At 42.9% G+C, this 72,089-nt stretch overlaps 1 protein-coding gene across 1 annotated transcript; it reads left to right on the forward strand.

The window, feature by feature from the left end:
* The first annotated feature begins 8,737 nt into the window (after positions 1–8,737).
* ncapd3 (non-SMC condensin II complex, subunit D3) lies at positions 8,738–55,626 on the forward strand. The gene is made up of 35 exons (XM_070978031.1): positions 8,738–8,810; positions 10,229–10,398; positions 11,990–12,152; positions 13,021–13,187; positions 13,616–13,786; positions 13,881–13,942; positions 14,025–14,112; positions 14,722–14,855; positions 16,331–16,403; positions 16,631–16,756; positions 19,117–19,369; positions 19,662–19,700; positions 25,399–25,491; positions 33,345–33,418; positions 33,582–33,716; positions 33,942–34,162; positions 34,387–34,578; positions 34,660–34,757; positions 34,902–35,011; positions 35,442–35,549; positions 38,839–38,953; positions 42,395–42,490; positions 42,655–42,893; positions 48,902–48,981; positions 49,299–49,436; positions 49,685–49,818; positions 50,091–50,299; positions 50,752–50,862; positions 52,237–52,404; positions 53,011–53,126; positions 53,392–53,456; positions 53,833–53,880; positions 54,580–54,642; positions 54,799–54,847; positions 55,563–55,626. Exons 1-35 carry the CDS (start codon positions 8,744–8,746, stop codon positions 55,624–55,626), a joined length of 4,239 nt encoding a protein of 1,412 aa, XP_070834132.1. The 5' UTR covers positions 8,738–8,743.
* The last annotated feature ends 16,463 nt before the right edge of the window (positions 55,627–72,089 follow it).

The raw sequence follows: 72,089 nt of genomic DNA on the forward strand, positions 1-72,089 counted from the left end.
TCCCTCAAGTCATTTCTTACGAGTGAAAAGTGATTCCACGGGCTCTTGTTTTGAAGGAACGTTCGTTTGAGCATCCATATGCTGCACAAAAGTGTGGCATCTTGTACTGTAGGGGGGTATTTCTGCAAACACAAAGCCAGCCAGTTACTGTATCACAATAAATCTAAATCGAGGATATATTTCACTAATGAAACAGCTTGGAAATCATGTTAAAGCGAAGGAGTAATTATGCCTTTCCCACCTGTATAGAATTAAGTCCAGGTTACTTTGTAATAGTCCAAGTGGCTCACATGTCTCATTCACAACCTCTTGTTTCTTTGCTAGCTAATACCCAACTGCATCCACACAAATTGTCATTTAGACAAAATATGTTGTTGTCATACAATTATTATTGGTCTCACGGAAACCTATATAATAATTGAAACTCCCAGATTGCAGCCTTGGAAATGGCTGTAACAAACACACAACTATGCAGCGATTTTCGAAAAGAAAAGCTGCAATTTCAACAGGTCTACACGGCCTGAATCATAGCCACGTTAATAAGGTTTTTAGTAAACCAAACTGTTTGTAAATCCGTCAAGAATTCAGCAAGTTAAGGGTATTTTTGTTTGTGTAAGTCGCTCACCTTCCATCGACTAGAGCGCTCCGGAAAAGTCCCCCCAGGTAAGATGGCCGACCGGTGACGACGCCGGCGAAAGTCCCATCAGCCATCTAGCCTTTCTATGTATATCTATGCTTCCAATTGCTTAAATGCACCTGAAGGAGACGAGGAGCGAGGAGAGAGGAGGCTTCTGAAGGAGATCAGAGTGAGGATACACCGGTGTATCCTACGCGGAAGTCTTTTATTATTTAAGGGGCGTGTCGTATGTGGCGCACGTTTGAATCATGGCGGGAACAGGTCTTCACAAATGTAATCTTGATTCTTGTTTCAACTGTGTCCTTTTAACAATTGTATCTGTCACCAAGAAATTAATGAAAATTCTTGGTATACTACGGTTTTTTTAAAGCAAGCTACAAGGCTGTTGGTTTAATCTACCACACACCCGTCCTCTGTTATGCCTCTAACGGCATATAATTGAAACCTCATCAATAGCAATCAGGAGTAGAACAGTCTGACTGCAGATCTGACCATAATATCACGTTTTACAGCTTTTACAGCTGTGCAAACGTCATCAGTAATTGACGTCGCTTCGGACTGACGCTGTGGAGCGAGGATTTTTCATTTCCGAGGGTGCTTTTCATTACATCGAGGCCCAATCCCAAACTAGTCCCTATCACCTAACCCTATCCACTACCCCTCCGTTTGCGCGTTCACGCGCAGTTCTGCCATATTAAGGGGCGTGTCGTATGTGGCACACGTTTGAATCATGGCGGGAGCAGGTCTTCACAAATGTAATCTTGATTCTTGTTTCAACTGTGTCCTTTTAACAATTGTATCTGTCACCAAGAAATTAATGAAAATTCTTGGTATATATTTATTTTAAAGCAATGCTACAAGGCTGTCGGTTTAATCTACCACACACCCGTCCTCTGTTATGCCTCTAACGGCATATAATTGAAAACCTCATCAATAGCAATCAGGAGTAGAACAGTCTGACTGCAGATCTGACCATAATATCACGTTTTACAGCTTTTACAGCTGTGCAAACGTCGTCAGTAATTGACGTCGCTTCGGACTGACGCTGTGGAGCGAGGATTTTTCATTTCGGAGTTTCGTCTCCTCCGTCCTCACGTCCCTTCCTCGCATCCCTCTTTCATGTCCTCGCTGGGCGGAGCTAAGACGCGAGGAGAGGAAGCGAGTGGAGGAGACGAGGAGACCAATTTATGTAATGAAAAGCACCCAATGAAAAGCACCCCCTGACGTCACTCATGTCTCATGACATCCGTTTGTATTACTTTGCCCACCCATTTGTATATACTGTTTTTTTTTTTTCAGTATATATATACATATATTGTTTTATATTGTGTTCTATATTTTGTGGTATATTTTGTTTCTATATATATTCTTGATATAAATATTTTGTTTTTATATTTGCTTTTTATATATATAGTTCTCTCTCTTTTCTTTCTTTTCTAATTTTATTCTAATTCTATTCTTGTAAGGAGCACTGCAACAAAAACAATTTCCCCTTGGGGATAAAAGGATTTCTGATTCTGATTCTGATTCTGATTCTGATTCTGATGTCTAAATATGAGTGAAAAAACCAACAAAGAAATGCAATACTTGGACCGCCAGATTAGGAAGGCAGATTTAGAAATTGAAATACTGGAACACAAATTAGAGGTGGGTGAATGGTCACAGGTGAATTATGTTAATTATGTTAACTATTGGAACATTAACTAATCTAGCTCTTTTATTTGTAGGAAATAAAGAAGACCAAATCAAGTGTGTATTGTGTCTTTATTTGACTGCTGTGGTTATGGTGATGGTGATGGTGATGATGGTGACTCAATCTCTGAAATGACTATGGCATATGGTGTCTCTGACTGCTCTGCGGTCCCGCATAGCTGGCAGGTGGATGGGGTCATCATCAGGGTCTTCAATTTGTAGGGCAGGGTGTCGCTCTCCTCTAATAGTGGCAATATTACTAGGATATTTAGGATTTAGGATTATTAGGACTTCGTGAACTGGTGTCAGCAGAACCACGGAGTTGGTTGTGGACTTCCGTCGGCGTCCACATTCTCCCCCATCACCAGTGAACATCCAGGGAAGGGACATTGAGATGATGACATCTTATAAGTACCTGGGTGTTCATCTGAACAACAAACTGGACTGGACTCATAACACCACTGCACTTTACAAAAAAGGACAGAGCAGACTCTATCTGCTCAGGAGGCTGAGGTCTTTTGGGGTGCAGGGGCACTCCTGAAGACCTTCTATGACTCTGTTGTGGCCTCTGCCTTGTTCTATGGTGTAGTCTGCTGGGGGAGCAGCATCACAGCAGCTGACAGGAAGAGGCTGGACAAACTCATCAGAAAGGCCAGCTCTGTTCTGGGATGTCCTCTGGAACAGGTGGAGGAGGTGGGGGAGAGGAGGATGACAGCCAAGCTGTCCTCCATGACAGACCATGACTCCCACCCCCTCCAACACACACTCACTGCACTGAGGAGCTCCATCAGTGACAGGATGATACATCCAAAGTGTGTGAAGGAGCGGTATCGCAGGTCTTTCCTTCCTGCAGCCGTCAGACTGTACAATAAGAACTGCTCAAAGTAATCTGACAATTCATCTGGAAATCATCTGTGAATAACATGTGCAATAATCTGGGCAACAACTGGTGAAGTAATCTGTGCATTTATCTGAAATTTATTTGTAAATTATCTGTTCAAGAACCTGAGCAAAATTTTACTGGGGCAATAATCTGTACAATACATCCTGTATATAACAGTCTGCAAACACAATTTATAATTTTCATCTTGATAATTTATCTGTATCTGTATATAACAGTCTGCAAACACAATTTCTAATTTAGAGACACTTATTTCTACCATACTTTTTTATTTATACTTGTATATACTTACTGATTGTCTACCTCGTCTATTTTTTCTTACTGATGCTGCTGTAGTTTGGAATTTCCCCTTGTGGGACTAATAAAGGTATATTGAATTGAATTGAATTGAATTGAATTGAATTATGAACACATGAACACATTCCACAATAATATCACAGGCCCTCTCAGGGGTCACCCTGAGGTGATGTAGGCACTCGAAACGGGCTTTCAGCAGGCCTATGGTCATCTCCACCCGGGCTCTTGTCCTGCAGTGAGCCCGGTTGAAGCTCTGTTGGGGGCCTGGTTCAGGGTCAGGGTAAGGAGATAGCAGCCTGGGTTGGCATGGGTAACCTCTGTCACCCAGCAGAAGGCCATCAAACTCTCCTGTAATGTGTAGGGGACACATCAGAGTATATTAAAGGAGGGAGACAGGTGAATTATATTGTGCAAATCTTTAGGCTGCTTACCACGTTGCAGTCTGTTGCTCAGGTTAGACTCGTGATAAATCCTTGAGTCATGAACAGACCTAGGCCACTTGGCCTTCACATTGGAAATTAAGTATGCAGCATCACATATGATCTTGACAGTGCAGAGAATGACAGATGTTGAATTATGATGCAGTCTTTAACATTTTGAAACAGTAGTCAATCTACATGTACCTGCACATTTATGCTGTGAATGGACTTCCTATTCACATAATCTGCTTCATTATGTGAGGGAGCCGTGATGGGGATGTGTGTGCCATCTATGCAGCCAATCACACTGGGGAATCCTAAAGGAAATTAAAATTACTAATCCCAGTCTGAGGTTGCAGCACAATGTCATTAATGGAATATAATTTAAAATTCATTTGGATCTCTATATCATTCACCTGCAATCCTGTGGAACTCCTCCTTGATGACTCTGACAGGTTTATGTCCAGGGAAAACCACAAAGATGGGTAATAGCCGTTTCAAGGCGAGGCGAACTTTTCTGACCACCCTGCATACAGTTGCCTTGCTTAAGTGCTCTGCATCTTCGATATTATACAAAAAACTCCCATTTGCAAAGAAACGCAGCGCAACACACAATATCTGCTGGGATGTGAGAGCATGACTACGGCTGGTAATGTTGCAAATGTAAGGACGGATTATGTTGTGTATGTAGATGATGGACTGTGACGTGAAACGGTACCGTTCAAAAAGATAATGCGCGGTCTGAGAACCATCTCCCGACGAATATTTAGCTGCGCAGTAATGCTGCACCTTCATCCACGGGATCGTTGTCAAAAGGACATGCCATGTTAGTGGAAAAAAAGTGGACTTCTCATATAGACCGACTGACTGATTTTTTTAAATAACAGACGGCAGAACTATGTTATACCAAAACTCGCCTGCTGACTGAATGAATGAGGAAATCAAAAAACGTGTGGCTGACAGGGGGCGGAGACAGAGAGAAACTCGAGGTTCATTGAGGAAAACCTGGTCCCGACCAGGTTAGGTTCAGAGTCTGTTACCATGGTAACTGACCGAGAGTTTAAGTTACCTCTCTCTGTGAAACAGGCTAGAGTTACCCCTCCTCCTCTGGTTTGAGTTACCTTCCTTTGTGAAACGGAAAACTCTGAGTTTCCTTCATTTCAGGCTTAACAAACTCAGAGTTTTCACTAAACCTGCTTTGTGAAACGGGCCCCAGGTCTGGGGTGGCGAGCTTTTAGCACACTTTTGCGCCGCCGGCGCAGACCGAAATGGACGAAAATATAAATGCGCCTGCTCATTATGCCGACACCTCCCCCTACTTCGCCGCAAAGCCCATCCCGGTGCACCTCTGTACGCCTGGGTTTACCAAAATACCAACTGCGCCGTGCCTGCCTGCGCTGCTCGAAAATATCACTGCGCCGTGCCAGCGGTGGAGTCGAAAATAGAGCCCTTGGTCTTTCTTTATTCTCATCTGAAAACTTATATTTTTTGCATTGGCCTTCAGAGGTTTTTCACTATCTTGCACAATATTAGTAATCAACTCTGTGATGGTTCCTTGACACAAACTGACACTTTGAAAGAATTTTGCTTTTTCTGGTGCCAGCAGTTCTGCAGTGGCAACAAGGCACTACTTCACAAATTATCCCTCTGAATGAGATTTCAGCTTTTTAGCTATTCGTTTGCTTATCACAAAACTTGTCTGTATAACATTGTCTCTGTCAGAATGTGTGTTTTTTTTTTTTAAGCTTGTTTGTTAGGCCAACCTGTTATCATTCCCAGAACTTCAAATTTTGCCACTTTGTGCCCTTGGTGTCTCATACAGACACACAAGGTAGGGGAGACCGGGGACAATTGTAACACTTTTTGTTTGAGCAAGTGTAACTCAGTTGTTGTTTGTGTTGGAGATCTCAGATTTTGACATGTAGTACCCATATTTGTCTGCTATAAAATACATTCACTTGTACTTATAATACACCATCACAGTTTAAGTAAATTATTGTCAAATACAAGTGGTATGTTTTTACAACTGGGGTAAGTTGTAACACTACTAGGGGATGGTTGTAACACTTAAATTGTTATACTTAAAAAAGATTCACACTAATAATTATATGCAAGAACTTTAATGAATTATAAAGAAGGAACAATATAAATCTAAGAATACAAAAATAATGATAAAAAATAACTAAAAAGTGCAAGTTAAATACAAAAAAACTTTTGAACCTATTAACCATGTAAACTGCCGTTTCGTTTAATCAGACAGGCTATTGTGGCAAATGTACCTGTCCTTGCCTGGGGTGCAGGCTTCATGTGCCCAAGTCTACATTGCTGACATCTGATCCACACTTCCTTTGGCCGTGAATTATCAAAGTGCTCCAAGCACACGATGCAGATGTTTTCATCATCTGAGGAGTCAGCATCATCTGTGTCATCATGCCTGGACCTTTCTTTTGCTGCTTTCTTCTTGCTTGCAATATTCTTCTTTTGCCCATGATTTTCTTTGTTGCACCGCTTCTCTTCTTTTCTTCCTCTTTCTGGTTGTTTTTTTTTTTGCACTGATTCTCTTCTTTTCTTCCTCTTCTCGTGCCTGTTTTACTGGTGTGTCTGTGAGGACTTCTGACTATAATTTCTTTCTTTTTCCACAAGGATTAATCTTGGCTCCTGCTTTAGGAAATGGACGGAGAGCAGGTGGACTGAAAACTTGGGCTTCCAGGTTAGCTGAGGTTGAAGCTTCAGCTGCTAGGGTAGTTGAGGTGGAGGCATGGCCTGGTTGGTGAGCTGAGGTGGAGGGTATGGTAGATGGATCAGGCCTGTCTGTGACCTGTGAAGGTGCAAATTTCTGGGTTAAAAGGCCATATTCCTGTACATCGAAATCCAGCTTGTATGTTGTTTCGCAGCAAGTGGGAATGCAGTGTAATGTTGTAGATGGTCATGGTTTTAGCAGGATTCATCCTCATCCATGCATCGCTGGCTGTGTTGATCATTTTTTCTGTTACAACCATCCCCGACCCAGGCAGCCATTAAAAAGCTAACCATTTTTAGCATTTAGCTTCAAAGCTAGCACTAATGCAACACATCAAATTAAACTAGAGAAACTACTAATTGCACTTATGTAAGTGAAACAACTGTATCTGCAACAATACTTTCTTACCTGAAAAATAGTTTTTCTTTTCCAAAACAGAGAGCTTTTACCCTAGGGACATGCGGCTTCACCTGTGAGCTCAGTTTGGAAGTGGGCATGGGTTATATTGATGACATCACCACAGCTCCTCCCTGATTGGTCAAACTGAGAGTGTTACAACTATCCCTGTGTTACAGCTGTCCCTGGTCTCCCCTACCCTTCAGCATCTGTATGGGATACACTAGACTTTCAACTAACTTCATTCATACATCTACTGGGTAGCATCCGGATAACAATTAGGACAGGTACAACACGCTTCACATATAGTAATTTTATTTCCAGAGTTATTTATTCTACAAGGAGCAGGCTTGGCTGTGTTGGCCAATGCTCAGGAGCATATTGTGGGAGATGTCACACTAAGTGTGTCAAGACAAAAAGAAATTCTAACATGCTAGACTTTGCGTTGTAGTGTCCTGAGGTGTCCCAGACGCTGCACAGCAGGTTGTTCAGCATGTCACACTACATGAGTACAGATGACCGATCGTTGTTCATTATATCAATGTTATTAATTTCTTCTGTTTAATGATGAATGTCGTATTTTCAGATTTTGTGAGGCTGATTTTGAATCACGAGAACACCTTAACATCTGTAGATTTTCATCAGCTTTTATCCCACGCTGCACTTGTGGCTGTCTAAGCAAAACTGAATGCCATGTTCTTTGTGAATTGTCATGAAGGACAAACAGGTTGAATGACAAAACAACAAAACAATTTGATTCTGTTGGTAAAATGTTATTTACACACATGATTTATAGAATCTTGTCTTTGAAGCATTTAGTGTTAGGATCTGCCCTTGTGTCTATCCCTAGTGGTTACCTTTTCCCCCTTTACCTTCATGTTATTTGTCTGTCTGTTTGTTCCCCTGTCTGTCTGAGGCTGGGTGTGGTTTTCTCCTCTCCCCGCTCTCACTTGTGGATGTGTTGTGCATCAGACTAATTAGACCAACAGTATTAAGCCTGGCTTTCTCTTCCAGTGGTTTGCAGATCATCCTGATCCTTCCCATGTGTAATAGTTTTTTTTCATGTGAGTATTGTTAAAATGACTTCTTCAGAATTCCTTTTGTGATTCCTAAAATAGTGCCAATATGTTGGATTATGTTTGGTTTTTTTGGAGTTCCACTAAATGTTTTCTCTTCAGTGCCCTCCGGCCATGTCCAGTGTCTCTGTCATTCATTCTGCCTACTGCAGCTGCATTGTGTCCAGAAAACATTCCAAGGTTAAAATCTTAACATTTAGAAACAAATTGGCTGTCCAATTAAAAATAATTGCGACATTAATAGTAAAAACTATTTAAAGCCACTTGACTCCCCAGAACTGTATTTTAACCCCTCTCCATCATGTGATTTTAATCGAATTTATTTTACCTCTCAGTTTAACTTAATTATGCAATGGTATTCATATCTGAGGCAGTTCCCAGTTGTGCTGTAGTGAACGAAAGTCGTGTTCTACACTGACCCGTTTGAACTGTCGTTTTCCATAAAGAGAGAAAACATTTGTCTTTTTGGTGAAGCAAACTCATCGGCGCTGCTCCACACCAGAAGATGGCGGTAATGAAACACAGGCCGAAGTGACGAAGAAATGTTTCTCTGCGCATGTGTAAAAGTCTGCAGTTTCGGGCGGGATGATTCAAAACAACATGGATTTTGTGTCAGCGCTGCGTTTTCTGAAGTTAAAAGAAATTCCAGACGGTAAGTTTGTGTGTTGTGTCTATGATGTAAACGACATTTCTATTACATGGACTGATGGGGATTAAATGAAGTCTGATATTTTAAAATCAATGAAAGTTGGCTTCTAACGTAACGTTAGCTTTTTTCCGGGTTTTGTGTCCTGTCGTGTTACAAGGACTAACAACGGTGGCCATCACAGTCACATATCTTTCGAAAGAAAGAAAAAAAACAAAAAACAAAACCCAGTGACGCTTGGTTTGAAAACAAATCACATTTTAAGCAAAGTTTCAATTTGTAAAAAAATTGTTAGGAGACAGTGGCGAGTTCAGCAACCAAACAAGTGGCCACACACACTGCGACTTCAGATGTCAGCTCATCTTCTGTCAGTAAGCCTAGCTTTTAGAGCCATGTTGTAACGTTATCAAGATTCTCCAGACAACGTTACTCATCAATATAGTTACTACTGTAGAAAATGGAACGTATACGTACACACACACACACACACACACACACACACACACACACACACACACACACGTATGCAAAATTGGTCGGATAAATCCTCCGTATTAAAGCCCTACAACTCTTGTTACTTGAACATTAATTTCTTCTGTAAATATAGCGTCAATTACGTGTCTGATAGACACGTAAGGTGATCGTTTTTTTTTTGTTTGTTTTTTTTTTGTTAACAGGGTCCAGGGATTAATGGTCAATCAATCATAACAAAATTAATTGGTAGCTATTATGATGATTGATTAACATTAATCGTTGCAGTCATTCAAGCAAAAATGCTTCTCAGACTCAGATTTGATGGTTTTCTTTATTATGAATGGTATTAAATTGAATATCTTTGGACTTCTGGCCTTTTTTCTACTGTGAGAAGCAATTTGAAGATGTCACTTTGGGCTTTGTGAAGCTGTGATGAGCATTTTGACAATTTTTTGACATTCTATAGACTAACTGATTTATTGTGAAAATAATCTGCAGATTAATTGATTATGAAAATAATCCTTAGTTGCATCCCTACTTCAGCGGACAAAACAGGACTGTCACTGTGGGCTTTGAGAAACTGCAATGGGCTTATCTGACATTTGACAGCCTAACATTATATTGAGAAATCTCAAAAATGATAGATCAATAAATAATCACTAGTTGCAGACCTATTTAAATGCCTCCCAAACTGCATTCAGACAGACATTCAGTCATCACCAGCCTGCTGATGGTGTTCGTTATGTGTTAGCATCTGTTTCCACATTTAAGTTAAAATAGCAAATGTCATTTTTCCAAGTGAAAAAGACAATGAGGATTCCAAATTTTCACCCTCAAACCTTTGCCAGCTTTTAACTTCCGACAGAAAACAGAGTTCTCCAAGTTGTGACATACTGTCTCTGGTGGTCCGGTATCTCCTCATTTAATGTAACAACTGATGTGATTTGCAGCCTGGGTGGACGAGGTGTGGGACTTAGAGTTCACAGAAAGGAAACCACTGGATGACACCACAGAGGAAGAACTTGCAGCCTGTGGAGACAAGACCTTCAGAACCCTGTACCAGTGTTTACTTGCCCATGCCATTGACCAACAGCAGTCTGCAGGCAGAGATGGGGCACAGGTATATAAAGCCACTCCCGCTCCAGGGAACACAAATAGAAGGATTATTGGAGTTTTGCTCGATTGATTTGAAATCATGTATACTTTACATTTCTGTTCTTCATTTTTCAAATTCTTCTGCAAATTTCTAGAATGATTTCACACTTTACAGACTGTCCTTGGTTTCTCTTTCTCTGTTTCGCGCTTTCTTTCTTTTGTAAAGAGTTTTTATGAGTGATCAATATATAAGACCAAACTGCAGCAGGTCAGTGCAATAGATTTGGATAAGATAAGATACGATAAGATAAGGTATGATAAGACTTTATTGATCCCATGCTGGGGGAAATTTATTCGTTGCAGCCAGCAAGTATTACAGAGAGCAAACACAGTGGCATAGAGAGGTCAAAATAAAAAAGTATATATGGTACAGAATAGAAAACAACTATGTATATGTATATTTTTACAGATAATAAAAAATAGTAAATGCCATAAAAATCTTATTGCCATAAAAAAGTACTATTGCTAATATTGTTATGAGAAAACTAACTAATGCCTGGAAAGTGTCCTGAGACAACTTCTGTTGTGATTTGGTGCTATACAAATAAAATTGAATTGAATTGAATTAATGACATGTGTTGTATTGCACTTGAGAAATACTAGGTTTATATATATGTACCATACAGTTTATAAATGTACTGTTGCCAATATGGTTATTGTACAGTTGAGAGAAATATACAACTTAGAAATTGCACCAGATGAAATGGATAATGTGAGCAGATATTAGCATTGATATAAGTTAGCATAGTATATGTTACTAAGGTGTTACTGGCAGTGACATGCTAGAAAAAGAAGCAGCAAGCCCTGCAGGACAGACATTCTACAATGACAGTACTTCCTGTCTTAAATTAATTGCTGCTCTGGTATCATGTTCAAAAATAAATTCAAGCACCTCTAAAACAAGATTTTTACACAAACTCTGGAATGGGACAAGTTTTGACCCCTGCTTTGGCTCTGTAAGTTGGTAACTTCAGCCTTTAGCTTAGCATTGTCTTTGCACAGGGCAGATCCACAACTCGTTGACTGAGGTTCTGTGCAGCAAGTTCCAGGAATGACGGACGTTGGCCATGGTCCTCCACTGTGAGCTAGTTTTGAGTCAAGCAGGCTGTGTTGCTCTAGAGGCATCGTGATAGGTATATTTTTTCATGTCTGGTAGCAACAGTAAGTGCAAACTGTTCCGCTGTGGGCGCTGGTCCACCATGCCTTCGGTGCCTGCAGCTTGAGGAAAAAGGGGCCTTTCTCTGTGGAGTTTGCATGTTCTCCCCGTGTTCACCTGGGGTATCCTCCTTTAAAAAAAAACCCATTAAAAACATGCAAGAAGATCACCACCTGACCAATGATGACAAACGAGAACTGGTTCCCCGGGCGCCGCTGTCGAATGGCAGCCCACCACTCCTGGTCTGCCGCAGAGGAAGGACGTGACGGGATGGGTTAAATGTGGAGAAATGAATTTCACAAAAATGCATGGCATGTGTGGTTTCCCCCCTCTGTAACTCTGTGTGTATGTGACTAATAAAGGGATGTCTTTCTTTTCTTTCTTTCATGTTGAACTGCAGACTATCTGGGCGACACTGGGAGAGAACGGGCTGTCAGTCAAGTCTCTGGTGGCTGTGCTGTCTGTCTTTGTCTTGGCGGGAAAAGCTAAAGGGGCCAATGTCCAGCAGAGAGTGAACAGTCTGCACGCTGCCTCAGTCTACCTGCTGCTGCTGGGAATCCCAGGTGAGGAAGTCTGAGAAGTATACACATAAAATAGTCCACATTGGATTAATGAAGCCACAAACTCACATTCTTGAAGACTGTAGCAATTAAGTCTAGATTATTGTTTTGTCTTTGGACTGTTGAAGCAGGGAGCACATACTGTATAGCTTGTTTTCTTCACTGAACTGCTTGTGTGTGAATCAGTATACATTGTACTGTATATTTACAGTTGATTAATGAAAAATACTTGAACAAAAAACATCAATTTTAAAGAATGTAAGTGTACCAGTGGCTCCTATAATGTATTCCTATGAAGCAGGTTGGATTTGACACAACAGGTAATTCTATTTCATGACATTTTGTGTCTTATTTCTTAGACTTTGCTGTCATTTCTGTCAGATTTCATGACATTTTATTCAAGTTAGCTGATGAGGTGTGGGAACAGGGTGATATCACGACTGCAAAGTCTGACAGGTCAAGAAACGCAACCTGTTCTAAATCTAACATTGTTTACATTCACATTTACAAGCTAGCAGTCTTCTTCACTGCCTTTTATTGATGCATTGCTGTGCTTCCTGCTGCATTACTGCCACCTGTATATTAGTGGAATAGTGTGAAACCAATGGCAGGAATGTGTATCTGCATACACATGCACAAGACAAAGAAAACCAGAACCCATTCAGGAGTAAACAGCTCCATAGAACTACGAGAGGTCAAAAACTCCACAGGCAACCTGAAGCTCACAAGCTGTTCCCTTCATGAATAACTTAAGGGTTGCCCATGTCTGTGTCTGTCTGTGTCTGTCTGTGCCTGCGTCTGTGCCTGTGCCTGCGTCTGTGCCTGCGCGCGCATGTGTGTGTGTGTGTGTGTGTTTGTTTGTTCATTCTAGGGAGCATTGCCAACAAGGTTTTTCATGAGGTCTTATTGGACACATGTGCAGACTTGGCCTCTCAATGCTGGCCTCAGGACTCTGGAAAGAAGCGCAAGAAAGATGGTCCTAAGAGTTCTCAGGCAGAGGGCAAACGTTCCAAACCACAGTGGAAAGACCCTCATGAGGTACACTCTTCTATCAGAAATCACTTAAACCCTCGGGACAATTAAAAGATGTGATGGCATAAGATTAGCTGTCTAGCAGGATTATTACTATTTATTTATTTATTTATTTATTTATTTATTTATTTATTTATTTATTTATTTATTTATTTTCAGTTCTGTGAAATGGTTGAAACATTTCTGGATGTGTCGTGATGAAGTGAGAGATACCATGATTATGCCACCAAGGATACATTTTCAAGATAGTCCTATCTTGAAACTTTTTGTTGATGCAATGATAATAATAATCTTTCAGTTTCCCGTCTGGAGGATTATCTTATCTGCCACAGGTGGATATGTACAGAATGTGTTATTCATATGAGCTTTGGTGGAATGAGAGAGGATGTGTCGAGGGTGTGTGGAAATAACGGTGCCTGTCACTGTTACCTCAGATGGAAATGGATGAGGCAGAGGAAGAGGAGGAGGAGGAGGAACTTCATTTCAATGGTCAGGACTTGATGAAGATCAGAGATAGTGTGGTTCTCTTGGTTCAAAGCCTCCTCGGACTCCTGCAGTCATTTCCACTCAAAGACCAACCACAGAGTGCCAGCAACTGCATGCATGTAACGAACGACTTCACCATCACACCTGTTTCATATACCATACTGCTGTATCTTCATGTTTGAGGAGCTAACATGTTTACTTTTTTCTCTGCAGATCTTCAGTAAGCTGCTGTACTTTGAGCCAGTCATCGGAGAGCTAAACTTTGCTGCTGTGCAGTGAGTTTTCTTCCGTCTCTGTCTTGTTGAAGAGCATTGTCCAGGACGTGAAAGAGCTGACACTTATGTTATTTCTGCATAGACATATCACCAGGCTGAGGAGTGTTCCTGAGATGGCTTTCTATGGCCTGCAGCTGCTATGCTTGCCAAAACACGGAGACCAGAAAGAGGTAAGACCCAAAAATCATGGTCCACGGTGGGGCAATAGTGCGCAGACTTGTTGGTTTACTATGTACTGTAAACATGTAAACTAATCTCCCTAAATACCACCATCAGGAAGCAAAGATTCTAAACATTTTCTATGATTGCCCCAGTGTGGCTGGAACCGCTTCCTTCCCTCACTTTGTGTCTTTGTAGTGACATGTAGAGACCCATTTGCCCTTCCATTGAGAGTACACAACACATTGTACACTGTGTAATGGCCAATCATACTGACACAGCTTGCAGCAAAAGATATAGAAACTCAAGATCTGAACAGACCCTTTTTCAGCCTGCCTACAATGCTGCTCCGCCGGTTTCTCTCAAGCCTGAATTGACCCAGTGTGATGGTGATCCAGACAGCAGAGGAGAGTTTGGGCCAGCTGCAGCTAAAAACACTGATGTGTGCTTTGAATGCCTTTAAGACTACACTTGCCATATACTGAATATGACAAAATGCTTCACTCTTGCTTGAAGAGTTATTTGCACGGGCTGTTGCTAAATTCCAGATGTGATGGTAAATAACATATTTTGTGCCTAAATACTAAGATAAATAATAATCTAAGCTGATGTCTGTTCAGTCCCTGCGGAGAGTTTTCCACCAGCTTCTCTATGTCATCCTGATGATGAAGAAAGGCAACAGAGGGAAGCCCTCCCTCCTTGTACCCAGCCAGGCCATCCTCTCGACCCGTGACCAGGCCATCCATTTTGTTTGGTAAACATCTGTGTTTTGGTTTACAGCAGTTTTGTTGAAATTTGAATCAAGTGAGGATTGTTTTATTTAGTCTCAGAGTCTTTGAAATAATGTGCTGAACATCATCTTCACAAGCCTGCAGTGAATGAAAAGTGTGAAGGTCGGCCCACACATTTCAGCATGAGATGCTTGTTGTGTCATTGGTAGAAAATCATCAGCCTTTTTTCACAAATTGGAGCCGGGACGGTCAAAAAACATACTGAAAGAGATTCTGAGTGATTCAGTGCTTAACTTTAAAATGTAATGCTTAACGGTAGGGATGTCCCTCTTGGATCTTAAATTACTGATGATATGAAATTGTAATTGATGTGGGCAGAAAGCACTGCCACTAAATCACAGTCGTAAATCACAGGATACAGGGATGCATAGAACAACAGTATCATCGTGATTAGTTCAGTAACAACTATTTGACGATTCATAAAAGGGGCTACAACAGCACAATACCGAAAAGCTCCCACTGTGAAGTCCTCTTAGCACGGTTCAACACAGGGCTGGACTCCAAGCTTAAGGCACAATACTGAAAAGTCACTGTTGGAGTTGAGGGAACTGAAGGAACACTGTTGGAAATGCAGAGCAGAGCTTCTTCCCCCACAAATGGGTTTATTTTGTTCTGTCTACTGTTTAACATGAATAAGCATCAGCTGATAAACCCGCCACTGGTGATGTTTGCCACTTTAACCGGTGAATGCTTCAGTGTTGGACTATATCCTGTAACCACAGTGAAGTGCTGTTACACAGATGTTATATTGTACCAGAGGTTTGCTACAAACATTATTCAGCCTGAAAGGCCAAGTGCCAACACAATGTTTAGATGCTGCATTTCTGTTCCCAGTTTTGACACTGAGGTTCCAATTTCTGATGACCTTTTATCCGAAATTGTGACCTTTGTTCTGCTTCTATTGATCTGACAATTGAATACTTGGCCCCAGCCTCTCTGACAGAACTCACATTCACTCATTGGTCTGCCCTTATCATGTTAACATTCTCACTGTGATTGCCTCCACATGGTGGAATAGACTGAGGAGACTCAGATCCTTCAGTGTGTGCAACAGGCTGCTGCGAATCTTCTACAAGTCTGTAGTAGCCAGTGGTCTGTTCTTTGCTACAGTGTGCTAGGGTGGTGGCACAAAAACTGGTGAGGCCAGCAAGCTGAGGAAGCAGACTCTGTGGCTGGGCTGGAACTGGACAGCGCATACAGTACATCTGTATTAATTAGGTCAATTACATCATACATTGTAACTGTCAAAAGCATAATGTAAAAATGGTGACAACAAGCACCTCTAGCTTCTAATCATTCCTTTATTTTTGTAGATGGATAGAATGCAAAGATTGGAACACTTCACTTGATAAATTTGCCAGATTATGAGCTGTTTAATTGCAGATATGTTACAAACCATATATAACTTCATATACAATGTATGTGTTTGTGATTACAGTCATCTTGTGAATGAGCTGAAGGAGTTGGTGCTGCCTTTTCTACAGATCCTCCTGCAGCATATCTGCTTCCAGGTGAATTGCCTAGCAAACACTCAGCATGATACAGTTCATACAAAATTCAAATGACTCTTAGTGTAAAGGTCATGTAGCCAATGACCACTTATGCCTTAAAGTTTTATGAACACAGTCACATTCAAGAATATTTACAGATTGCATTGGTAGGTAGATAGTTGGATGTGACATTATTAGGTGATGCATTAGTATAACTTTGATATAATGTCTCTGCTGTGGATGTTTAGATGGTGGAGAAGAGTGAGTTTCGAAGCCACGGCGCCCAGGCTGTGGGTATGCTGACGTCTCAGATGGAAAGTACAGACTATGCTAGTTTCATCAAGTGGCTGTTTAACTTCTCCAGGAGCTCAAAGGTAATGTCCCAGTGGTGTGAGAAATGAATTTCAAATGCTAGATGTTGATGTATACTCTCTATATATTCTTGTCATGATTCAGACAATATATGAGGATTTGAACAAGCTCAACTTATACAGCGTGACTTCCTTCTTAAATTTAGAACGCAAACATGAAAAACAATAATGCATCACTGAGATCAAACAACTGAATTTCAGAACGTTTTAACTCTGTTTTATAATACACTACAGGATATTTACTAAATATGACCTGATGCTGTGCTGTTGACACAATTTTTCAGGAAAGAATGGAGCAGAAACAGTGTTTTCTGCAGCTGACCTTGAAATATTGGCCTAAGAGAGGACATTTTTAAGAAAATGAAAGCATTTCCCAGCCGCATAATCCTATCAACAATAGCCAACTAAAACAAAAGAGAAACGGGAAGCACAGGTTCCTGATTTTGTCATTAAAATATTGCTATAACATCCATGTCAGGACTTGGCCAGGATGCGCCTGGTAGGTTTAGTGATTTTACAGTGACCTTAACATGCCTTAAATGCTTGTTTGTAGTTTCTTTTGTCAGTATTATGTTACATCTCATGAATTTAGATGACATTTTTTTTTATTAAAGATCATTAAGTCATTACTATTGGAGGCTAAAAAAAGACAGACAGACTCAGAGATTTAAATAAAGGTTGGATAAATGAATGGATGAGGAAGTGACTTGGTGTAGAGAGAAAAGCAGGCGGATGATATGGCTTAAAGTTCTTCTAATTACATGTCTGTGCAAAATATTCTTGCATTTTTTTATATTTTGGCAAAACACGGAGACCAGAAAGAGCTAAGCTCCAATAATCATGGCCTACAGTTTGCATTTTGTTTTGTTTAGATTTATCTATAGTCATTAAATCGTGTATGAAGAAAGTATACCTACTTTATTAATAAAAACGTTTGTTTATACTTTAGCTCGGCAAAGTGTCAGCTCACAATGTACATGACGGCTTTGAAAAAGCACTTCAATGAATAGACTGTTTGTTTTCATATCATTATGATGATCATTTGAACTCCTTTACCAGTCCTTTGACAACAGTAAGTTGATTATGCTGCATATGCATAAGCATTGAAGCATGTCGTTTTTAGGGCAAAGCCATTTTGGCCTTTGACAAACACAAATTATTGGAGCATTGCAGCCTGAATGTGGGGCACCAAGGCCAAAACCAAAGGTACAATAACAAGTGATAATTACGTATTATGAAGGTAAAATGGTATCCAATCAACAGTTAGGAGTCAGTGTATTGAAACAGTACTGAGTTCATTAAAACTGTAACTGAATGTTTGGCCTTCCCAAAAAATGCTGTCTGATTTGTTAAATTTTGAACAACTTATATTAATTGTTAATATATTTTATTGATAAAGTCTATAGACAGGCCGTTACGCACGCTTTTCGTGGGGGTTATTTTAAGGAGGAAACCCCGGGTGAACATGCAAACTCCACACAGAAAGGCCCATTTTTCCTCGACAGTGGAAGACATGCCACCAGCGCCCACAGCGGGATTCGAACCGGGGACCTTCTAGCTGTGAGGCGACAGTGTTACCACTTGTGCCACCGTGCTACCAATATGTGAAAGTTTATTCTAATTAATTCAACACATTTAACACATTCAACAATATGGGAAAATGCGCCTGTCTCTGAGCAGCTCTGAAGTAAGACAGACATAGTCTCCTGAAGAATCTATCTGAAATCTCACAGTGAGAGCTTTATTAGGCTTTATTTGTAGGTGTTCAGTTGTGGTGTTGTCTTGTTTAAAAATTCATTTTTCTAACACACTTACTGCTTGTATCTTCTTGCCCAAGTTTTTTGAACCATGGACCACATATCAAGAAAATAAGTGTCCTGGGCAATGAGAAAGATTAGTTTCATGAAACAGAACTTTTGGCCAAGAACTTAACAATTGCTGCTATACCGTTTCCTGCCACAAGGTGGCTACAGTCGACTTAAACTGCATTTTCCATTTGTTACACTAGCATTTTTAACATATTTGTGCGTATTTTGCGTTTACTTTCATGTGAAGCACTTGTCATTGCATGTCATCACTTTCATAGCATCTTCAACTACATACATAGTGGTGCTAGACAGATGCTATTAATTATTACCACTCAGCCCTACTGTGCAGTCAATACCATGTAGAAGGCCAAAAATATTAGAAAATGATAATGAACACATCCAACCTCATGAAAAATTTGTATCCTTATGCACTGAGTTTTGACTATTATAGAAGTCATCTTCAGCGATGTCATCATGAATGTTCAGTGACGGCATTGTGGAAAAAGTGTAGAAATTTACATTTCTGAGACAAACCTATTGTGCCGGCCTCTGTAGATGGTGCACCGGCTGTTCTCCATAGACGTGGTGATGGTTTTGCTGGAGCAGCCAGAGAGGGTGCCGGAGGAGTGTCAGGACCCTGAGCTCACCTGTTTCCTGCCACACAAGTTCCTGATCCAGAGCCTGCTGTTCGCTCGGCGGATGGACAACTCACCTACTGTCCAAAGCCATGCCTTGGCATGCCTGGCCCATTGTTTAGAGCTGTCATCCCTCAATGTCACCCAGGCTGTCCACAACCTCTTCTCTGCCAGTGAGAAAACGCACACGCGCACATACGCGCACACACGCGCACACACGCGCACACACGCGCACACACACACACTCACACACACACACACACACACACACTGAACCTGACAAACAGAGACACCTGAGTTGAAAATAACAATTTTTCCTTTTGTAGAGCTGAAGTATGAGAACATTTTGGCGAAAATCACGTCTTTGAATTATTAGATAAACTAACAAAACATTTAATGTATTTTGAGAGCTGCTGTTGTTTGTAGACTGCTAGTAAATGTGACCGTTATATTCTCTTTGTTTAGCTGGAACCCAGACAGTGTTGGAAAGTGAAATCACAGAAGGTATGCTCTTTTGTTTCATTATTATTGGTGGGAAAAAAATGCAGTGTTTCTTGGAATAAAGAAGAGTTTGGTTTGAGACCTACCACAGGAAAGATTGTCACCAGACAGATTTTAGCCGTTATTGCTGTAAGCCTTGTAAACATTGCTTTTAAAGGATTTATTTATTTCTTTATTTATTTATTTTATTGCAACTTGAGTTATATTTCTGGGGTTTTGGCCATCATTCCTATTAGTAATAATCACTTTGTACTCACCAAGTTAAAATCTGAGGTCTGCAAACATAGAGAGATCACTAAAAAGAAGTCTGACAGGAAACAAGAAGAAGAAACCAGAGCTGTCAGATGATTAGACAGATTAGAAACAAGCCTCTAGGTTAGTATTAACGTCTTTGGAGAGTATTACCCATTGTAAAATCCATCACAGTTTATTGACCACTGCCTGCATTGACTTTGACCTACTGTACTTACTGTAGTTTAGCACACAGTTTTTTCAGTTCATTGAGGGATAATTAATTATATGCTCACTTTCAGTACAAGGACAAATAAAGAAGCCAAGTGCTGAACACACGCAGTAGGTCCAGAAAACCTTAAGATGCTCTTGAAGATAAAAAAATATATATATGACAGAAAAGAGAACATTCTTCGGGCACTCTTACACAGAGCAAGGAATGAAGTTATATTTAAAGCGTCATTGTACTTGGGCACATTCAGGGTCCCCACGTGTCCTTGAATACCGGGAAAACAGTTGACCAATACATAATGTGTAAATGTTGTTAATATACCTGGCAAATCACAAAAATGTTGATACTGAATGTACTGACGTATTTCATGTAATAGACAATCTTGTGATGCACATCACTCATAGGAATTCCAGCATTATTTTTGTTTTTTATGGTAATGTTTGCACTTTTTGATCATGGTCTATTTTAATAGCGACAGAAAAATTAATCACTGAGACATAAGATTTTTTTTTAACATTTAACTGAAATCAGGATCTTTCCTTAACCCTAGCCAAAGTGCTTTTGTAACCTAAGCCCAACCTCAGTAAATACTGGCTAACAGTACTTTGTTACTTTGCTAGCACTGTGTCTTCAAATGCAGTTCTGCATTGTTAAGGTGAAATGGACCATAACATAAGATGAAATGTTTAACTTTTGTCGCAGTTGCTGACAGTGGGTGTGATTAGCCTCCACTTAATATCACGAGTAAAGGGGCTAACGTATTATGTAGTAAGCTAATCGGAGTCAGTGGCAGTTAACTATGCTTTTGTAGTAGCATCAGAAGGTGGGGAGAAACAGAAAGTGCTTTATTGATGTCAAGGATGTATTGTTCAAAGCTCAGTTTATTGTCCAGGGATATGCAGAGATATTTGTAGCTAGTTGACTGTATCGTCTACAGACCTGTTGGCTCTGTAGGCAAACTGCAGGGAGTCCAGGAGAGGGTCGGTGATGTCCTTGAGGTGTGAGAGCGCAAGGCGCTCGAAGGACTTCATGACCACAGAGGTCAGGGCGATGGGTCTGAAGTCGTTAAGTCCTGTGGTCCTTGGCTTCTTGGGAACAGGGATGATGGTTGAAGACTTGAAGCAGACTGGCACATGACATGTCTCCAGTGAGGTGTTAAAAATGTCTGTGAACACTGGAGACTGCTGATCAGCGCAGTGCTTCAAGGCGGATTGGGAGACAGAATCCGGTCCAGCTGCTTTCCGGGGTTCTGTCTCCAGAAGAATTTGTTGACATCCCTCTCATGGATGAAAAGAGTCGTCACTGAGGTGGGTGGGGAGGGGGAGGGGGGACCTTTAAGGTGGGCATTGGTGGAGGTGACTGGAGCTGGAGCTGTTGGGAGGTGTCGTGGGGGATCATTGCTGGACTGTCCCTTTGTCTTTCAAAGCGGCAGTAGATCTCATTCAGGTCGTTGGCGAGGCGTCAGTCGTTGATGGAGTGGGGGGCTTTAGGCTTGTAGTTGGTCATGTGCCTGAGCCCTTTCCAGACAGATGCAGAGTCGTTAGCTGAGCACTGGTGTTTGAGCTTCTCAGAGTACAGTCGTTTAGACTCTTTGGTCGTTTTCACACCTGACCAATCGGACTCACTTCAATTGGGGAGCTGAAAGTCACAACATTGTTGCATTTATCACTTGTTTTGGTTCTGCTTTCACACTGATTTCTAAAGCGCACCGAACTTCCTGAGCAGCATCATGTGGTTGAAAGGGGCGCTCGTCGATTGGACAAAGTAGGAGGGGAAATCCCTCCCTCCCGGCCGGAAAAACAACAGTGAACACAACTGTTCGTATAATGCTATCGTAGCTTGACGATCTAACATGTGGCAAGATATGAGCTCAGAGTTTAAGGACTGTGACTGTTGGTAGTTGTGATTTGCTTTTGTTTAAATATGCCAAATTGTGAATTTATGGCTTATTGCTGTTCAGACAATAGAGCTAAACTAGCTAGCAACTGCTAATGTCAGCGGTCACTTGTTGCCATAACAACAGTAAGCATTCACGTAAGGACTATTGAGCTGTAAAGAGAGATGCAGAATCAAGCTATATTATAAATACAGATGAGATACGTTGTATTTTAGCATGCATATGCACTGCGTATAGCGTCACTACGTACATTTGATCCTGTGTTTGGTCCAGTGAGCTTTCACACTGCATACAAACCGAATCAGAGTTCACTTGCAAGTGAACCGAGACCCACATTTTCAGGCGAACCGGAGTTCACTTGTTTGGTCCGCACCAGAGTTCGGATGAGCTTTCACATCTGTCCAAACGAAGCGGACTATCCGAGGACACGAACTCTGGTCCGTTTAAAACGGATCAAACAGCTCTGGTGTGAAAGTGACCTTTCACTGCCTTGCTAAACTTGTACTTGGCCTCTTTGAATCTGTCTTTTGTCCCCTTTGCCAACCTTAGCTGTCTGAGTTTGGCTGTGAACCAGGGTTTGTCATTGTTGTAACTCACCCTGGTTTGTGATGGAACACAGCAGTCCTCATAGAAGCTGATGTAGGATGTCACAGCCTCTGTGTACTCATCTAGACTGTTGGTAGCAGTCCTGAACACATCCCAGTCAGTAGAGTCCAAACACGCCTGGAGATCCTCCACAGCTTCACTGGTCCACTTCCTTGATGTGCTCACTGCAGGTTTGCAGTGCTTTAGCTTCTGTCTGTACGCAGGAATCAGGTGGACCATGATGTGGTCAGAGTGGCCCAGTGCGGCGCAGGTGACGGCGTGATCAGCATCACTGACAGTGGTGTAGCAGTGATCCAGAATATTCTCCTCTCTGGTCGGGCATTTACTAAACTGTGTGTATTTAGGGAGTTCGTGAGTGAGGTTACTTTTGTTAAAGTCACTAAGGACAATAACTAAAGAGTCCGGGTTGGTTCGCTCCACACACAGTATCTGGTCGGCGATCACGCACTGTGCGTCCTGCATGTTGACCTGCGGCGGGATGTAGACACCAACAAGAATGAATGAAGTAAACTCACGGGGTGAATAAAAAGGCTTACAGTTAATGGTAAAAGATTTCAGGTCAGGAGAACAGTGCTGCTGGATCAGTGTCACGTCGTTGCGCCAACCACTGTTGATGCAGAAACAGATTCCTCCACCTTTAATTTTGTTGAAAGTTCCGCATCTCTGTCCACACGGTAGAGTTGGAAGTCTGCCAGCTGCAGCGCAGAGTCCAGTATTAATCCACGTCTCCAAGAAGCACAAAACTGCAGATGAAGAAAAGTCTCTGTTTTTACCCAACAGCAGTTACAATTCCTCCAGTTTGTTGGGCAGTGAATGCACGTTAGAGAGAAATATTCCCGGTAACGCTCTGCGTAGTCCACGCTGGCGAAGACACACGAGTGCACCGGTCCGTTTTCCTCTCCTCCGGCGTTTCGCTGCATGAGCAAAGGTGAGCGCACCTTTGACCAGGGTGTCCACAATTTCCAGTGTTGGGAGCAGAAAATTAGGAAATAAATGCTCTGATGTTGTTACCCTGATGTTCATGAGCTCTTCTCTGGTGAAAGAGCTCCAGGTACCATCACAAAAAACAGAATTAAAACAAAGAACAAAACAAAACAACGTGCCATCTTGATCTCTAGGTAAGGTGAGGCACTGGGACACTTTGGAAAGGCGGGGAACAGACAAACCACGGTTCGATGGTTGGGGAGTTGGAAGCAGGACACAGGCAGAGTGAAGTCAGAAGTGAATAGCCACAAACGGGCATTTATTGATAATTTTCTTTTCCTTTCAAGTTTCTTTTCTTTAATATTCAGTTTACAGGAAATAAGTTTGCATGTGCTGTAACAACAAAAGGACCAAAAATATCCATCAGAAATAATCACTTAACTACCATGGCAGCATTAACATAAAATTAATTTACCAAGAATAAGTCAATATATTACAAATTAAATATTTACATGTTTAAATTTTAACTAGTTCTGGTTACCGGCATAGTGCCCATGTTATTGCTACTTGCAACACAAACAATACTCATGATAATGCCATGCTCGCAGCTACTTCAAATTGCACACAGATGTCAGAGCCCATCATCAAAGGCAGGAGGAAAGGGAAACACTCATGTCAAAGGCGCACACAGGATTATTTTCATGGGCCAGGAGATAGGAGAAGTGTTGGGATCTCGGCCAAACAATCCGGATGCAAATGGTAGCACATTGCACCCAGGTATGTTATATTGTGTTCCTAATCAGCTGATCCTCATCAGGTGTGTGCATTACTCTGCGTGAGTGGTAGCCTGGTTGCATGAGTGCATTTGGGGCAGGGAATGTGAAAGCAGCACAATGGCATGGGCTGGTCAACCAGGAAGTGAGTGAGGATTTTGTACAGTAGGCAAAATTGTAGTTAAGCTTAATCAGTTATTGTTGTTCAGGCAGAAATTCTTAATATAATTTACGAGAAAAGGGATTCAGATTATAAATTAACAATAATGCAAACAGTTATTTACATAGCACTTGCCAAGTGCAAAATAAAATTCAATGATTGAAAACTATTATTATTAATATTATTAATAATAATAATAATAATAATAATAATAATAATAATAATAAAAAGGTAAGAAATAAAAAAACTGTTAGAGGAGATAGTAGGCAAAGTGGTGGCATTAAAACATCTAAATGTTATGCCTGTATACTCTTAACTCAGACTTCCACAGAGAAGAACATGTTTGTATGCTATGATACCTGTCATACCAGGTAGATCGTCAATGAAATTGCTCTGGAATGCTTCTGGAAAATGATCTCTTGCAAAGAGAGGGAACCCTCACCATCTGAGCTTCATCAGGGCAGAAACAGTAAAAACTGATTCTTGATGACTGAAATTATGAAAATTAAACCAAAGTTGTAACATACCAGTGTTAGTCAGTACAATTGTTATTATTGTTGTTATCCTAAGTAACAGGGACACTGTTTATGGAAAGAGATGTTGCTGAGTACCAAAAACTAAATGCCATTCATGTCCTCCAGGACCAGCAGCAAAACCTTACAAAATGAAACTAAAGCTATCTTCATAGATAATGGATATTTCACTAGCTGGTTAAATGTGTTTCTAATGGAAGTAAACAGGGCTTACAGTCTGATCAAGCATTCAGTGCTAGCTCTTGGCACTTTTAACAGTGTGCTACAGATACAATTCAGTGAGATGATGTGCGATACCCAGACCTGTTTCACAGTAGTTTGTTATGTTGTAACTTTGTGTTCCAGGAAGTCTCAGTTCTCAGCAGACTCAGAAAACCTTCCGTACTCTACCGTTCAGGACTGTGGAGATCAGCACCACTGACAGCTCCAGCTGTGACGGTGAGACAAACAAACCTCAATGTGTCAATCAAATGATTTTCATAATGTGCATTGGGTATTGTGCAGCATTTTGTAAACAGATGTGCAAGTACAAGTACTATACCAGTGGTTCTCAGTATGTGGACTGTGGTCTGGGTCTGTACCCAGACACAATCCTATCTGGACCTGGACCTATAACTGGTAAATGGCTGAGAATTATTATATTTTGCTGGAGTATTTTTGTTTTAAAGGGGACATGAAAAACTTAACAAAGTTTCCAAAAATTAATGCAAGGTTTTCCACACTAAAGCATTAGCCAATGCCTAACATTATTAATAAGTTGTAAGATAAGAAATTAACTCCCAAACTTTATGTTGTCAAACAAGGCCACAGCTATATTGTCTTGGCATAGAGCGTGATGTCACGAGGTTGGTTGGATCGAGGTCTTTCAATGCTCCACTGGTGACAACAGTGACAAAATGGAACCACAAAGAAAGAAGAACTGCAGAGGAGGTCATTTTTGTATCGCTCCAGGCTGTAGCAGTGAATTCTACAGAGTAAAAAAACAAGGCAAGACTGTACATTTTCATGTTTTGCCACTAAAGCGGAAATCGGTTCTCCATCGGTGGCTAGCTGCTCTCAAACGCCGAGTCCCCCTCTCAGTCCCGCAGCTAGGGTTTGCAGCGAGCACTTTGTAAATGAGGACTACATTGAAGGGAAGGCTTTTGAATCAGGTGTCCTAGTGACTCGTAAAACAAAGCCAGAAGCTGCTCCATCTGTGTTTGGTTTTTCATCTTACAGTGTAGGGTCCACAGACTGCCCGACACAATCTGGCACAGCAAACAGGCGGCTGTGCGCCGTAAGCCAAGAGCACAACACCGTGCCGTTGTGGCAGAGCAGAGAGGGATAGGTTAGCTGGTGGAGATCGCTAGTACCATGCACAACTGATCAATCTCTAGTCATACATTTAGGTCAAACCGAAACTGGCTGCAGTGGCTAGAGCATGCACTGTCTTGTGTGCGTGTGGTTTGTGCGCGGACGACACCATCTATTAGTCAGAACCATTACATCGTTAGCTGTAGAGCCGGTGCGTTTACGGCACAGCTAAAAATAAAAAAGCTTGCTATCTACAATATAATTTGCCTTTTTATGATTTGTCTTTTATTCCTGCTAACACTGAGTAATTTAAATGGACCACGGATACAAGCAACACATTTTTCCACTGATGGCAGGCTTAAAAAAAATTACTGTGGCATAGTATTTACATAATAACTACAATGATAATTTTCGCTTCATTTTCCAAAATAATAAACATCAAACAATCAATTCATATAATTAATAAAACACTCATTCAAGATTCTAGATTACTTTATTTTTCCCATACATATAAAACAACAGTTAAAAACTATTTTCAATTCATGTTAAATTTCTTGTGAAATTTGCAAATAGTTAGAGACCCACTCAGTCTGCGATCAGTGTACATTGCCTCATCTCCTCAACCATCACGTCATCTGCAGCCACAGGATGCACATTTCAAATCTGCCATCCACGTAGTTGATTCCACACCATTCCTCAGTGTCGGGGTGACAGGACGCTGCCAAGAACACAAAGTACCTGTAGTATCATGTGAAAAAAACCACAGGTGCGCTTCCTTTGCATCCTAGAGGGATGAGAAAGTAAGCTATGGTTAGCTAGCTTACGCTCTTTTTAGCTAGTAAGTTAGCTAAGTTAGCTTTACTAGCAAGCAAGCAAAGTTTAGTTATATAGCACTTCTCAAAGACAATGGTCACAAAGTGCTTTTCATTTACACAACATTAAAATCAAATATGTATACGTACAACAGTCATGTATACATACAATCATATATAGCACCACAAAATAAATAAATCAATAAAATAAAATAAAATACATATATACATAAAATACACATAAAATATACAGACATACAAGAAGAATTAAGAAAGATGCCTGTCTGAATAAGAGGGATTTTAAGTGTTTTTTAAAGCTCTCCACAGAGTCAATACATCTCAACATAGCTGGAAGGCTGTTCCAGAGTTTTGGAGCGGCACACTCAAAAGTACGATCACCACGAGTTTTGAAATTAGTTCGAAATTAGGAACACTTAGCAGACCCGTGTTAGATGATCTTAATGCTCGGCCCGTGGTGTAAGGGTGCAGGTAGTTACTGATATATTTTGGAGCCTGGCCGTGTAGGGCTCTGTAAGTAAGCACTGTGATTTTAAATTGATTTCTAAATTTGACTGGTAGCCAATGCAGTTCTGCTAAAATAGTGGTGATGTGACACCATTTACTAGACCGGGTTAAAAGCCTAGCAGTCAGCAGTGAAATGAGGATCTGTTGAGGCAGGTAAAAAGGGAGTTACAGTAGTCTAAACGTGAGGAAATAAAGGCATGAATTAACTTCTCCAAATCATTTATTGAGACAACGGACCTTAATTTAGCTATGTTTCTTAAATGAAAGAAACTAGATTTAGTCAGTGCCTTAATATGAGCATCAAAGCTCATTGACTGGTCAAAAATTCTACCAAGGTTTTGCATGTTTCACAAGTAGAAAGGGATAGGGCACCAAGTTTCTCTTAAATAGGGACTTGACATTTATCAGGGGCAAAGATCATGACCTCAGTCTTATCATTCAGCTGAAGAAAGTTATTTGCCATCCACTGCCTAATTTCCCATAAACATACATTTAACATAGATAGGTTGTCAATCTCAGCAGGTTTAAATGAGAAGTATAGTTGAATGTCATCAGCATACAGATGGTAGGAGATGTTAGGGAAAGAACTAATAATTAGACTGAGTGGAAGCATATAAATAGAGAATAAAATTCGTCCCAAGACTGACCCTTCAGGAACACCACATGCCAGCACAGCAGCGTCTGAAGTAAAACCATTAGCAGAGACAGCGAGTGTTCTATCAGCCAAGTACAATTTAAACCACTCTAATGCAATACCTGAAATGCCCACTAGGTGTTTTAGCCTATGAATTAAAATTTGGTGATCCACAGTATCAAATGCTGCGCTAGATCTAATTAAATCAAAACAGAACAGTGACCAGTATCAGCAGCCGTTAAAATGTCATTAGAGACCTTAAGAAGAGCTGTTTCAGTGGAGTGGAGTTTGCGGAATCCTGATTGGAAATTGTCAGCTATATTGTGCAAATCAAGAACCCGAAGTAGCTGTTTTTCAATAACCTTTTCTAAGACTTTGGAGATGAAAGGAAGTTTTGATATAGGTCTATAGTTCTCTGGCAAGGATGGGTCTAGGTTTGTTTTTTTAAGCAGGGGGTGAACTATAGCCTGTTTAAAATAACTGGTAGTTTAGGAGGACTTGGAGAGACAAGAGAGTTTATGGTGTCGAATAAAATTTTGGATTCCTTTTGCTTGTTGAGATGAGTTTGGAAAAGTATGAAGATCTGGCTTCCATCACCATATTGTTAAAAGTATTTATGAGGTCTTTGAGGTATAGCCTGTGCCCTTATAATTTAGTGGCCTTCCACAGGCGTTCTATCTTCCGACATTTGCACATAAAACTCCTGATATCTTCATTAATCCAGGGAGATGGGTTTATATAGTTACTCTTACTGGACCTGAGAGGGGCCACTTTATCTAATATTGCAGAGCAATGACTGTTAAAAGAATTGAGCAAAACCTCCACATTACCATCCATTAAAATGTTGCTTTTGGACAGCTGAGAAAAGTTAAGAATCACAGCCTCATTAATAAATCGAGTATGCTTTGTGTGCAAGGAGGGTTGAGACTCCAATTTAAAACATAGATTAAATAAAATACACTTATGGTCACTGACAAATATGTCTTTTGGACAGTCCAGCTGAATGCCAACACCATGTGTGAGAACAGGGTCCAAGGTTACAAATGTGGCGCTAGCAAGGTAATGCCACAATAAACCTAACGTTACCACACTGGTACACTTACTGGTGTGACATTAGCCAGCCAGTCCACTAGCTAGTTAGGGTGTGGCGTTACGCTACATGAGTTCGCTGTGGCATTACGGCTACACAAGTAAGCTAACTAGCCAGTGAGCTGGTTGACTAATGACATGCTAGCAGGTTTACAATTGTGGCACACAAGTAAGTTAGCATCATTAACCTGCAATTTCGATGAGGACATTAGCCAGTGAACTATAATGCTGGCTAGGGCAGACTGTATTCTGGACATAATGATCTTTCAATCAGTCAAACCTTTCCAGCTCAGCAACTAATGTTACCGTTAAATTACCTGTTGTTAATGGGGTGTACCACGGTCGCGGCACGGACGTCTTTCAATAAAAGCATGGCCACTTCCAACACTTCCCTCTCGCAGCAGAGCATCTGGTAGGTGCGGAATAAAATGATGCAGGGACATTATAGATGTGACTTCTTCACATCCATGCTGTGAAGCGCCCTTCACAGCATGGATGCACGGAATGCTGCTTTAGATTAATGACAAAATAAATTAGTAATAAAATCAAAATAAACAATTAATGTCGATTAATGTACACTGTCCCTATATACATACACACACACACACACACACGCACACACACATATAAAATAAATAAATTGAAAAGTAACCACGCACAAACCTGGTCTGCCGTGGAGGAAAGACTGACCATGGATGGGTCAAAAAGCGGGAAAGAATTTCACAATTGCATGGCATGTGCAGTTTCCGCCCCTCAACTATGCATGTTGTGTGTAATGTGACGAATAAAGGAATTCTTAACTTAACCACGTCCATCATCAGCTTGTGTCCTGGTAGTCATAGAAGCCTCTGCTTCTCTTTCAGCATATGGTTGGCTGTGGTGCTTCATCTGAAGAAGTTCACAATGCGTCTCACTCTTCCCAACAGGCGTGCGACTGCTGTGATTCTGAGGGCACATTGTGCATCCAGATTAAGGGTGTGTGCGTAATGTTTTACATGAAGTGTGAACGCTGCGTCCTCAGCTGCTACTGTCATATTGCCGGGTTGTCAGTTACAATTACTGGATGCTTCTCTGTGATTCCCCACTCAGCGAGGGCCTTTCACAGAAATTCTGTCAGGTTGTGTCCGATGTGGCTCTCGGGCATGTCCCTGGTTTGTAAGACATAGCTAACAAGCTCCCATTCCTCGTTCATAAAGTGGGCCATGACGGTGACATATGCTTCCGTTGTTCACGAGGTCCACCCGTCGCACGTCGGGGCAACTCTCTCCACGCTGGCCAGGGAGGCTTTGATGTGTGCCTTTGTCTCAGCGTATAACCTGGGAACGCAAACCTTAGTGAGGTGTTCGCAAGTTACAATAGGATAGTGGGGCTCCATCGCGTTCACCATGCGCCTAAAGCCGGCGTTTTCCACCACTGAATAATGTCTCAAATCCTGACAAATAAAGTAGGCAATGGACTCTGTAATTTTCTGCGACTTCGGTGAAGTAGATGGGAACTTATGACAACAACTGCCTTCACTGTCCAGCGTGTTGTTTCAGGTCGTGCCGCAGCTTCTTGGGATCGGTCTCAGTTAGCATTACCTTGTCCGGGTGCTGACGTTTTAGGTGGGCTTGCAGGTTGGTGGTATTTCCAGAGTACTTCACGTTTGTGTGACACAGCTTGCAAGCCGCCATACTTTTGTCTAAATTGTTGCTTCCCTTTTTGTTTTTAAAACCAAAATGCTCTCACACATCTGCTTTAAAGCATGCAGGCGCTGGATTTATACTCGCCGTCTAACTGGAAGAGAAAGACATCGGCATCTGGGTAACTTGCTAGAAATGCTCTACAGTGACACTAGCAGCTGGCAGACCTAATTGCTCTTCCTGCAAAGTGCGGGACACGGGGGATTTGAATGGGGCTTAATGTATCGATACTCGTGGCTGAAAAATCGATACTCTCTGGAGAAACAAAATATCGATATAAATCGCAGAATTGATAGAATTGCTCAGCTCTACTCCCAGCCCCTCATCTACATCCCAAGACACTCAGCCCCCCTGCTCCAACTTGTCTCTCACACCTCTCCAGGTGAGAAATCAGCTCAGGAGGTTAAAGGCCTCAGTCCCAGGCTCCTCAGATCCTGCTCTGATCAGCTGAGCGGGATCATTGGACATCTGTTCAACCTGAGTCTGAGACTGGGAAGGGTGCCACGCCTCTGGAAGACGTCCTGCCTGGTACCTGTGCCAAAGACCCCACATCCCAAGGACCCTAGCTGCTACAGGCCGTTGGCACTAACATCACACCTCATGAAGGCCCTGGAGCGGCTGGTCCTTGCCCCCCCCCCGTAGAGCTTGTCCATGGACCCACTGCAGTTCGCATACCAGCCTGGCATTGGAGTGGACGATGCCCTCATCCTCCTCCTCCATCGAGCCCTGTCTCACCTGGAGTCACCTGGGAGCTCTGTTCGGGTCCTTTTCCTGGACCTCGGCAGTGTTTTCAACACCATCAGGCCAGCCATCCTAAAAGACAAGCTGGTGTGTTCGGGGGTGGACCAACACCTCACATGCTGGATAGTGGACTACCTCTCCAACCACCCACAGTATGTGAGGACACGGGACTGTGTGTCAGGGACTGTCCTCTGCAGTGTAGGGGCCCCCCAGGGAATGGTACCGGCACCGTTCCTTTTCACCCTCTATACGGCTGACTTTTCCCACCTGTCACCCAGCTGCCACCTGCAGAAGTTCTCTGATGACTCTGCCATTGTCCGCCTCATCACAGATGGGGACGACAGGACATATCCAGGATTTTGTGGACTGGTGCCAGCAGAACCACCTCCTGATTAATGCTGGAAAAACCAAGGAGCTGATTGTGGACTTCTGTCGGCGCCCGTATTCTCCCCCATCTCCAGTGAACATCCAGGGAAGCGACATTGAGATGGTGATATCTTATAAGTACCTGGGTGTTCATCTGAACAACAAACTGGACTGGACTCATAACACCACTGCACTTTACAAAAAAGGACAGAGCAGACTCTATCCGCTCAGGAGGCTGAGGTCTTTTGGGGTGCGTGGGGCACTCCTGAAGACCTTCTATGACTCTGTTGTGGCCTCTGCCATTTTCTACGGTGTAGTCTGCTGGGTGAGCAGCATCACAACAGCTGACAGGAAGAGGCTGGACAAACTCATTAGGAAGGCCAGCTCTGTCCTGGGTTGCCCTTTGGAACTGGTGGAGGAGGTGGGGGAGAGGAAGATGACAGTCAAGCTGTCCTCCATGACAGTCAATGACTCCCACCCCCTCCAACATACACTCACCGCACTGAGGAGCTCCATCAGTGACAGGATGCTATGACCAAAGTGTGTGAAGGAGTGGTATCACATGTCATTCCTTCCTGCAGCTGTCAGACTATACAACAAAAACTGCTTAAAAAAAAAAAAGTAATCTGCAAATTATCTGTAAATCATCTGTAAATTATCTGGGCAATAATCTGGGCAATAATTGGTGCAATCTATCCTGTACATGACAGTCTGCAAATACAATTTAAGATAATGTTTATTTTTATTACACTCTTTTGCATATACTTATTGTTTTTATTTATCTATCTAACTAATGTATCTTTTACTGATGCTGCTGTAAATTGGAATTTCCCCTTGCGGGACTAATAAAGGTATATTGAATTGAATTGAATTGAATTGAATTGAATTGAATAAACAAAACTAAGAGGCCAATATGATCGGTCCACCAGAATCCTAACACATTCATTCACTGTCCATCAACGTGCTAACAACTTTTACCATTGATTTTGGTCAACATAAAAAACCATTCACTGATGAAGAGGTTGTCAGGGAGTGCATGAGTGCAGTAGCCAAAACCTTACAATATTTTGTGGAATCAACATTTCCTCAACAGTACACTCAAGATCTGAGATTGACTCAGAGAGACATGTTATTGTTTTTTCAATGCAGCAAAAGAGAACCTGGCTCTTCTTCTGCGCCGTGTAGAAGACTCGAAGAGTAACGTGAGGAAATCAGCACTGCAGGTATCAGACTACGACATTTTTCTAAGCCAAATAATTACACTTAGAGTACACTAACTGATAAGTCATCAGTGGGCATTTTTACCCTGGCTTTCTGTCCTGTATGTGGTAAACCAAATTTGGCACAGATGACCTTTAACCTCCATGCTCTGCCATCTCTACACAGGCTCTGGTCAGCCTCCTGAGACATAACGTGATCCCCATGAGCATGGAGAACTTAGCTACACTGTCTGAGCGCTGCAGAGACCCGGCTGTATCTGTGAAAAAGAAGGCCCTGCAGTGTGTGGGAGAACTGCTCAATGTGCGTCTTGCTGCTGCTCGTAAAAAACTGACAGGGAACGTAGAAAAAGACAAGCAGTGTGAAATAGACAAGTAACATTTGATTTTTCGCTTACTGCTTAAAGTAACATTTTACATGTTTAATATGTCTCAACAATGTAGTAACCAGAAAGAAAGGAACAAATGCATCATATATTTTACAATACACAATTTAAAAAGTTTTCCTATTACTTTCTCTCATCGCCAGGCTAAACCACAGTGCAGTGTGGTGCAGAAGGCGTGGCTGCAGGGCGTGGTCCCAGCAGTGGTGGACTCTGAGAGCTCAGTGCAGGACAAGGCCCTGGAGGCTCTGGACCAGGTGCTGCTCAGCCAGATCAAACCGTACTCTGGCAGCGGCCACCTGAATGCCAGTCAGAGGCTGGCCTGGGACCTGCTGGGCCTGCTCTCTAATGAGTACCAGAACCTCAGGTTGGACCAACAACATTTAGTCCAGTTTTTGTTTCATACAAAAAAAGAACACAAGACACAGCAGCATGAAATACTAAATATTTTTATTTTTGTATTTAGATAATACTCAAATACTCAAAACATACTGAGTGCAGAACATCAGCGCAGAATATCAGGCATTAGTAGTCCTTTCAAAACTAGATTTTCTGACCTTTCCTTGTTATTTTTTTGTCCTGGGTCTCCAGTCGATATTTCAGCAGGGCCTTTACCATCTGGTGCAAACAGAACAAGTTTACATTGACATTCATCACCAACCTGATCTCACACACGGAGGCAGAGCACGCTGCTGGGGCCTGGCTGCTGCTCTCTAAGGTTGCCGCTTCGTCACTCAAACTGCCCTATGGCAAGATCCTGGATGCGTGGGACAACATGGTCAAGTGAGAGGGACACAGTATTTATTTACATTTATATTGACCTCATGTTTTCTTGATGTTTGGAAAATTTATTTTTGTTCTTAGTTCAAAGGACATAAACTTGACAACCTGCTGCCACATCCTGTGTGTGATGGGAGACATTGCATCGCATTTGAACAAAGACACCAAAGACAGGATAGTTAGTAAGTGCTTGATTGTGGTATGGAGTGATGGGAAAATTCCCATGAAGAGTCTGTCATCATTTTTTCCACAACAACTCTCTCTCTCTCTCTCTCTCTCTCTCTCTCTCTCTCTCTCTCTCTCTCTCTCTCTCTCTCTCTCTCTAGATGATCTGATGTCTTGGTTGAAGAGTTTTACTTTATCTCTGGAGGTGATCTGCGCTGCTGTGGAGACTCTTCATCAATTTTGCCGCAGTGATGACGTCAAACAGACTCAGGTTGGACTTCTCTTCTTTAATTTTCAGCACAAAGGAAAATAGTCCTGCATAAGACAGGCAAGAGCAGCCTTGTATAAGTGATGTGATTAAAAGACTGTTTGGGCGTTTAATAAACAGAAACATTAACGGTCTGGGGCTTGACCAGAAACAATCTGATATTCATGATCATAGTTTTTTTTTAAATAATGTTGTTGTGTGATTTAGATTTGAACTGGGCCTCAAAATGCTTTTGCTGGCTTCACCAGTCTATTATTTAGATTTCCACAGAATGTTAATTTGTAAGGTTCCAGCAGGGGGCAGTCACAGCTCATCAGCCAACATTAAATATATACTCACAATATTATGTCTGTAACATCAAAACTCGTTTTGTTCCCCATTTCCCGCTTTCTGTTTCTGTGATGTCATGTGGAATATCTTTTGTTTTGTTCAGGTTTTTCTGAACCAGCACTGTGGTGAGTTGGTGTCTGTCTGCGAGGCTTATTTAGCCGGCATCATCCTAAGTGAGAAGGGAGCCCAGAACCTCAATGAGAAGCTGATGGTGAGAACTAAGCTTTTGCTGACTGACATTTGCTTTTTTGCCTCCTCTCTCACAAGTCCTCACCTATAGCCTGAAAAATGTCTGTTTTTTTAGCTAGTTTGTTACATTCTATGTTATTTTATTTGACTTCCGAACATACTATCAGGAGACAGACCAATCATTTTGAGTTGCGCAGTCCAGCCCGTCCCCCTTATATATAGACATCCTAGTGCCCTACACAGCAATCTTGCTTTCCTCCACATGAAGATCATTCAAGCTCCTTGGCTGCCCTGATGCCTGGATTTTCACTTAGCTGCCCTCTGATACAGCTGTCAAGTAGAGGCTGACATTTTCTCAGGTCATGGGATTCCTGTGGGATTCCTGCAAGGTGGGAGTCAGTTTCAGTGTTCATCACGTGACTGGTGCTGGGGAGAAAAAAAGTCAGTGGGAAGTAGGGTTGGGCGGTAATCCGGTAAAAAGGTATCCTGCGGTATCCAAAAATAGCAACGGTATCAGTTTCATTACCGTCATTAAGAAAAATACTGCGCATATAGGTCTATAGGGGTCTAACATAATCGTAGCATCGTCATAAGAAAAATGAAGTCCACTCTGTTTAATGTATCTGGTTGAATTTTTACTCGAAGAAAAGGTGACTGTGCAAAAGTACATGTTAAGAATGAACCCGAGCAGTCAGAAGGTATGTCCAGGCGCTCATTTAGGTGCATCTGAGCAGAGTACCGTTATCTTGTCCAAGCATACGGAGAAACTCCTCTGCTGAAAACAGTTTTTCAGCGTTTTTCTGCTTGATATTGTTCTTAGCTCTCATTAAAGGACGAAATGCAAATAAAACAGTAAAATAACACTTCGGGCTGCTCAGTAGAGTCCTCTGTGAGCGCTCTGCTCCTTCATGAGATGGAGCGGTGAAACTAACTGCATGATTACGCTGATCAATAGCTCAGCGACCCATCCACATTCACCATAAAAACACCAAGGACGATCCAGAAGGAAGTAACCCCAGAGATAGGTTATTGCATGAAGAGCGCTCTCTCCACTCTAGAAACCACCTCCTCTTTATGTAAACAAGCAGGACCTTCGTGATTGATGTCAAACTCACACAGAATCATAGGAGGAGACATTAGCAGCGTTTTTTCGGGCTGGAATATAACTTTTGACCACAAAACAGCAAAGGTAAAACATACTTTATGATTTAGCGAGGTTTTTTTTTTTTGTTAATCTTTGGCTGTTAGCTCGCCGAGTTTTCGTCGCACAGTGAGGAGGCAGACATCTTCGTGATCATCAGACTCTCTGCTTTCATATGATACCGGGCTTTTGAGGTTTGCCTGAAGTGGTGAAATCAGCAGATGCCGTACCTTTGACGTGTGCTATTTTCGTGTTTTCGTTACATGCGCACATAATTTTGTGGGGTATGAATTATGTTTCGTTTGGGTGACAATACTTGGTAGAGGATTTTAACTGAGTTTCTCACCGTCATTCTGGTATGCTACAAGTTAGGACTGGTGCTTCTTAGCTTGAGCATTGACTATCTGAACTGCGTGCATGTCACGCTGCCCTGCAAAGTGATTTTTAATTAGTCACGGTAATACCGTATACCCCAGGAAAATGTGGGGAAGTTTGACGGTATCAAAATTTGAATACCGCCCAACTCTAGTGGGAAGGGGCTGGATGGGAATCACCATAACAATAAACTAGGTCAGTTTTTATATATAAATAACGTGATGATGATGCAGTTCTAACGTGGTTAATCATCAGAATCAAAATTGATCCTCGAGGGGAAGTTGGATCAGTTGCAATTGCTCCCATCATAGAACAAATAAATTAAATAGAAATAGGAAATAAGACATTTTTATAGAATATGCAAAAAATATGTATGAAATGTATGAAAATATGTACATGATAAAACAATATGACTCAACCATAAATAAAAGACAATGTGAAATATATAAATGTAAATATGTTAACTATTGTATAATGAACACTATTATTTTAAACGCTTTGTTTTGAATAATGTTGGTCTATCAGTCATTATTGTACCTCTGCGTAGTTACAAAAGTGTTCAGTATGTACAGCGTGTGTAAGGACTGCTGCTGTCTTCGTTTTAATGTATGTATTTGTGGAGTTTATATTATTTATATGTCTTGGTTTGTCTGCGTTGGTGATGTTTTATTCTGCTGTTAAAGTGGCAGTTATTTCTTCTATGGAGACTAATATTGCTAGTTGCACCTCTGAGTTTTTTCCCCTTTTCTGGTTAATTCTAGACAGGTTATACAGAGGCAGGCCATTGTACATTAATAACCGATGATCAATGGAATGCAATGCCTGCAAAATCTGTCTATGCAAATGGAATTTATTGTTGTATTGTTGTACTTTTGTTTCTTTTGCCAGAATAATTATTCAATCATTGCCCATAAACAATGCATTAACCAGCAGTCATTCCCAAGCTGCTGCACTGCGGGTATAAATTCATTATTTAACAACCACAACGTTGTTTGACAAAAGGCATATAAATTGATCTTTATGACAACAGCTGTGTATTCAGCTAAATTGGCATTTAAAATGAACAAACACAGAGAAAATTAGAGGCAACTAAATGTTGTCTTCTCAAAACAACTGGCACAGTGCCAGCACTGTCACCTCACAGCTCACGGTCGCCTCACAGCTAGAAGGTCCCGGGTTTGATTCCCGCTGTGGCCACTGGGGGCGTGTTCTCCACCATGCCTTCGGTGCCTGCTGCTCGAGGAAAGGGGCCTTTCTGTGTAAAGTTTGCATGTTCTTCCCGTGTTCACCTGGGTTATCCTCCTTAAAAAAAAAACACTAAAAACATGACCAGTGGTGACAAAAGAAACTGGGTCCCCGGGCGCCAGTTCGATGGCAGCCCACCGCTCCTGGTCTGCCGCGGAAGAAGGACGACCAGGATGGGTTAAATGCGGAGGACAAATTTCACCAATTGCATGGCGTGTGATAGTGTATATGTAGTGTGTGTGACAAATAAAGGGGATTGTCCCTCCGATTCTTCTTCTTCTCAAATTTACTGCCATACAGCCCCTATCCTCACTGATCAACTTAGGCAATGATTTTGTAAAAGCTCAGTTTTTGGGTAAGGAGAACTCAATTTTACTGTGGACATGGGGCTGAAACATAGTGAAAAATATGCATGTCCAAATCTAACCAGCTTAGTATTGTCATAACCAATTTGTGTTAATTTTTGATTTGAAAAAATCACAGACTTAGGGTGCTAAACCATCCCACATAGCTGTTCTGGCGATATAACTGAAAATGTTCTCTCTTCCAGGTAAAACACCTCCACACTGTGGGTGTGGTGTCACTCCACTGTCCTGCCAAGGTTAGCGAAAGGACAGTGCTGCTGGTGGAATCTGTCCTCACAACACATTCTGACAAACTGGCAGGTAAGGAGGATGGACATGTAAGACACAAAGATACTGTGTTTCCTTGTGTATTCCAACTGATCATCTAGAAACCTTGTTTGAATGTTAGAAGAAGGAATTAGTGACAGTAGTGGTGTTATCAGGTGTACTCCTGTGGAAGATATCTTGTTGAGGAAAACTTCACTCACCCTGAAATTACACCACTGTCATGTTCTTGCCACAACATGGCCACTAGAGATGATTCCAGATGGTGCTTGGAATTCCACCAGGCACGCTGTGGCAGGAATTCAAACACAAGAATGGCACAGAGAGACCATTCAATTTTCGAAATAAGACACCCTGTGCAGACTCCCTATCATATATCAACAATAAATACAATTAAAACAGACAAAAAAGAAGGCATTTAACTTCTTGGTTATAATGAGAAGCACACATACAGGTTGAATCAGTACTTCTCTGACCATTATGCTGAAAGCAGACAATTTATATCCTTTTAAAGAATGGAAAAAACTTACTACAATACTATACTTGAGACAAATCAGTTACATTTTTCTTTGTTTGTTTTGTTTTTATGCATACATCAATTCTGCAATGGACACACAGTAGTTTAGCATTTCTGTTGTATAATTTCTTGTTACTTTTCAGCCGACCTACACACTGATGCCAACATGTCTGAAAATAAGCTAATATTAGCCAATATATCAGCCTGGACAATTTATCATCCATCCATCCATCCATTTTCTCCCGCTTCATCTGGGGCCGAGTTGCGGGGGGAACAGTCTGAGCAGGGATGCCCAATCTTCCCTCTCCCCGGACACTTCCCCCAGCTCTTCCGGGGGGATCCTGAGGCGTTCCCAGGCCAGCTGAGCAACATAGTCACTCCAGCGTGTCCTGGGTCTTCTCCGGGGCCTCCTCCGGGTGGGACATGCCTGGAACACCTCCCTAGGGAGGCGTCCAGGGGGCATCCGATAAAGATGACAAGCCACCTCAGCTGACTCCTCTCGATTTGGAGGAGCAGCGAGGTGCTGACTCTCATCCCAGCTGCTTCAGACTTGGCTGCGAACCGTCCCAGTGCATGCTGAAGGTCCTGGCTCGAGGGAGCCAAAAAGACAACATCATCCGCGAAAAGCAGAGACGCAATCTGCCGGCTCCCGAACCGAACCCCCTCCGGCCCCTGGCTGCGCCTAGAAATTCTGTCCATAAAAATGATGAACAGAACCGGTGACAAAGGGCAGCCCTGCCAGAGTCCAACATGCACCGGGAACAGGTCCGACTTACTTCCGGCAATGCGGACCAAGGTCCTACTCCGGTTGTACAGGGACTGTACAGCCCTCAACAGAGGGCCTCCAACCCCATCCCTTACTTCCGGTGTCCACCACCGGATTCGGGGGTTGCCGCCACGACAGGTACCGCCGACTTTACAGCCACAGCTACGGACGGCTGCATCAACAATGGAAGTGGAGAACATGGTCCATTTGGACTCAATGTCTCCAACCTCTCTCGGAATCTGGTCGAAGCTCTCCTGGAGGTGGGAGTTGAAAACCTCCCTGACATCGGGTTCCGCCAGACGTTCCCAACAGACCCTCACAGTACGTTTGGGTCTGCCAAGTCTGTCTCGCTTCCTCCCCTGCCAGCGAATCCAACTCACCACCAGGTGGTGATCATTTGACAGCTCAGCCCCTCTCTTTACCCGAGTGTCCAAGACATACCGCCGAAGGTCAGATGATACGACTACAAAGTCGATCATTGACCTCCAGCCTAGGGTGTCCTGGTGCCACGTGCACTGATGGACACCCAGAAATCCAATAACAGAACACCACTCGGGTTCAGATCAGGGAGGCTGTTCCTCCCAATCACACCCCTCCAGGTATTACTGTCGCTACCCACGTGAGCATTGAAGTCCCTTAGCAGAACAATGCCCCGGTTGGAGCACTTTCCAGTACCCCTCCCAGGGACTCCAAGAAGGTACCCTGCACTGCTGTTCGGCCCATAGGCCGAAACAACAGTGAGAGACCTATCCCCGACCCGAAGGTGCAGGTAAATGACCCTCTCGCTCAGCAGGGAGAACTCCAACACATGGCGGCTGAGCTGGGGGGCTATAAGCAAGCCCACACCAGCTCGCCGCCTCTCACCGCAGGCAACTCCAGAGTAGAAGAGAGTCCAGCCTCTCTCAAGGAGTTGGGTTCCAGAGCCCAGACTGTGCGTGGAGGTGAGCCCGGCTATCTATAGCCGGTACCGCTCAACACTCAACACTAGCTCAGGCTCCGCCCCCCCCCAGCGAGGTGACATTCCATGTCCCCATAGCCAGAGTCGTTGTCCAGGGTTTGGGTTGTCGGGGCCCCCGCCCACTACTGCCACCCATATCACATAGCACCGGCCCCTTCTGATCCTTCCTGCTGGTGGTGGGCCTAGAGGAAGGCAGGCTCACGTCGCTCCTTCGGGCTGTGCCTGGCCGGGTCCCACGGGACCAGGCCACCAGGCGCTCGCCTGCGAGCCCCAACGCCAGGCCTGGCTCTAGGGTGGGGCCCCGGTGACGCCAATCCGGGCAACTTATGCTTCCTTGATTTGTTTTGCTTCATAAGGGGCTTTTGAACCGCTCTTAGTCTGACCCATCACCTAGAACCTGTTTGCCTTGGGAGACCCTACCAGGGGCATTAAGCCCCGGACAACATAGCCGCTAGGATCATTTGGGTGCTCAAACTCCTCCACCACAATAAGGTGTCAGTTCAAGGAGGAGGACGATTTATCAGTTTAACTCTAATATAAGCTATAATTGTTTTTTAAGAGTTGATATAGTTTTCTCTTTTTTTTTTAATTGGCACAACAAAAGTTATGAAAACGGCTGCACGGTGGAACAGCAGGTAGTGCGCGTGCCTCACAGCAAGAAGGTCGCTGGTTTGATTCCCGGGTCAGGCCTTTCTGTGTGAAGTTTGCATGTTCTTCCCGTGCAAGCGTGGGTTCTGTCCGGGTACTCCGGCTTCCTCCCACAGACCAAAAACATTAGGTTGACAGTCAACAATCATTAGGTTGATTGGTAAATTGCCCCTAGGTTTGAGTGTGAGTGTGAATGGTTGTGTGCTTGTGCCCTGCGATCGGCTGGCGACCAGTCCAGGGTGTACCCTGCCTCCCGCCCGTTGATAGCCAAGATAGGCTCCGGCCCCCCCGCGACTCCGAAAGGGATAAACGGCATAGAAAATGGATGGATGGATGGATGGAAGTTATGAAAACAGGTTAAATAATCAGATCTAACTGGATGAATCATGGCTACCCTGTTGAAGATTAAACTTCAGTTTCTGAAAAAGTTTCTCGCTTTTTGAGCAGCAGAAGTTCTTCTGCATAAGAATCTGATATTGTAAAATATATTTCTTGGGATAAATGCATTGCTCTGTGCCACAGGGCTGCTCCTCAATGTGGTATCCAAGTGAGACATGGCTAACCTGCTTTTTATATTGGTCATGACAGAGTACCAGGAGGAGCTGCCAAACTCACTGCCTCTGTCTCAGTTCAAAACAAACTCTCTGCCCACAAAAGTCAGAGCACATGGAGTCATCACTTTAGGTAACCTCTCTCAGTTTATGTTTGCCTCCTTTTAGTCTCTTTCAGTAATGTCTAAGAAGTATTGATCATAATAAGACACAAAATGGTAGCCTCAACTTTCGTGCATTTTTGCCATTTTAACATACATGTAATGTCTCTTCTCTGTTGGTGTCTCTGTGGCTCAGGTAAACTGTGTTTGCAACATGAAGATCTAGCCCAGAAGTACTTGCCGGTGTTTGCCAAGGAACTGGAAGTTGGCACCGAAGTTGCTGTGCGCAACAATGTGGTGGTGATTATGTGTGATCTGTGTGTTCGATACACCAACATTGTGGATCACTACATCCCCAACATCTCGGCCTGTCTGCGAGACAATGAAGCTGTCATCAGGAAACAGACTCTCATCATGCTGACCAACCTGCTCCAGGTAGGAACTGTTTTCTACATTCCTTGCTAGGCTATAGTTTGAAAAGTGAGGTAATTATTCATTGTAGTCTTCTAAAACAAGACATGGGCTGATCTATAATTAAGTCTATAATTAAGTCCATTTTTGCTGCTTTCTTCTATCTTCAGTTGGCTTGATATTGAAAGAAACACTAGCTTTTTGAAAAATAACGAAAAATACTGCATACTCTGAAGCATCTGGTGATGGCAGTCGGAGCCTTACGTGATGGGTGTGCCAGCATAGTTGCGTTAGTCAGAGCTGTCTTGGCATCCACAAACTCCTTGTCCCTTTCCGCAGTCCAGTCCACAGTTTGTCTGCCAGCTGTGCCTTTCAGGGCCAAGAAGAGGGGCTGCATCAGTTGTGGTTGCCATGAGTGAATGTGCAAAGTTTGTGACAGTGTGCACCTTTGACAGAAGGTCTTTAGTGATATGGTGCCCAAGGAAGCTGATGGCGGTCACCCTGGACTGGCACTTGGCCGGGTTGTCAATCGGTTCTAACTGAGCTGCTCTTAAAGAGTCCCGAAGTGAGACACGTGGCCATGAGGATTTTGTCGAGATAGACAAAGAGTAAAGGCAGGTCCCACAGCAAGGTGTCCATGAGACACAGGAAAGTCTGTGCTGAATTTTTTGGCATGTGGCAACCTGAATGGGCTGAACAGGGTGATCACCACTGTCTTGGGGGTGTCCAGCAGGTTAACAAGCACTTGGTGATCGCCGCAGATGAGGTCCACCTTGGGAAACATGACATCCAGTCAGACAGGCAGAGAAGTCCAGAATGTGCAGATCTAAAGGACAATCAGGAGTCATGTCCAGCAGTAAATGCCACACGGGCACCACCTGCTGCCAGGCTTCAGCGCCATGTGTAGGTGTGAATCCCATGAGCTGTGGGAGCAACGAATGGATCCAAGGGGCTCCATACTATCAAATTCAGCCTTGGCAATGGTGATTTTGGCCTGGTCGGGGTGCCTGGGGGTGGAGGATGAGATGGTACGCTGCTAGACCCAAAACTCGATCAGGAAGCTGAGAAGCTCATCTGCAACCAAGAGTGTGCTTGCCAGTCTGAGAGTGCTTGGTCCACTGAGTGTTTATGCATAGGAACAGATGAGGAGCAGGAGTCGTGCCCATCAGTAAGCATGTCCATTCATAATGCAGACAGGACACTCCCTGTCCCACCCTGAGATGGCATCTTGCATAAATGGCAGATTGCCCATCCAGCAGATGCTCATGGTAGCTACTGAGCACAAGCTCCAGTATTTGCTGCCCTGCTGAAACTGAATGGTGAGTGGCACTTCTTGGTGTTAGGTCCAAATCTTGTGTGGTAGAGGCACAGGCTGGTGGGCTGCTGTGATTGTATTGCTGCATTTGCAGCGATGACGGCCGCTTCAACGTTAAGTTGTTAACACGGCATCTTGTTGTCAGATAGGGCTGGGCGATAATTCAATTCAATTCAATTCAATTCAATTCAATTCAATTCAATTCAATTCAATTCAATTCAATAAAACTTTATTTGTCCCCTAGGGGCAATTAAAAAACAGACACACAGGCAGTTATTTGCATTAAATAAATAATTACACAGTGCAAAGACGATAAGATAAATAGTATGTGTGTGAGTGTGTGTGCATGTGTGTATATGTGTGTATGAATGTGTATGTGTGTGTGTGCGTTTCTGAATGGGCTCAGACGGCGTGGGTGGAAGGGTTCAGTGAGAGGGAGTCAATGGGTATTGGCGTTTGTGAGTTAGGAAGCTGAATGGCCGTCGGGACAAAGGTCCTTTTCCTCCTCTGTGTCCTGCAACAGGGGTTGCGTAGCCGGCGCCCTGAGGGGAGCCACTCAAATTCCTTGAACAACGCATGGGAGGAGTCCCGAAGAATCCTATACGCGGTGTTGAGAGTCTGCTGATCGCACAGGAATGAGAGATCTCTGACTGGCAGTCCAATGATTTTTGAGCAGATTTTCACTGTTCTCTGCAGGCGGGTACTGTGCTGCAGACTGATGGCGTTGTACCAGCAGGTACCAGATTTCCTTACTGACCCCAAATCTGTTAAGTTTCCTCAGAAGATACTGCCGCTGCTGGCATTTCCGCAGGATATCTTCGGTGTTGGAAGCAAACTTCAGAGTACAGTCAAAAAATGTGCCCAAGTATTTGTATTCCTTCACCATCTCTACAACCTGTCCATGGATTGTGCAGACAGATACTGTGGCCAACTCCATCTGCTTGCTGGAGAAGGTCATCACCATATCCTTGGTCTTCTCTATGTTCAGCTCCAGAGAGGCACCTTCACACCATTGTACAAACTTGCTAAGCGCTGGGCCATGGTGGAGAAGGGAGCCAGACAGCAGAGACAGAAGAACTGTATCGTCCGCGTACTTAAGATGTCTGGGTGGCTGGTCCTGCAGTCATCAGTGTATAAGATGAACAGCAGAGGTGACACAGCCTTGAGGGGAGCCTGTGGATGTAAACAAGAGGTCAGAGAAGGTGTTGTTAACCCTCACTCTTTGTGTCCGGTTAGTCAGGAAGTTAATTATCCACAGAATGAGCTGATCATCCAGGTGAAAGCGTGTGGAAAGTTTCTCTGCCACAATGTGTGGTTGCAGGGTATTGAAAGCGGATGAAAAATCTGCAAACAGAAGTCTGGCTGTGGAGTTGGGAGATTCCAGGTGTTTGTGAACAGTGTTCATGATGAACATTTTTGCATCGTCGACCCCCCTGCCTGCTCGGTACGCAAACTGGAGAGGGTCAGTGAGTGGGTCAGTGACCTTGATGATGTAATTCTTAATGACCCTCTCCATCTCCTCTGTCATTGGGAGGGAGGTGAGAGCCACAGGCCTTGAAGGTCTTAACCGAGGTCTTCTTCGGAATGGGGACCACAGTGGAGTGTTTCCACAACTGGGGAACTGTGCTAGTGTCCATCGACCTCTGGAACAGATGCTGAAACTCGCCCCCCAGCTGCTCTGCACAGCACCGCAGTACACGGGTGCTCATGTTATCTGGTCTGGGTGCTGTGCTCACTTTGGTCTTTTTAAGGGCTCTCACCACCAAGGAGAGGTCAGTTCCTGCAGGCTTTAGGGAGGAGACAATGTCTTTGAGACGGGAGGTGTTATCTGTCTCAAACCTAGAGAAGAAGGAGTTGAAGTTGTTAGGGAGGGCTGCAGGGCTGTGACCTGCCACTTGAATGGTTTTGTGCGTGGAAGGGGCAGTGTTCACGGTGGCCATGTTTTTAATCCCCTGCCAAGCTGTGTGGAGGCTTCCTTGGGCAAATTTCTCCTCCACCTTGTTTTTATACTGTAGCTTTGCTTTCTTTATGGCCCGCTTAACCTCCCTATTGACCTCCTTCTTCTCAGATTCTGTTCCAATAAAAAATGTCCTTTTCTTTTTAGTGAGGATTCCTTTAAGTTCCTTAGTAATCCAAGGTTTATTGTTTGGGAAAATGGTAACCTTCTTAGTAGGGATAATGCTGTCCACACAGAAGGTAATGTATGAGGACACTGTATCCACCTGCTCATTGATGTTTTTAGAGGTGGAGAGCCCTGCAGTTTTGCGGTGCTGTCGTGGTTCCACTGTGGGATAATTTTAACGACCCTCTCTGCCCTCTTGATGATCAGGGTGTAGGCAGGTGCCAACAGGATGGTGTCATGATCAGCAGAGCCAAGAGAGGGGAGGGGGGTGGACCTGTATGCGCCCGGGACTGATCCATAGCACCTGTCCAATGTTTTCCCCTGGTGGGTGGTGCAGGTAACATACTGCTGGTATCTTTTGAGGCACCTGTCAAGTGAGCAGTGGTTGAAGTCTCCCAAAATGAATTTGGGAGAATCAGGAGAAATTGTCTCCAGATTGTCCAATGTTGTTCTGACGTGTTCAGTGGCTGCTGTCAGATTATCCCTGGGGTGAATATAGGCCAGAATGAAAAAGAGTTGAGGAAATTCCCTGGGAAGGTAAAAGGGACGGAAGGAGACTGCCAGAAGCTCGATGTTTTTGTTGCACAGCTCCTCCCTGATGACTATCTAAGTAATCTAAGTGAGAGAGACACGCTAACACGCCAATCATGTAACAGTATCAATTTCGGTTGAGCCATCTCGTTGTCTCGTGTTTGATGCTCTGCGAGGAGTCAGATGAGATATAGAAAGCGCGGCAGCGAGCAAAGAAATTGTCAATAAAACAGGGAAAGTCAGCTCGCCAGTATGGAGTTTTTTGGATTTTATAAGTCGGACCGTAGTCAGACCAATGTGGTCTGTAACTTATGCAAGACTGTCGTCCCCACCAAGACCAGTAACACCACAAACTTGTTTAACCACCTTAGCCGCGCTTACTCTTTGGAGCGCAGCCATATTCGTCAACGTCCAACAACATCTGCAACCGCAGCACCACCGCACAAGCAGCAGCCCACCATGCAGAGGTGCTCTGCTTCAGTGCCTGATGGCAAATCATCTAAAAAGGCACGAAGACATAACGGAGGCAGCGGCATATCATATAGCTAAAGACATGCTTCACTGAGCACTGAGGAGAAGCCAGGTTACAAACATCTCTTACACATGCTTTTTTTTTTTTTAAACACACTTGCAATAAAAATATAATTGAATAGTTCATGTATGTTTAGAGTAAGACGAGTGACTAAAGTTGTCTAGGCTGGTTTTATAGTTCAGTCAATCTTACTGTACTGTCTATCATGTTTGTTTGTATGTTACAGATGTCAGGTCCACCTCAGTTTCTGCTATGTTTCCAAAACACTGCACATATCTGAAAACATTTTATTCACCAGAAGGTGAATCAGCTTCTGAACTTCCTGCACTAAACCTGCAGAAAAAAAGTTCTCAGGTTTCTCTCTGTTTACATTTTTACACTTTTATTTACATTTATTATTTGAGTGTTTTCCATGGTTGTGTTGACATTTCCTTTCCTTTCTGCCTTGATAGCTCAGGGGATTATAATCAGAGGAAGGTTAAATTTAAAATAAAAATGTTTAAATTGAATGTATTTTTCTCCTGGTCCTTATTTTAAATAGGTCAGAAAAAATATCAATAATTATCGATATCGACTGATATAAAACACTTATATTGTGATAGAGTTTTCAGCCATATCGCCCAGCCCTATTGTCAGAGCAGTGTGAGCATGTTTGCATGTTTGTGGTCTTGAACTTTGCGTGATGTGGCCTCTGACGTGGTCAGTTCGACCATCTTTCCTTCTCTCTCTCTCTCTCTCTCTCTCTCTCTCTCTCTCTCTCTCTCTCTCTCTCTCTCTCTCCCTTCTCCCTCTTCCCCTCTTCCCCTCATACATACACACACTAACACACACACACACACAAGCATTCACATGTGCCACATGCTCGCTCCCTTTTTGCTCGTTAGTGCGGTTGCTTGTGTTATACCTACTTGTGCTGTTGGAGTTGAACCATAGATGTTTATTGACTGAAGGATTATTGACTGTAGGTCAGTATTGCTGAGATTAAATAAATGCTTTTGTACATTTAAAGAGCAGATTATTTATTTATTTTTTTTAACATTTGTAAGGCTGCATCCATGGTTGGGCGATTTGCCCCTAACCTCAGGGTGTGGTTCCATTATTATTAATTCTTATTAATAATTTTATTGATATTAATATGGTTATTTGCATCGATAACTACAACACAACAAACAAGTTTTGGTGAATTATGTGTTTGTGTCTTTGTAGGGTCAGCTACAGAATTGTAACTTAAAGGGCAACAAACTGTTGACTTTCTTTTAACAGTTTAACTGAGGTTTAAAATAATGGCATAAGAAACGTGATTGCTGATTAAACACAGGAATCTGTTTTCATCAAAGTTGACAGATTGGACAGCAAAAGATTGCCACTGTTTAATCTCTTAATCTTGTTTGACATGTTATGCATATGCATGAATATTCTGCACCGATCGACCCCACATTACTCCCTGCTACTAGGCTACTGTTCTCTGGGAGTCTTTTAAAAGGTTGTGTTTTCAATGTCTGTCTCTAATTGCCTTTGTTATTTGTATAAAGGAGGAGTTTGTGAAATGGAAGGGCTCCCTCTTCTTTCACTTCATGGTGGTGCTGGTTGACCCAGTTCCTGCTATTGCCAGGTATATCATACTGTGCATAGATAAACAGATGATAACTAAGTAAATTACACTAAATATTAGAATCTACAGTGATAAACATCTGCTTTCAAAACGTCGTTGATCTTTTGGCACTGAAGTGCTGGCAGTTTCAGTGTCTGTGACTCTTAAGTTTCCGGTTCTACCAGGGCGGCATGATGTCTTGTTTGATTTTTAAAAATAAACAATAAGCAACGGACTGTAATATCACAATGAAATTTTTAGAAATTGGAATATCTATGACATACCTCATGAGTTCCATGATAATATCAGATCTAAATGTCTCCTGTTTCCTGTGCCAGTCTGTGTGAATACTGCCTGCTTCACCTGCTGCAGAAGAAGAACCCTGAAATGTTCAGCCAGCACTTCATCGAGTGCATCTTCTACTTCAACTCCTACAGCAATCACAAGTGCTACAACAAGTTCCCTCAAAGTGAGAGGTAGGAAGCTGTGGGGATATCATTTGTCACCAGCTTCACATTTGGCTTCATTTCTCATTGGATGACCGACAGCTGTGACCGGAGCCTTTGTGTTTTTGGGTTGTCCACCCTGTTCCCATGAGCACGATTTCTCAGGAATGCCTTGAGGGAATTTCTTTAAATTTGTCACAAACATACACTATTTATGGAATTTATTCAGTCGTTTGTTCATTTGTTTACTTGTTTTTGTTTGCTTTCTATCTATGCAGAGAAAAGGTTCGGTTCTCCCTGAAAGGAGCTCAGCACCGTGACAAGCGATTTCGGATCTACCGTTTCCTTTTGGAGCACTTTACTGACACCCAGCGCTTCAATATCACCAACAAGATCAACCAGACCGTCTTAGGTGAGCATGTGTGGACTGAAATGTAAGACCGAAGCTAGAAAGCACTAAAACATATCATCACTGATTCCTTTTCCAACTCTTTCTGGTGTAAGTGTCTCTCTCTGGTGATGACTTGAATAAAAAAATGAACACTGGTTCTTCATTAAAGGGTGTTTGGGGCATCTTAGAGTTTCTGTGATTTAAGGACTGTTGGCAACCACCAAATTTAGGCCTCAAGCTGTATTGACCTGAAAAAAAAATCACTTGCAACTGCTTACCTTTTGCTATTCCAGCATGCTTTGCAGACGAGGAGCTGCTTCTAGATGCAGATGGTGCTGAAATTTTGTCAGAGACCTTTAACATCTTGAGTCTGAAGGAGATGAAGCTGCAGGCCATATCTACTACAGAAGGAGGTGCTGCAGGGGAGGATCCAGAGGAGGAGAACATGGCCACCATGGCTAAGGCAGTCCTGCAGGCCGCACAGAGTAAGGTGGTGTCACAGGTGAGAAATGTTTACCAAGTTGCTTGAAAACTGTAATCAATTACTCATGAAAGAAGTCCCAACTTCAGCTGCTTGGTTCACATGCCCACCAAATCTAAAAGAAAACTAGTTGACTCTTGATGGTGAACAGTGAACAAGCCAACCCCCAAATGTCAAAAATAACAGTGTTTCTTAGATTAGTAACTGTAATATAATCACTGAATAATATAACTGTAATCTCTCACACTAATCATTACTTAAGTAAAGTAATGACATTACTGTAACATGTCACTAAGTAATGCATTACTGCCAAACACTGCAGGTAAGTGGCTGTGGTCAATATCAGGCTGCTGGTAGAATACAAGCTTGATGGCATAGGCTTCCTACTGGAAAGTACTAACTGTTAAATCCTGTTAGAAAATTCTGTGGAGTATTCAAGGGAGCTAGTCTCAGCTTCATGTTTTGATCCACAGGTCCAAAAGAAAGCCTTCATAGAGAACACAGTTCCTCTCATCATCAGCCTGAAGAGCCTCCTGGAACAAAAGCGCTCTCCTGTCCTCAGAGACCTCATGGCCTACCTCCAAGTGAGCCATGCACATTCTCTGCATATTCATTTCATTAATTATGGCGGAATTGGTGTGCAGCAAGGCCTACATGTATAGGCAGTATTTTTTGCAGGACTGCTCTCTGGAATGACATTAGATGTTTCTGGGTGCACTTGAAGTGAAGTGCAATGCAGCAGGAAAACAGGCTGAGTGATGTTCATTTTTCCACTCATCCGCTTTTTAATAAATAACTCATCTCCTAAAACAGTAGAAGCAGATCAGGCAGGTTAAGAAAGCATATGCATCGTCTTGATATTCTCTCTCCAGATCAATGTGGCAGGTAAACAAAATCTTATTTTTTTTAAGTCATTTTAGGACTTGTACTGAGGAGTTTATCTTCATGGTTAACTACTGCAAAACACTGGTATCCAGTACTCCATACTGGAGAGCTTCCCAACTGCAACACAAGCACAAGGGATGGATGAAAGTGACAACATAACCTCCATCATTCAGCATTCCCAGTGATTGGAAAAGGAAACAGACCTTTACATTAGTGCTGGCCTCTTCATGGCAGCATTAGCTGCCAGACTAACATTTGGGAGCTAGCTGGCTAGCCTAGTAGCCACCAATGAAAAGAAACTCTTCAGCAAGATCTAAAACAATTAGCAAATGTTATAAACATTAAGTTTTGACATTTTCTCATCTCCTGTATTCTCACTGTCACTGAGCAGTCCGGTGACATCACAGAGAAACAGAACCTGATTGGTGCTCTGACTGGCTCACAGATAGAACCTCATAGAACCAAGATAGAGTTTGACTTAGTGGACAGAACCTTTTGTGTTCTTCATAATGTGTTGTTAATTATGTATTATGTTATACATAATTCCAAAGTGACGAAATGGTTGGAGGGAGATCAATTTCAGAGGTGGTTAGCGCCAGCAGGAAACGAAGGAAGGCGTAATTTATGCTAAAAGACATGTGCATGCCTGTTGGGGACCATGGGGGTGAAAGCTTTTGAATCCCTCATGAAATCTGAAAAGTACGAGTGGCACGCAGCACCAACTAGTGGGGTTATGCCAATGCCTGTAGCACACCCTAACTTCATCTGACTCCCTTGCAACTTCTCGGCCGTCAGCAGTGAGTAATTTTGTGTTACCTCCAGAAATGCAAAAGGGCTGAGGTGCTGTGATTTACATGGTGAGCAGGCACCATTCAATCAAGTCAAATGATACCTACACTTGAACTCCAAGAATTGTCTCTTTTCGATCAAGGAAAATGTGTAACATTTTTGGGTCCTAAATTATATTTGTTGAGGTCTTACAAAAGGTCTTTAAAAGCACTGAATTTGACTTTTAAAATTGTGCAAGAACCCTGAAGTAGTGTGTTACCGCACTTCTTGCTTGTTACCATCAGACGACAATGCAAGACTACCGTAACGAGGTGAAGGAGTTTTTCTCTGGAGATGAGCAGCTGGCAGCTGAAGTGGAGTTTGCTCTGAAGACCGCTGAGAAGGATAGAGAGATGGAGGAACAGATGGACAACTGCAGCCTGACAGGAGATACCAGGACTCCCACTGCACAGGTCAGAACACACCACATACACAACAACACTGACAGGTAAGCTATTGAGTGCAACTTAAAAATAAACTTGTGTATAGAATAATTGAATAATAACTATTAGAATATATATGATATAAGCAGGAATTGGGTTAAATCTTCTATTTAAATCATCTATTTAGTAACAATACACAACAGCCTTTAGATTTAAAAAAAAAATCTAACGATTAAGTCAAACCATCAGGGAGAAAACGAGAAATATTAACAAAACTATTACCTAGTCATATGCTTTCACTGCCAAAACGCAGAAAAAGTGAAAAGCACTCTACAGACCTTGAAATTGCGAATGTGGACACCTTCTTTAGAAATTGTACAAATTGAAGAGTGTGACTAAATCCAGTATTTTTTTTTTTCTTTAATCCCTGAATACAGTACATAATACATGATAATATTATCATTGCTGTTGTGATGTTATATGTTGGAAGCAGTGCTTTCAGTGTTTAAGAATTATTGTTTTTTTTTTAAGGTTCTTGTACTTAAATTAATATTTTCTGATATGATTAACAAGTGCAGTGTCTTGGAGTTCCCCACAGTCATTGAAGGTGTCATGTTGATTCTGCTCTTTCTTCAGTGCTCAGTCCAGGGCTCTCCCGTCAGGTCCAGGCCCAGGCCCCTCCTCCCATTTAGCTTTGCCACACCACAGCCTCGTCCAAACCCCCCCTCTGCCAGACTGGCACACACTGACAGGTAGCTTTCCATCACAACACCAGGGACTCGCTGCTGTGTTGGTTTTCTCTCTCTGATGACTGTTGATTATTCATGATCCGTCCAGTGCCATCATGTGTTCAGTGAGCAATACAAATTGTGGACTGAACCATTAACACTTGGCTCAAACTGAATCAACCCATTTTTTATTTTTTTCTTTCACTTTTCACAGTTTCTACGCTTTCCTTCTATTTCAGTACAGCATGCATACACGTTCGAAAAACAGTGCGTTTGTGTCTCTTTACAGTCGTGTGCGCAGATCCAGGCAGGAAGAACATGTCCAGTCCAAGTCTATCACTCTGGACAGAACAGGTACGACATGCTGGAGATTTAAGGAAACTCATCAGAAACTTTACTGAGTGCAGCAGTAAAAGAAGTTTCTGTGAGGAGTTCAAGAGTCAGAGGTCATACCATGTAGAAAAAAAATAAGCCAGATGTTAATTTGAAGAGCCACTCTGTCTGAGCATCTCTGCATGCACAAACTTTGCATGTATTTTTAAGTTTAAGAAAGAATATACGCGAGTAACTGAATTACTATATTGAATTATTTGCTATCATTCCCAGTCTGATTATAACAAACACATAGTTTTCATATGTAATGATGATTGAAGTTTTTCTATCCAATGTCAGTATTTAACAGACAGCACTCCATCCTGACTGACTGTTTGTCTTGTGTGACTTTTTCCAGTGATGCCTAAAGGAGCAGTGAATGACAGAGCCATCAGCACACCCAAAGGTACCAGCTCACATAACTGCCTGAACCTCTGTGACACATCCCACACCACATACCCCATATTCAATGCATGCTGTCATCCACATTATCTTCCATCACCACAAGTGCAGGTTAGGTGTATGGTATAGATGCTCTCAATGGCAATTGAGTGCACAGCCATTTGCAGTATAAGTGCTTTGTCATGGATCTCAGGTACCAGCTGGTTTTTAACAGTTTCAGTTCAAAATCTGTCCAGGTCCCATTTCCAGACTGCAGATGGAAGAATAATTTCTGTCTATGAACATTGTACTCTTTTACACATGGTTATATCTACTAAGTCTGAATGCCTTTTCCTTTAAGGTGTATTTTTGGAAGTGTTAATAGTTCAACATTTTGGGAAATACATTTGTTCACTTTCTTTTCAAGAGATGCACAAAAAGTACAACTGCCAACACCTCTAAAGCTTACTGACAAACACATCATGTCTCATTTGTTTAATCTGTATGCAAACAGAAATATAAAAACAGCATTTATGGATTTATAGGGAGTTGCATGCTAGAACTATTTCTTGAATGAATTTTAGATTATTTGCAACTGAGTTTCAGCAATTCTTATCTGATTAACATGCAGATTTGGTCATTATGGTATTGTTCCCTTTTTGAGAAGAACTTTTATCTTCCTCTCACACTCTCAACTCCCTCTGTCCTCCTCCGTGTAATCCAGGTGTCAACGTCAATTTAACATTTGATGAAGGAGTCAGCGCCATCTTCAGTGACCGAGGAACAAGTAAGCCACTCTGACTTCTCTCTCAGTCTCGCTGATCAGGTGATCTGTGATAGAAATCAACCACAGTTACTCCAGAACTAAAATACCAATCAAATTGTGGGGTACACAGGGTTTAAGTCGAGGTTTTCATTATGTGTGTTTACTGTGTCTTTGCAGGTCTTGACGGGGAGACCAGTGTTCTTCATGTGCAGTCAAATGAGCAGCAGTGAGTTCACTGCTTTTGTCATTACTTCAGCACCGTCCATGTTAGTTGTGGTTCAGCGGGCTCTTTTACATGTAGTTTGAAGGAATGTACAGAATAATTATGTCATCTGAGTAAAAATTTAAAAGCTATCGTTTTAGTCTAAACCAGCATTTGTGAGTAAAAAAAATAATCCATTAATATAGCAATTATAGAGATTTCATTTCCAATATAGTATTTTCAAAATGTGTAATGTCATTCTTAAATGACAGCAATGAATGTATCAATGCCACACACAGGGAGAGGATGTCAGAACATGTTGAGAGGCTAACAAATTGTTGGTTTTGGTCTTTTCCTTTTTTGGTCAGTTCACACAAATTACAAATAAAATATAGATGTATTTTCTTCTTCTGTCCATGCAGATAATTAAGGCTTTATTTATCAAGGTTTGGAAATATTTTTCTCAGATTTGTACCTCCACCAAAATACCAGGGAGCTGCATAGAATTTAGCTTGTGGTGCTCACAGTACTGATGTTATTCACTGACATTTTTTGAATCAGGTCTGTTGCCACTGATACTAATCTTAGATATTTTAGTGAAATTTTAAAATTTTACCTTGATTTAAATAGTTAAGTTTGTCCAATATGGCACTATTTTATATGCCATGATGTAGGGAGTGTTTGGGAGAATGTTTCTGTGAAGAAGGTGTGATCTGTAACTCAGCTCTGTCTGTTTCAGAGCTCCTGGACTGAGGCAGTGGAATGTGCAGTCTCCTCTCCGCCAGAAAAAAAAAATCACCTAAAGCTTAGTTGCTTTACAGCTTCATTTTTTTTGTCTTTACCACATCGACTACTTACAGTAACTACTTCTTACATGCCCATTTCCATCTACATGCTCTTGATTAATATTTTCTCATCTTTATCTTTATCTGATATGTTTGTGTCACTACAGGTCTTTTTGGTAATAAAGGTGATCTTGACTTCAAAATAGACTGTTTCTTTTTTCAGCTCCACGGCAAGTCAGACACTGTGGAAAATTGGACAATTTAATGTAAATTCCAGATCAGTAAATTCTAACCAGTCCTCGAATGAGTTTGTCTTTAAATTATTATGTCAGTTCAATAATTGAAATCCACTTCGCTGAGTCCAGGTACTTGCCGCCTTATGGTGGATTCCTTTTCTCTGGCTTGGAACACAGCCAGAAGACACTGACCGAGCTTGGTGAAAACCCCACTGAGCTGAGAGGAGCAGTCTTTGAGCACCTTGCCTCTTTGTGTGTGTTGACTGCTCAGGATGGAAGTTAGAAACAGTTTATCTATGGTGAGAACTTGGTGGGATGGGCTGAGGCTGGGGACGGTCCAGTTGTGTGGGGTGCTGCAGCTGCTAAATCCAGTGAATAAGTTGTTGAGCCGCCCTGCATAGGAGGTGGGGTTCAGGCAGTTAATCACCGCAGATTTAGGGGCTCTACACATCATGGTGTTTAACCCCTGCTATGCGTCATTTCCATTCCCACATATTTGTTGCTCCTCTGCCTTGTTTATGTAGTTGATTGGCAAACTTAGACTTCTTTCTGAACTCTTTTTCCAATTCCTTCAGTCTGAGCTTGTCACTGTCTAAAAAAGCCTAGAACTGTGTAGATTTTCAAATCCAAAGTTTGTTGCCCACTTTTCTGAGAGCCATACAGAGCCCGGCCCCATAAATTTGTTAGCAGTCACGGGACCTTAAATTCTGGTCCTCCAGAGTGACGTGACGTCATGTGCAAACAACCTATTGACTTCCATGCTTTCCTTGTATCTCTGTCACAGCATATGATATTAAAACCATCCAGATGAAAATCTACATCTCCATAAAGCCATTTCTCTGTCAAAGAGAAAAGACTTCTTTGCTGGTAAACTGTTGTGGATTGTAGAAAACTGCCCAGTCTTGTTCTGCAGTGATCGGACATTTTGACAGGGTGATGGCAGATAAAGGTAGTCAGCTGCCCCTTCTCAGTCTGTTCCGTATTCACAATACAAATGAAACTTTGGATTTGCTTCCACCTGTGTCTTTTAGATAGTTCCAGAGGTATCTGATTAGTGAGGAAGGATACCAGTGATGGCTCCAGGTGAGAGCGGTTCAGCCCTGTGAGTAGGCGAGCCTACCTTGGTTGGTAGGTCCTGACCAGAGTCTGTTCAGGTGACATAAACTGGACTGAGGCATGTAAGATGAAACAGTGACATTAGCATAAAAAAGAAATTGTCCATTAAAATGCCAGAAAACACAAGATGCAAGTTTCATCAGTCACAATTTCAATGTTGGAGTACAGTCTCCTATATTAACTCATCTTCCTGCATCTTCAATATCATCCCCACTACAATGCTCAGGGATGCACTGTAAACCCTGTTATTTTGCAGATTTTTACAAACTCTAGGTTCTGGTTGGAATTGTTGGTTTCTTTGTAGATAAAAGAGCTTGGTCTGTACCAGCTCTATATGGAAAGTGTCCTGAGACAACTTCTGTTGTGATTTGGCGCTATACAAATAAAATTGAATTGAATTGGTTCTTCTCCAGGCAGCTTCGAGCTTACCAGAACACTAATATTCGACTGAATCTACAAAGTAATCATGGTATAATACATTTCACAGTTTCTATACAAAACTGAAAGGGTAGTGTAGAAATTAGTCTGTGTGAGTCAAGGATCACACTTACTTGATAAACACACTTGTTTATTAAAGAATGAAATAAAGCGGATATAGCGTGGTAACATCCATATTAGCAGCATCAGACACCTTGAAGAGTACTGTGATTGGCTGACAGATCTACAGGTACAGTAAAAAAAAAAAAAAAAGCAATCATTTAAACAAATGATCTACATCCTTTCCCTTTAGCTTGCACCTTCCATATAAAACAGGAAGATGGAAGATGACAATATAAAATAATATTCCTTTCTTACAGTGTTGCAACACTATTTTCAGTAAGAAATCCAGTAATAGTATTTCTGGTTAAACTTAACACGTAACACACACAACAGCAGATCAGCAGAACAGTTTACCACTAACTTTAATTTACTGCAACATGTGGGCATATTCATAATACTGTCACCTTACCATGAGAGCATAAATGAGAGAAAATAATCCAGTAATCCTGTGCATATGGCATTTCAAAACAGTGGTAAGTAACGTTGGTCACGGTCAAAATTCTCTCTCTCCTTTTCTTTTTTTCATTGCATATTTTTTGGGTTTGGTCTACAAAGGCGTCCTGAGCGTATTTTCAGTGGTAAAGTGTGCTGCAGGCAATGGCTGGAGGGAGGATGTGCGCTTTGGTTGCAGGGCATTTGGTTCTGGTGTTTGTAGTTTGTAGTGTGAGTGGCACTCTTGGTCTGGGGGTGAACAGTCCATTGTGGGGGGAATAGAGTTCTGTGAGTCTGGGTCCTCTGCATGAAGCAGTGGCCATGGGGGCTCTTGTAAGAGAAATTCTCCTTGATGCTTGTTGAGAGTTGCTAATTCTCTGAAGAATTATAGACTCGGTGTGATGAATCAGGTCTCTTTAATACATGCAGCATGGAGGGAAGACTCCTGCAGAGTGTTCTCTCCAGATCTCCACAATGTCTTGGCTTTTATACTTTTCAACAAAAGGACAGATGGTTATCACACACACACCTGGTAATCATAAACCTTCCTTCAAAGACAACGACCATTTGGGGGAGTTCACTCATCCTGTTTCTTTAGGGTTTATACTATACCATAAACTCCTCAGGTACAGTGAATTGTATCTTAACCTTCCCCCTCTATCCTGTGTCCCTCACTGAATTGTCCTTTGATCCTCTTTCTCCCCTCAGTGACAAAGGGCCATAAAGAGTTTTACAATTCATAGACTGATTCCCAGGATTAGTAAGTGTTCTAATTCCTACACTCTGCAGCAGGAAGAATGTGGCGGCAGTTTCTCCTGTATGTCGTCCCGTTGGACTGGATGACATAAGAACGTGTCTCCTTACTTATGTCCTTTACAGACCAAAGTTGGTTGTGCCCTTTAGGGGTCCACATGCAGACCGCTTTTCCCTCCGTCAAAGGATGTAATGGGCGACTCAACTTGTCATCGTGTGGCTTGAGTGTGAGCCTTTTGTTTAGGAGATGGGCATTAATTTGCTGGCCGTTTTTTGGGGCTGGTTCCAGTAGTTTGGTGGTCACCGGGATTGCGGCACGTCTGTCGTGACATCAGGCGTTCAGCAGGGGAGCCTAATGCTGGATCATGGGGGATGTTCCTGAGGTTCAGAGGATTTAGGAACACATCAGTCCCATCTCTGTGAGCTTTCTCCATCAGCTCCTTGGCCCTGCAGACCGCTCTCTCTGCAAGCCCATTTGACTGGGGAAATTCAGGGCTGCCAATGGTATGGATGATTGTTTGTCTTTGAAATGCTGACTGGTGTATTGTTTAGCATTGTCAGAGAAGAATGTGTACGGTGTGCCGTGGACTGAGAAGTGTCTTCTCAACTTGGAGATCACAGCTGATGACGTTATGTCACAGAGGTAGATTTCAAACCATCCAGAATATGAATCCACAAGCACTTGGTAGTGTTTGCCATGCTACTCGAAAATGTCTGTTGCCACTGTGGACCATGGGAAGTCTGGAGCAGGGTGGAGTTCCAGTTGTTTCTGTTGATGGGGTTTGGTGCTGTTGCATACTACACATGAGAGTAAGACCTTGGAGATGTCATTTGACATATTTGGCCAAAAGATGATGCTTCTAGCTCTGCGCTTGGTTGCTTCAGCACCTATGTGACCTTTGTGCGCAATATTTATTTCTTTCATTTATTTTTCTCTTTTATCTCTTTCTGTAGAGACTGAGGGATGATCGTTTTGTGGCCTTTCATGACGATTCTATCCTCCACTGTGAGTTCGTCTCTGTAAGGAAAGAAGGGCTTTACATCAGGTTGGAATTGGCTTTCTTTGGTAGGCCAACCTCTTTGGATGACTGCACTGAGGGCTTGAAGCACCTCATCCTCTGCTGTGTGTTTCTGAGTTCCTCAAGGCGTGCTGTGGAGATGTAGCTTACAGATATGACTTCAAAAGCATCATTGTCAGCAGGACTCTGGGAGATCTGTGTGTTTGGGGCTCTTGAAAGAGTGTCTGCCAGATACATGTGTTTACCCTTTTTGTACACCAAGCTGATGTCATAGCACTGCAGTCGGAGTAACATTCTCTGAAGCCAGTCAGGGGCAGTGTGAATGGACTTCCTTAGGATTGTTATTGGAGGTTGGTGATCAGTTCCCACAATTGTGGGCTTTCCATATATGTACTCCTTGAACTTTGTGAGGGCAAACACAACAGCCTAAAGCTCTTTTTCGATTTGGGCATATCGTGTCTCTGTGTCTGTGGGAATTTGAGATACATATGCCACTGGTCTGCCGTTTTGCATGCATGCAGCTCCAAGTCCATAGCATGATGCATCACAGGTGAGTGTGACTGGTGTCTTGACGTCGTAGTATGCTAATACTGGCGCGCTGGACAGGCAGGATCAGGTGGTCAAATGCCTTTTGATGTTGCTCGTACCAGCACCATGCAGTCTCCTTGTGGGTTAGTTTCTTCAGTGGTGCTACAATGTCACTGATGTTTGGGATGTATTTGCCAAGGCAGTTTACCATGCCAAGGAAATGCTGCAGTGACTGTGGGGACTGTCATGTCAGTGATTGCTGCAGTTTTCAGGTTGTCAGCTTTTAGACCTTGGCTTGTGAAGATAAGATAAGATAAGATAAACAACCATTCACACCTACAGGCAATTAAGAGTCACCAACCAACCTAATGAGCATGTTTTTACCTGGAGAGAACCCACGCATGCACAGGAAGAACATGCAAACTTCACACAGAAAGGCCCCGCCCGGGGATTGAACCAGCAACCTTCTTGCTGTGGGGCACACGCACTACCTGCTTGCCCCACCGTGCCGCAACAAGGAATATAAAAAGTATAAAAATATGGACAACAGGTACTGATTGGATGATAGTACTCCTGACTGGAGTATTGATATTGCACATAGGAGTAATAATACACCTGAGTGAAAGATTAACATATTGAACCTTAAGTTGAGATCACATGAGCAGATAAAATATTTTCACAGTGTAAGTGAACACAGCTGCCCCTCCCCCAGCTGTACCAGCCCTGCAGCAGCCCTCCTTTGTTCTGCCAGCACTCTGCCCAAGTACCCCTCTGACCCCCCCACCACCACCACCACCACCACAGTATTCAGCTCACCACCACCACCACCGCCACCAATGCCACCCCCCATTGTTCCTCCCAGCCCCCCAGCCACTTCACAAGACACTCAGCCCCCCTGCTCCAACATGTCTCTCACACCTCTCCAGGTGAGAAATCAGCTGAGGAGGTTAAAGATCAGGAAGGCTGCAGGACCAGATGGCCTCAGTCCCAGACTCCTCAGATCCTGCTCTGATCAGCTGAGTGGGATCATTGGACATCTGTTCAACCTGAGTCTGAGGCTGGGAAGGGTGCCGCGACTCTGGAAGACGTCCTGCGTGGTACCTGTGCCAAAGACCCCACATCCTAAGGACCCTAGCTGCTACAGGCCGGTGGCACTAACATCGCACCTCATGAAGGCCTTGGAGCGGCTGGTCCTTGCCCACCTGCGCCCCCTGGTAAGCTCGTCCATGGACCTGCTGCAGTTCGCGTACCAACCTTGCATCGGAGTGGACGATGCCCTCATCTTCCTCCTCCACTGAGCCCTGTCTCACCTGGAGCTGCCGGGGAGCTCTGTTCGGGTCCTTTTCCCGGACCTCAGCAGTACTTTCAACACCGTCAGGCCAGCCATCCTGAGAAACAAGCTGGAGCTTTCAGGAGTAGACCAACACCTTATATGCTGGATAGTGGATTACCTCTTCAACCGCCCACAGTATGTGAGGACATGGGACTGTGTGTCAGGGACTGTGCTCTGCAGTGTGGGGGCCCCCCAGGGAACAGTGCTGGCACCGTTCCTCTTCACCCTTTATACAGCGGACTTTTCCCACCTGTCACCCACCTGCCACCTGCAGAAGTTCTCTGATGACTCTGCCATTGTCGGCCTCATCACAGATGGGGACGATAGGTCATACAGAGGACTCATTCAGGATTTTGTGGACTGGTGTCAGCAGAACCACCTGCTGATCAATGCGGATAAAACCAAGGAGCTGGTTATGGACTTCTGTCGGCGCCCACACTCTCTCCCATCACCAGTGAACATCCAGGGATGGGACATTGAGATGGTGACATCTTCTAAGTACCTGGGTGTTCATCTGAACAACAAACTGGACTGGACTCACAACACCACTGCAATTTAAAAAAGGACAGAGCAGACTCTACCTGCTCAGGAGGCTGAGGTCTTTTGGGGTGCGGGGGGCACTCCTGAAGACCTTCTATGACTCTGTTGTGGCCTCTGCCTTGTTCTATGGTGTATTCTGCTGGGGGAGCAGCATCACAGCAGCTGACAGGAAGAGGCTGGACAAACTCATCAAGAAGGCCAGCTCTGTCCTGGGATGCCCTCTGGAACAGGTGGAGGAGGTGGGGGAAAGGAGGATGACAGCCAAGCTGTCCTCCATGACAGACAATGACTCCCACCCCCTCCAACACACACTCACTGCACTGAGGAGCTCCATCAGTGACAGGATGCTACATCCAAAGTGTGTGAAGGAGCGGTATCGCAGGTCTTTCCTTCCTGCAGCCATCAGACTTTACAATAGAAACTGCTCCAAGTAGGCGGTACAATAATCTGCATAACATTCTGTGCAATAACTGAACTGAACAATTTTTTGGGAAACAATCTGTGCAATAACCTGGGCCATAACCTGTGCAATATTTCAGTACATAAAAGCCTGTAATCTGTGCAATATTTCTCTATAAACTGTGCAATATTTTAGGACTTAAAAGTCTGTAAATACTATTCCCGGTACACCCTTTTGTATATACTTTGTGTTAACTGCATGCACTTTGTCTTTTAATATTCTATTCTGTTATTGATGCTGCTGTGAAATTCGGAATTTCCCCTCGAGGGACCAATAAAGGAATATTGAATTGAATTGATGTGTATTATAGTGCGGTCATATTGAAAGTCTTGGTGAGTGTGTGGTCTACTGGGAGCACTGTTGGTTGTAAGGTCTGACTGCTGCAGGAAGGAAGGACCTGCAATAGCGTTCCTTCACACACTATAGGTGAAGCAGTCTCTCGCTGAAGGAGCTCTCCAGTGCTGCAGGGGATGGGAGTCGTTCTCGATCATGGATGACAGCTTAGCCATCATCCGTCTCTCTCCTACCACCTCCACTGAGTTGAGGGGGCATCCCAGGACAGAGCTGGCCTTCTTCAAGTCTCTTCCTGTCAGCTGCTCCCCCAGCAGACCACTCTATAGAAGATGGCTGATGCCACCACAGTGTCATAAAAAGTCCTCAGGAGTGCCCCCTGTACTCTAAATGACCTCAGTCTCTTGAGCACATAAAGTCTGCTTTGGCCTTTCTTGTAAAGTGTGGTTGTGTTGTGAGTCCAGTCCAGTTTATTGTTCAGGTGAACACCCAAGATGTCACCATCTCAATGTCCGTTCCCTGGATGTTCACCGGTGTCAGGGGGCAGAGTGTTTGTCTGAGGAAATCCAACACCAGTTCTTTGGTTTTCCCTGCGTTGATCTGGAGACAGTTCCACTGGCACCAGTCCACGAAGTCCTGCGTCAGTTCTCTGTACTCTTTGTCATCCCCATCTGTGATGAGGCTGACGATTGCAGAGTCATCAGAGAACTTCTGTAGGTGACAGGTGGGTGTGTTGTATGAGAAGTCTGCAGTGTAGAGGGTGAAGAGGAACTGAGCCAGTACTGTTCCCTGCAGGGCCCCCGTGCTGCAGACGACCATGTCAGACACAGTCCCAGGTCCTCACATACTGTGGACGGTTGGTGAGATAGTCCAGAATCCAGTGTGTGAGGTGATGGTACCTGGGTGTTCAACAATCCCGCACAGCTGATCTGCACAGGACTTGAGGAGCCTGGAGCTGATGCCGTCTGGGTCTGCAGCGTTCCTTGCCTTGATCCCCGGAGCTGGTTTCCCACCTGGGTTGTTGTGAGGGACAGGTTAGAGCAGGGGGGCTGTGCGCAGGAGGGTGTGGGGGGGGGGGGGGGGTTGGGTTGATGAGATGAGCAATGGGGGGTGGCTATGAGCTGAGTGTTGTAGAGGCGGAAAGGGGGGGCTGAAGCATGGAGGACTGGGGCTGGGGGAGGGGCAGATGACTGATCAAATCGGGATCAAACCCCCACAGCTTGGGAGTCAGGTTCCTTGTGGCCAGAGATGATTTTTAGGCCTCTACAGACTCCACTAACATTTTTTCCTGCAGCTGATCCTCCATCTTCCTCCTGTAGGTGTTTTTCCCCTCTCTGATCTTCCATCTCAGCTTCCTCTGCACAGCCTTCAGCTCATCCTTATTTCCTGACTTAAAGGCCCATGTGGCCTACATAGCTCACATGGTCCAGGTGACATCTGCACTTGGCTGGATTGAGTTTGAGGTTGACCTCTCACTTGCTTGAGCACTCTCTTTAGGTTGGCACCATGTTCAGATACTCTGTGGCCTCCGATGATGATGTCATCAACGATGACTGAGCATGGATAACCTGCGAATAGCTGTTCCATTGTGCACTGAAACACATCACTTGCAGAGTTAATGCCAAAAGGCATCCATAGCAATCTGTAGTGCCCAAATGGCATCCTGAATGAGGTCACCATTGAGGATTTCTTGTTGAGGTGTATCGGCCAGAAGGAGTTATTGGTGTTCAGAACAAAGAATACTGTTGCTCCTGACATCTGCGCTGCCACCTCCTCCACACTGCGCATGGGGTAATGGGGCCTTTTCAATGCTGTGTTTAGGTCTTTTGGATTGATGCACATTGATGTCTCATTTCTGCCTTGTCCTTCTTATCTGCTGCTAAAATTGAGGAGAACCAGTCTGTAGGCTCAGTGACAGGTGTAAGGACACTTATGCATTGTACGCGTTCGAGTTCAGCTTTAACTCGTCCTTGCATTGCGACAGTGATGCGGTGGGCCACAGGCTGTATGCTGGGGTCGACCGTCATGGAGTATGTCCCTGGGAGTTCTCCAAGCTCGTCACTGAACAGGTCTTTGTACTGTGTGACAATCTGTGTGCTGAAGTCCGTGTTACTCTCCGTAGTGAGCTGATGGACATCTGGACTCATTTTTGCAATTCCCATGTTTACGCAAGCAGTGGCTGCACATCTATGTCCACTATATAGAAAAACCGTGGGTGCTGCTGCTGCTCCTTTAAACTGCCATTGCATGAAAAACCACATTTACGACCAGTAAACCCCCGCGAAGTTCGTTGATTATCGGCAATTTACGGGAAGTTTATGGGGAACTTCGCCAGCTCCAAATATCGTCGGAAACGAACCATCTATCGGCGGGGGGCGTGGTTATTCGCGCTTTCACGAAGGTGCAAATAGCTCTAATTAGCACATGAATGCTACCGACGTTGATCTACTCAGGCTGACCTGCTGGCTTCACAAACAACCATTGGATGATTCCACAGGCTTTTTAAAAGGAAACTATCATGTGATTGGATAACAACTCCAATCACGACTGAATGATCATGCGATTGGATGGCAGCTCTGCTGCTATTGGTCATCTGTGCGCCACAAAAAAAAAAAAAAAAATTAGTGCCGTCAATCGATTAAAATATTTATTCGCGATTAATCGCAGAAATGTCATAGTTAACTTGCGATTAATCGCAAATTAATCACACATTTTTATTTATTCTAAATGTCCCATTAATTATCATTTTAATACTGTTATCAACATGGAAAAGTGGATAGGCTTGCTTTGTACAAATGTTTTTTTTATTGAAAACAGTGTGTAGTGTCATATTTCACACTAACATTCTCACTGAGCAGTCATCCACATTTGAATGAATCAAGTCTCACACATTTTAACACTGTCAATTAACAGATGACAAAAAAATAAATGCTTGGTTACAAAAAAGCCCCTTCAACAACCCTTTCTAGGGGATCAAAACAGGGTGATACAAGATAAAGTTACAAAGTGCACATCGTTGTAAACTAGGATTCAGCCTATAGTGCAGTTTAACCATGGCTTTAACTTTCCTTTCTTAAGTTTCCTCTGAACATACAAGCAGTCATGCTCTTCTGTTTATTCACCAGAGGCTTATCAACCCAGCCTCTTATTTCTCTCCAGAAAGAATGAACATTAGATGGCTATGGCTGCAGTAAGCTTGTTTTTAGTTGCGGTATCCATGTGCCTCCGTCCAAACTTTTGTCTTGTCAGTCGACCCATCTGGCAACTTTCTGAAACGCATCCATTTCAGTGTTTTGCGCTTGACATCCGCCTACACTTTCACAGCTAGCAAGCAGGTAATAGCAAAACATGCGTGGGGCGTGCCCATTGTTTTGTTTCTGGTTTACAATCGGATCCTGTAGTTTTTGTAACGTTACTAGCATTGGCCACAGCTTCTAAAAAACTACAAGTTCACTAGGTCACAAAGAACGTTAATCGCGCGATAAAAAAATTGACGCCTTTAAAATTTATTTGCGTTAACGCCTTAATAACGCGATATTTTTGACAGCACTAATAATAATAATTATATATATATATGGGGCTGCACGGTGGTGCAGCAGGTAGTGCGCGTGCCTCACAGCAAGAAGGTTGTCAGTTCGATCCCCGGATCAGGCGGGGCCTTTCTGTGTGAAGCTTGCATGTTCTTCCCGTGCATGCGTGGGTTCTCTCCGGGTACTCCGGCTTCCTCCCACAGACCAAAAACATGCTCATTAGGTTAATTGATGACTCTAAATTGTCCGTAAGTGTGAGTGAGAGTGTGAATGTTTGTTTGTCCTTGCATGTGGCCCTGCAGTCGGCTGGCGACCGGCTCAGGGTGTACCCCGCCTCCCGCCCATCGTTGCTGGGATAGGCTCCAGCCCCCCGCAACCCTGAAAGGGATAGGCGGTATAGATAATGGATGAATATATATATATATATATATATATATATATATATATATATATATATATATATATATATAAAAGCAAGGAAATGTGCAGAGGGGTTCACTGATAAGTCTTTGGGTTGGGCCATGCCGCTGGTCCATGGTGCATGAAAAAGAGTCTAAGGCCTCTGGAAATGCTTCTTTGCTGCGTCTGGGTCATACTGAGTTGGGGCCTGTCGCTTTGGAGGGGACTCGATGCGAAGCCTCATGCGGTGTGTTGCCACATACTTTGGGTTGCTCTCCAGCCGCTCTTGCAGTGTCTGGCAGAGTTGGGAGAGCTAGGACACTCCTTCTTGCTTCCAGCAGCTGTAAATACAGGTATGGTCCAAGGTGCATAGTTATCTTGAAAATGTTTTGGGATTTCCTATTCCTATGAATTCCCCCTTACTTTAATTCAATGATGACTCTGGTTTTGGCGGCAACATTAGATTGGCACAGAGGAAAATTATATTTGCAGGACTGACTGCCGCTAAGACAACTATAATACACTTATGGTTTTCCCCGGACACCCCATTGGCAAAGGAATGGCTCAATTACTTTAGAGATATTACCCTTTTAGAAAGATCTTTGGCAATTATTCATAAAGCACGAGCATCTACTGTGCAAACCTGGGACCCTCTTATAACTTCTCTTTCTGACGTAACATTGCTTGCTGATACCTAGGGTACTACTCTGGCCTGAATTGTCTGACTGCGAGACTCTCAGACTCGCAGTTTTTTTTCCCCTAAAATCAATAATGGTAAGGCAATGGAACCATGTTTGTAATATAATGTTCAAATTGTTCAATTAAAAGTATGTGACAAAAAAACAACAACGATGGGGTCGGTCTGTGAAATCTCTCCGCCATGTGGTCCTCAAGAAATAGTAGTGAGTGTCGATAAAAATATGGGCAAGAAGTCGGTACTATCTTCTGATACCATGTAGAAACTAGTATGTTTCTGTTTGTGAGTCAAGGATCATACTTACTTGAGGAACACGCTTGTTTTCATTTGTGGCCGACACACCAATTCCTCTACTTGTTCCACTGTTAGAAAAAAATTGGTAGGCGTTATCCTGGAGTGAGGAATTCAAGGTGTGGTGTGTGAGCGTGTGAATGGGTTGAAATGCGTGTGTCTCATGCACAATACAGAGGTTTGGTTTCAGAGAGCTGATTGAACTGTATTGCATTATACAGAGAAATGTTTATGTTATTTAGCTTACCCTCACCATTATAAATGACACTGCTAAATATGGTTTGTAATAGATTACATGTCAGTGAGCAGCAGGGGCGGATTGGCATTTTGGACCAGACTGGTCCACCGCATTTGATCGCACACCTTGAACACACACCTTTTCGTTCTCTTGAATGTGTATACCCACTGTGCAACTCTTTAAAACCACATACCTTAAGCCATGCAATGAGTTATCAGGAATCAGTGAGAGTGGACACATTAAACATTTCCAAAAGTGTAATTTATTAACACTACAAGAAAGTATACTCCACCACTCCATCACAGTAATGGATCTTGAAGCAGAATTCATCCTATTGGGTGTACCTATGTGTTTCAGGGAGGAAGAAAAAAGAAAGAATAGAGATGAGAAATGATGTGAATTCAAAAAGATGTGTCATGCACCAACCTCACCAAATTCCTCAGCAATAAAGCTTTTTCTGATTCTGATTCTGATTCCTCTGATTCTGATGCCACAAAGAATGCACCCACACTCTAAGGGCTGTATGTTAATGAACCACCTGTCCAGTCCAGACATCTAAAACGCATTTTGAGAACCCCAAATGTGCGTTCGATGACTGACCGAGCACTGCTGAAAACACTGTTAAAACCACGCTGCCGTCTTGTTGAAGGTGTGATATATGGCATCATCAACCACGTTTTCAGTGGATATCCGTTATCACCTAGCAGCCACCCATCTAGAGGGGTGTTCTGAAAGACTGTAGGGATTCTAGAATTCGCAAGGATGAGTCATGTGCCGACCCGGGGAAAGTTGCATACACGTTTGTCACCCGGTAATTTGAGTCACAGATCACCAGACATCCCTGTTTCACCTGTGTACATTCAGTCAGGTTGAGTGACCATTACACATGCCGAACACGCTTGCAATGTGGTCAGATGAGATACTGATCAAAATATATAAATTTAGGTCTGACTGTATGTGCTGACTCAGATAGTTGCATTGAATCATGGCTGTTGCTAATTATTGATCGTAGTGAAATACCAGACACTGTGGAAACCTTCCTGTGGAACCCTGGCACACAGAGTTGACCAGGTCTGGGGGTGGCGAGCTTTCAGCGTACTTTTACGCCCTGTTCCCTGTTACCCTGTTCTGCTTTTTGAGACTTTAGGAACCATAAGTAGACCTGCATTCTGGGAACGCAGTGTTCGAGTGGGGCAATAAGGTACTATGAGCTCTTTAAGATAAGAAGGTGCCTGGTTATTTATGGCTTTGTAAGTAAGGAGGAGAATTTTAAACTCTATTCTAAACTTTACAGGGAGCCAGTGCAGAGTGGCTAGTATTGGAGAAATATGATCTCTCTTCCTGGTTTTTGTCAGAACACGTGCTGCAGCGTTCTGGAGCAACTGGAGAATAATCAGCAATGAATTTGGGCAGCCTGATAGTAAAGAATTGCAATAATCCAGCCTGGAAGTTACGAATGCATGGACTAGTTTTTCTGCATCATTTTGAGACAAAATATGCCTGATTTTTGTGATATTACGTAGATGAAAAAAGGCTGTCCTTGAAATTTGTTTTACATGGGAGTGAAAGGACATGTGGTGCTGGAGGCCAGCGCAATGCCATCCATAACTGCTATGTCATCAGAAAGTGACTTTCTTTTAGGGCCTACTACTATAACTTCAGTTTTGTCTGAGTTTAGCATCAGAAAATTGCAGGTCATCCAGGTCTTTATGTCATAAAGACATGCTTGTAGTCTAGTTAACTGACTGGTTTCTTCCGGCTTCATTGATAAATATAGCTGGGTATCATCTGCATAGCAATGAAAATTTATTGAGTGCTTCCTGATAATCTTACCTAAAGGAAGCATATATAAGGTGAATAGAATTGGTCCAAGCACAGAACCCTGCGGAACTCCATAGCTGACTTTAGTGAGCACAGAGGAGTCGTCATTAACACGTACAAACTGAGAGCGATCTGACAAGTAGGATTTAAACCAGCTTAGCGCAGTTCCCTTACTGCCAATGAAGTGTTCCAGTGTCTGCAATAGGATGCCATGGTCAATGGTGTCAAATGCAGCACTGAGATCCAATAAGACTAGTACAGAGACAAATCCTTTATCAGATGCAATTAGAAGGTCATTTGTAACTTTAACCAGTGCTGTCTCTGTGCTATGATGTACTCTAAATCCTGACTGGAAATCCTCAAATAAACTATTATTGTTTAGAAAGTCGCACAGCTGATTGGCAACTGCTTTCTCAAATGTTTTTGAGAGAAAGGGAAGGTTGGATATCGGTCTATAGTTGGCTAAAACCCCTGGATCAAGAGTAGGCTTTTTAAGTAGTGGTTTTATCACAGCTACTTTAAAGGACTGTGGTACATAGCTTGTTGATAAAGACAGATTGATCATGTCTAATACTGAAGAGTCAATTAGAGGTAATACTTCTTTAAACAGCTTAGTCGGGATTGGATCTAAAATAAAGGTTGATGATTTTGATGACGAAATTATTGAAATTAGTTGGTGAAGGTCAACAGGAGTAAAAAAAAGTCTAAAACTGCGACAGACTGAGTAACAGTTTCTACAGTTTCTGTGTTTGAAGACAAAACAGTACCTGTTGACGGCAGGAGCCGATGAATTCTGTCTCTAATAGTTAGAATTTTATCATTAAAGAAGCTCATGAAGTCATTAATGTTCAGAGCTAAAGGAATACATGGTTCAACAGAATTATGGCTCTCTGTCAGCCTGGCTACAATACTGAAGAGAAACCTGGGATTGTTCTTATTTTCCTCTATTAGTGCAGAGTAATAGGCTGCCCTGGCACTGCAGAGGGCTTTCCTGTATATTTTAAGACTGTCTTGCCAGGCGGACCGAAATTCTTCCAAATTGGTAGAACGCCATTTCCTTTCTATTTTCCGTGAAGTTTGCTTTAATTTGTGGGTTTGAGGAGTATACCATGGAGCTAACCTCCTCTGTTTAATTTTCTTCTTTTTTAGGGGAGCAACAGAGTCAAGTGTCATACGCAATGAACCTGTAGCACGATCAACCAGGTAGTCAATCTGGGAGGGACTAACGTTAGCATAGGAATCCTTTGTTGTATTGAAACATAGCATTGAATTAAATACTGATGGGATCATATCCTTAAATTTAGCTACAGCACTATCAGACCGGAGTCTGGTATAAGAATTTTTGCCTACTGGCTGGTAGTCTGGTAATATGAATTCAAAAGTTATCGAATGATGGTCCGATAAAAGAGGATTCTGTGAGGAGACTATTAAGTCTTCGATTTCAATGCCATATGTCAGAACAAGGTTGAGGGTGTGGTTAAAACAGTGAGTCGGTTCATGTACATTCTGATGGAAGCCAACTGAGTCTAATACTGAGATAAACGCACTGCTAAGGCTGTCATTATCAACGTCGACATGTACATTAAAGTCACCTATAATAATTACTTTATCTGCTTTTCCCTAGGAAAAGAAGGTTTGATATCGACCAGTGGATCGAGATTGCTCTTTTTTAAAAGTAGTTTTACAATAGCATGTTTTAGGGATGATGGAAAAATTACACAATTTTGGGGTGCAAAGTTCGATGTGGAACACCAGACCAATTATTTCTGGTGAAAAGACAACTAATAAACCAACTAAAATAATCAGTAGTAGCCTATAGTAAGTATTGTAGTCAGTGTCCCTCTGTGTTATCCTGACTACACATTAGTTTATGTTAAGTTTAGAGTTTTTTTATTAGGACTCAAGGTGGCAGAAACTAAGCACAGAACTAAAGGAGCTGTTTAAACAAAACAGTTTATTTCCAACAACAACAACAACAACAACAACAACAACAACAACAACAACAACACAGTAGTATAACTACAAAAGAAAAACAAAGTCTCAACACAAAACAGTCCTTAAACAAAAAATCAACTACACCATGGCAAGCAGGTAGGAAAAAAAATATAAAACTAGGAACAAAGGCCAGGAACAAACAAACTACTTGGAACAGGGCTAGGAGTAAACACACAGGCTACTAGGAAGTAGGCTAGGAACAAACACACTGAAGGCAAAAGGCTGGGAAGTCTAGCATAAAGCTGAGGACAATCTGGCAATG

Source organism: Chaetodon trifascialis, chromosome 13 (genome assembly GCF_039877785.1).
Source record: "Chaetodon trifascialis isolate fChaTrf1 chromosome 13, fChaTrf1.hap1, whole genome shotgun sequence".
In the NCBI taxonomy this organism is placed as follows: domain Eukaryota; kingdom Metazoa; phylum Chordata; class Actinopteri; order Chaetodontiformes; family Chaetodontidae; genus Chaetodon; species Chaetodon trifascialis.

Coding starts and splice junctions, on each gene's coding strand:
- ncapd3 (XM_070978031.1), top strand. CDS start 8,744: ATGATTCAAAACAACATGGATTTTGTGTCAGCGCTGCGTTTTCTGAAG. Junction 34,163..34,386: donor AATGAGTACCAGAACCTCAG/GTTGGACCAACA, acceptor CTGGGTCTCCAG/TCGATATTTCAGCAGGGCCT. Junction 34,579..34,659: donor GCGTGGGACAACATGGTCAA/GTGAGAGGGACA, acceptor TTTTGTTCTTAG/TTCAAAGGACATAAACTTGA.